Below are 60948 nucleotides of genomic sequence, written 5' to 3' on the forward strand. Positions count from 1 at the left end.
GAGACATTTGTGCACAAATGTGTTTACATCCCTGTTAGTAAGCATGTCTCCTTTTCCAAGATAATCCATCCATCTGACAGGTGTGGCATATCAAGAAGCTGATTAAACAGCATGATCATTACACAGTTGCACCTTGTGCTGGGGACAATAAAAGGCCACTCTAAAATGCACAGTTTTGTCACACAACACAATGCCACAGATGTCTCAAGTTTTGAAGGAGCATGCAATTGGCATGCTGACTGCAAGAAGGTCCACCAGAGCTGTTGCCAGAAAATGTAATGTTAATTTCTTTACCATAAGCCACTTCCAACAGAGTTTTAGAGAATTTGGCAGTACGTCCAGCCCGCCTCACAACCGCAGACCATGTGTAAACATGCCAGCCCAGGACCTCCACATCCGGCTTCTTCACCTGTGGGATCGTCTGACACCAGTCACCCGGACAGCTGATGAAATTTAGGAGTATTTCTATCTGTAATAAAGCCCCTTTGTGGGAAAAAAAAATCATTCTGATTGGCTGGGCCTAGCTCCCCAGTGGGTGGGCCTATGCCCTCCCAGACCCACCCATGGCTATGCCCCTGCCCAGTCATGTGAAATCCATAGATTAGGGCCTAATTCATTTATTTCAATTGACTGACTTCCTTATATGAACTGTAACTCAGTAAAATCTATTAAATTGTTGCTTGTTGTGTTTTAATATTTTTGTTCAATATATTTGAGGTAATATGTACATGTAGGTAGGGGTAAAAGTGACTAGGCAATCAGGATAGATAATATAAAGAGTAGCAGCAGTGTGTATGGCGTCAACATGCATGTGTGTGTGAGCATAGGTAGAGTGTGTGTTGCGAGAGTCAGTGTAAGTATGTGTGTGGGTAGAGTCCAGTGAGTGTGCATAGAGTCAGTGCAATAAAGGGTCAATGCAATAGTCTGGGTAGCCATTTGATTAGCTATTTAGCAGTCTTGTTTAGCAGTCTTATGACTTGGGGTTAGAAGCTGTTCAGGTGCCTTTTGGTCCCAGAATTGATGCTCTGGTACCGCTTGCTGTGCGATAGTCTGTGGCTGGGTTCTTCGACAATTTTCCGTCCCTTCCTCTGACACCGCCTGGTATAGAGGTCCAAGATGGCAGGAAGCTCGGCCCCAGTGATGTACTGCGCCATCTACACCATCCTCTGTAGCACCTTGCGATCGAGGGCAGTGCAGTTGCCATACCAAGTGGTGATGCAGCCAGTCAAAATGCTATCAATGGTGTATAACTTTTTGAGGATCTGAAAGGGCATGTCAAATCTTTTCAAACCTCCTGGGGGAAGAGGCACTGTCGAACCTTCACGACTGCTGGTGTGAGAGGACCATGTTAAGTCCTTGATGATGTGGGCACAGAGGAACTTGAAGCTCTCGACATGCTCCGCTAAAGTCCTGTGGATGGGGCATGCTCGCCCCTCAGTCTCCTGTAGTCCACAATCAGCTCCTTTGTCTTGCTGATGTTGAGGGAGAAGTTGTTGTCCTGGCACCACACTGCCAGGTCTCTGACCTCCTCCCTTGTTGGTGATCAGGCCTACCGCCGTCATGTCGTCAGCAAACTTGATGATGGCATTGGACTCGTGCTCGGCCAAGGTCGTGGGTGAACAGGGAGTACAGGAGGGGACTAAGCACAGACCCCTGAGCGGCCCTGTGTTGAGGGTCAGCGTGGCAGATGTTACCTACCCATAACCACCTGGGGGTGGCCCGTCAGAATGTCCAGGATCCAGTTGCATAGGGAGGTGTTCAGGGAAGTGTTCAGTCCCAGCAACACTGGATATCAGCAGTTCCTCATCAACTGCAGTCCATGAACACACATTTAAAGAAGAGCATATAAAGGTTTATATAATCAAATCAAAGTTTAATGGTGGCGTACACAGTTTATTGGATGTTATACTTACTAGCTAAATGCTTGTTACCAGCTCCTAACACCGCAGTACAATGTCAAACAGATAATGAAACATTCTAATGAAGAAATAACAGAACGAATCAATCCAAATAATACTAAACTCAGCAAAAAAAGAAACGGCCCTTTTTCAGGACCCTGTCTTTCAAAGATAATTCATAAAAATCCAAATAACTTCACAGATCTTCATTGTAAAGGGTTAAAACACTGTTTCCCATGCTTGTTCAATGAACCATAAACAATTAATGAACATGCACCTGTGGAACAGTCGTTAAGACACTAACAGCTTACAGATAGTAAGCAATTAAGGTCACAGTTGTGAAAACTTAGGACACTAAAGAGGCCTTTCTACTGACTCTGAAAAACACCAAAAGAAAGATGCCCAGGGTCCCTGCTCATCTGTGTGAACGTGTCTTAGGCATGCTGAAAGGAGGCATGAGGACTGCAGATGTGGCCAGGGCAATAAATTGCAATGTCCGTACTATGAGACGCCTAAGACAGAGCTACAGGGAGACAGGACGGACAGCTGATCATCCTCGGCAGTGGCAGACCACGTGTAACAACACCTGCACAGGATCGGTACATCCGAACATCACGGGACAGGTACAGGATGGCAACAATAACTGCCCGAGTTACACCAGGAACGCACAAATCTCCATCAGTGCTCAGACTGTCCTGCCAGACCGGAATGTCAGTGTTCTGCCATGGCCAGCAAAAAGCCTGGATCTCAATCCCATTGAGCACGTCTGGGACCTGTTGGATTGGAGGGTGAGGGCTAGGGCCATTCCCCCCAGAAATGTCCGGGGAACTTGCAGATGCCTTGGTGGAAGAGTGGGGTAACATCTCACAGCAAGAACTGGCAAATCATGTACAGTCCATGAAGAGGAGATGCACTCCAGTACTTTTGATTTTGACCACCCCTTTGTTCAGGGACACATTATTCAATTTCTGTAAGTCACATGTCTGTGGAACTTGTTCAGTTTATGTCTCAGTTGTTGAATCTTGTTATGTTCATACAAATATTTACACATGTTAAGTTTGCTGAAAATAAACGCAGTTGACAGTGAGAGGACGTTTCTTTTTTTGCTGAGTTTATATCAATAATCCGAAAAGCAATCTGTGCGTATATACACAGGATGAATGATATGTACAGCAGTAGATGTATTAGAGTGAGCTATGTCAAGAATACATTATATAAATACAGTGTGTATAAACAGTATACAAAAAATGGGAAGTGTCCAGTGTTCAATGTCTCTATATACAGTTGAAGTCGGAAGTTTACATACACTTAGGTTGGAGTCATTAAAACTTGTTTTTCAACCACTCCACAAATTTCTTGTTAACAAACTATAGTTTTGGGAAGTCGGTTAGGACATCTACTTTGTGCATGACACAAGTAATTTTTCCAACAATTGTTTACAGACAGATTATTTCACTTATAATTCACTGTATCACAATTCCAGTGGGTCAGAAGTTACATACACTAAGTTAACTGTGCCTTTAAACAGCTTGGAGAATTCCAGAAAATGATGTCATGGGTTTAGAAGCTTCTGGTAGGCTAATTGACATCATTTGAGTCAATTGGAGGTGTACCTGTGGATGTATTTCAAGGCCAACCTTCAAACTCAGTGCCTCTTTGCTTGACATCATGGGAAAATCAAATGAAATCAGCCAGGACCTCAGAAAAAAATTGTAGACCTCCACAAGTCTGGTTCATCCTTGGGAGCAATTTCCAAATGCCTGAAGGTACCATGTTCATCTGTACAAACAATAGTACGCAAGTATAAACACCATGGGACCACGCAGCCGTCATACCGTTCAGGAAGGAGATGCGTTCTGTCTCCTAGAGATGAACGTACCTTGGTGCGAAGAGTGCAAATCAATCTCACAACAACAGCAAAGGACCTTGTGAAGATGCTGGAGGAAAAAGGTACAAAAGTATCTATATCCACAGTAAAACGAGTCCGCAAGGAAGAAGCCACTGCTCCAAAATCGCCATAAAAAGCCAGACTACGGTTTGCAACTGCACATGTCCTCTGGTCTGATGAAACAAAAATGTAACTGTTTGGCCATAATGACCATCGTTATGTTTGGAGGAAAAAGGGGGATGCTTGCAAGCCGAAGAACACCATCCCAACCGTGAAGCACGGGGGTGGCAGCATCATGTTGTGGGGGTGCTTTGCTGCAGGAGGGACTGATGCACTTCACAAAATAGATGGCATCATGAGGAGCTAAAATAATGTGGATATATTGAAGCAACATCTCAAGACATCAGTCAGGAAGTTAAAGCTTGGTCGCAAATGGGTCTTCCAAATGGACAATGACCTCAAGCACACTTCCAAAGTTGTGGCAAAATGGCTTAAGGACAATAAAGTCAATGTATTGGAGTGGCCATCACAAAGCCCTGACCTCAATCCTCTAGAAAATGTATGAGCAGAACTGAAAAAGTGTGTGTGAGCAAGGAGGCCTACAAACCTAACTTAGTTACACCAGCTCTGTCAGGAGGAATGGGACAAAATTCACCCAAATTATTGTGGGAAGCTTGTGGAAGGCTCCCCAAAACATTTGACCCAAGTTAAACAATTTAATGGCAATGCTACCAAATACTAATTGAGTGTATGTAAACGTCTGACCCACTGGGAATGTGATGAAAGAAATAAAAGCTTAAATAAATCATTCTCTCTACTATTATTCTGACATTTCACATTCTTAAATAAAGTGGTGATCCTAACTGACCTAAGACAGGGAATTTTTACTAGGATTAAATGTCAGGAATTGTGAAGAACTGAGTTTAAATGTTTTTGGCTAAGGTGTATGTAAACTTATGACTTCAACTGTACATGGGACAACAGCGTTGACTGTGTTTGTGAGTATGGGTGTATGAATGTGTGCAGAGTCTGTGTGTGTGTGTGTGTGTGTGTGTGTGTGTGTGTGTGTGTGTGTGTGTGTGTGTGTGTGGGAGAGAGGGAGAGAGAGAGAGAGAGAGAGAGAGAGAGAGAGAGAGAGAGAAAGAGCTTGTGTGTGTGTATTTTGTGGGATTATGTGTGCACAAAAAAGTTTCTTAGGTGCAGGACAGAGTACTGGACAGGCAGACAGCTAGTGACGGCTGTTCAACAGTTTGGTGTTAGAAGCCATCACGGAGCCTGTTGGCTCTGATGCCCCTGTACCGTCTGCCAGACGGTAGTAAAGTGAACAGTCCGTGGCTCGGTTGGCTGAGGTCCCTAATGATCTTCTTGGCCTTCCATCGACACAAAGTTGTATAAATGACCTGGAGGGCCGGAAGCATGCGTTGGGCTGACCACACCACTCTCTGAAGAGCCATGCGGTTGAGGGTGGTGCAGTTACTGTACCAGGCGGTCCTCACCAACTGGGGTCAGCCTGTCAGGAAGTCCAGGACCCAGTTACACAGGGATAAGTTCAAGGTGACGAGCTTTGAGGGCACTATGGTGTTGAAAGCTGAGCTGTAGTCAGTATTCCTCTTGTTCAGGTGGGATAGGGCAGTTTTTCTAGTGCGATGGCGATCGCGTCGTCCATGGTTCTGTTGGGGCGGTAAGGTGGTGGTGATATGGCCCTTGACTAGACTCTCTAAGCACTTCATGGTGACAGAAGTGAATGCTATGGGGCGATAGTCATTTAGTTGTTACCTTAGCTTGCTTGGGTACAGGAACAATGGTGGAAAAATTGAAGCATGTGGGGACGGCAGACAAAGATAGAGACAGATTGAATATGTCCGTAAAAACTCCAGCCAGCTGGTTTGCGCATGCTCTGAGGACGTGGCTTGGGATGCCGTCCGGCTGTCAGCCATCTAAGAGTTAACAGTCCCTGCCACGTGGGTCTTGTGTCTGAGCCGTTGAATTGCAACTACACTTTGTCCCTGTACTTACTTTTTGCTTCTTTGATTGCCTTACGGAGTTTGTAGCTGGTCTGTTTGCAGTCATCCATGTTCCCGGTCACTTTACCGTGGTTGAATGCGGTGGTTCGCGGTTTCAGTTTTGCGCAAATACTGCCATCTATCCCTGGTTTTTGGTATGTTAGAAACTCTATGCTGTACACACAGAAACATGACATGATATAAAAAAATGTTTTAACAACGGTCAAGCCCATCTCTAACACTGATTCAAGTACCTAACATTATAGCGCAATTGGAGTTTATTATTGAAAAAAAAATGCCATATTGTGTTGATTCAATAATTACGTATTACGTTTTTTGTTCGACTGAGACAAGGGAAACTCAGTCCCTGCAATGATACAAAAATAACTATGTCAGTCAGCACAGAGTCAATTTTGTATTTAATGTCAACAAGATGGTCATACACTCACATAACGTGACGTTCAGTACTTTTATTGCACAAAACGATACATGGTACTTTTCACTAACACTTTACCTTAATGTAAATCTGGTACCCTCACTTTAATAAAATACATGTTTGAATACTTTGGAAAAGGTTCAACATTACACACATCTTCACTACTTTATGTCAAGTAAATGTGAATTAAGGCACTCATTATCTCACTATAAAACACCAGTATCAACATAATGGGACATGCAGTCAGGGTTGGACCCATCAATTAAGCATTTTTACAGACACCATCACACCAACCATCACCATATCATCTACTCTGCCTCATCACAATCATTCTTTCCTCAGTTCACCTCATCCAGTCCCCTACTACATCCAAAACCAACAGAATTAACTACAAACTAACTAGTACTACATTACATGTCACTATACTCTATACATGGGCCGTGTGCATTTCCTGTTGGTGTATCCTGAGGTAGCTTCTCTCTGAGAACCTCTTCCCACAGTGCGTACCGGCAAACGGCCTCTCTCCCTTGTGGACCTTCAGGTACATCTTCAGCTGGTGCTGGTGGGAGAACCTCTTCTCACACCGGGGAAGCTGAAGGATTTCTCCCCTGTATGGACCCTCTGGTGCCTTTTCAGGTTGAACGAGTGGGAGAAACTGGCCTGGCACAGGTGGCAGCTGAACGGTTTCTCCCCTGTGTGCATCCTCTGGTGCCTCTTCAGGTTGGAAGAGTCGGAGAAACTGGCTTGGCACAGGTGGCAGCTGAATGGTTTCTCCCCCGTGTGCATCCTCTGGTGGATCTCCACCTGTTTGGGGAAACTGAAGGCTTTCCCACAGAATGAACACGGGAAGCGCTTCTCTTTTCCACCGGATCTACTGATAGAGTTACTACTACTGTCATTTGTCAATGGGCTTGTGTATCCATTTAGTGTTGAGGCACTGGCATTGTCTGAGGTCTGGTTTAACATTAGGAGAGTGTGAGGAGGATGAAGGCCAGGAAGTGTCTCTGTTGTCGGAGGGTCCATGTTCCAGTTGATAGATCCTATAGAAGGCAGGCTGAAGGCAGCACCTGGCGCCATCAGTCTCTCTGAATCACAACTGTAGGAGCAGGACGGAGCATCGCTAGCCGAGTCTGTGTCTGTTCTCTCCCGCCGCATATTGACACCTCCCCGTCCCCGCGGACCAAATCTACGCCTCGCCCTGGTCTCAGCCAGTCTGTTGTCATGGAGACTAAGTTTGTTTGTTGTTTTGTGTTCAACTGTCTGTTTCTGGTTGTGGTTAACATTGTTGTTCCCCAGCCCAGAGTTGAGGACGCTGTCCCATCCACTGACCACTATGTCGCCTCTGGTCCTGGCCTGCTCAGTGATGTTGTCCCCTGGGCCCTTGGCTGCACCGGTCTGGGTCTGGAAATCTAAGATGGTTGCCCAGTCTCCTCTGTTAGCCTCCAGCCAACCACCTGCAGCAAGAGGTTACAAAATAGACTTCACAAACATGGCAGAGAATTCTATCATTCTCCATATCTAGAGTTTTGAGTCAATTACCTGGTGAAGTTCATACATTATAATGTGTGTGTTTTGGTAACTAAACATAAGTTGTATTGATTTCATTTTATGAATGAAGAAAATTAAGAAAGAATAGTAACCAGGTGCATCACTATTCACATTGAAGATCTATTGCTGTATGTAGGCTATATGTATTTCTCCCTTACCTTGCTCCCCCATCTTTAGTCCACTCAGCAGATCAATGCTCTCTGGTCCATCTTCTATCGTCTCCTCTTTGACTAGCAGCAGATCAGGCTTCCCATCCTCCATGTCTACTGACTGTAAGAGATACAGAGTGAGAGGATGTTGGATCAAGAAATCTGATATGAGCACCCTGCTATGGAGCATCTTCTGATTGGGCAATGATGGATTGCTATGAGTACTATGCAAACATGTTAGTTGATTTTATTACTTGACACTCTAATGATTTGATCATTCAAAAGGCATGGTCCCGCACTTAAGACAACGAATCAAGACCTGGGCCAAAGAGTCTCAGAGTAGGAGTGCTGATCTAGGATCAGTTTAGCCTTTTAGATCATAATGAATAAAATTATATCTTAGATCAGCACTCCTCCTCTGAGACACTTTGTGGATACAGACCCTGACCTAATACCATTCAGACAGTAGTTCAGTGGGCTCACCTCAGTGAGACTGTGTGTGGTGCTGTGGTGCTCAGCTGGTTCCTCTGTGGGTTCAGGAGGAGGTGTAGTCTGGTTGTCCTCCATGACCATGTTCCCCTCAGGGTTCCCCAGACCCTCCTCACAACCCTCCCCCTTCACCAGAAGCACCTCCTGACCCTCCTCCTCCTGGAAGAGGCAGGTGATACAGATTACACAGACACACTCCCTCAAGTACGTACACACAGATAATAAACACACTTTCAACATGGAGTGTTTACCCATCCCCACTACGTTTGAGTCCTATACGATTTCACAGAGTCAAATTCCTGTATATGCAAATGTAACTGCAAAATTATTGGCACCCTTGATAAAGATCAGGGAAAATACTATACTTTATCAAGAGTGTCCATAATTTAGGACCCCATTCTGTATGCCTTATATACAGTATATACAATGAAGTAGTTGAATGGAAGTAATGAAACACATCATACACATCACACAATGACTGCATGCAATATTCTACCCAGGAATATTCAACACTGATTCTGTTACTGTCATTATTCCAAATGTATCAGTCAATTTTTTCTGCTGACAACAATGAAAATTAATCTTTGTCTTTAATGCAGGGTTTGATCTAAACGTCAGAAGCTATCGAGTGGAATGGTTACTTTCTATAGCTAGGTATCCATTCAATTGACGACAGATTTTCAAGAAAATATGCGGAGTGGTTTGTTTCCACCAAACGGACTTGTTGCGGATAAAATTCAGTGCTTGATGACGTAGTGCACACAAAATGTACTTTTTTCGCTTAAGTTTTCATGTACAGAATAAACATCAAAAGTTCAATGTTTCCATCACATTTTCAACTCTACCGTTTTGTCACAAACTATTGCGTTAAATAGCAAATGTACCTACTCTGGTCTTGGTACCTGCGCTCTAGCCAACAGCTCACAGATACAGTGGAGGTAGGCTATCCGCATTATGAGATTATTATGGCAAAGAACAAGAATATTTGTATTTGTCAAACGAAAGTCAAGCATCGATCATCATGTCACCAGAATCAAGACCCTCGATATTTCTTTGAAAATGAGCATCAAGATCACTGTGCACTTTCACCACCATGTGAAGTTCTTAAGTTATTTCATCTGTAGCCTAATAAACCACATGGTTTCCCTGAGTCGTAGTGGGAGGACCACACACCATATCATCGCGTGACTCCAAGTTTACTTCGATATGATGGTTTTTATATCACCATTTGCACATATAGGCGTTTCCACCGCCCTTGCTCGCAAAATTTATTTTACAGACGCAAAAAGATTCCACCGTGTCGAACAAACAAATTATAAAATTGTACCGAATCTTCCTGTTTCCATCACAGCTGCCATGATTTTCATCTGTGGATGGAAACGTGGTTTATGTTATAGAGTGGAATGGTTTTTCTGCTGGTGTATCCTGAGGTAGCACCTCTCTGAGAACCTCTAGCCACAGTGCGTACAGGCGAATGGCCTCTCTCCCGTGTGGACCTAGAGATACATTTTCAGATGGTGCTGGTGGGAGAACCTCTTCTCACACTGGGGGCGGCTGTAGGATTTCTCCTGTGTGAACCATCTGGTGCCTCTTCAGATGGCCAGTTTGGTAAAGCGCATATGACACTGGGTACAGATGAAGGATTTCACCACTGTTTGGATCCTATACATTACTATTGTACTGGTTCCAGTCCTCTCTCGACAGAGTCTGTGTCTCTAAACCCAAGGGCATGTTGTCAGGGTCCCAATGGGATTGAATCGTCCTCATGCTCGGGTTACCGTAAAGTAAATACTCTGAGCTGGGAGCAGGAGGACTGCCCAGTCTCTCAGGGTCTGATCTGTGGTCAGATCCTGTGTGCAAGAGCCTTTTTGTTTAAAGTCTCTGTGTCTGTCTCTGACTTGAAGACGGTGTTCTGCGTTCTACTGACCTCCGTGATGCTGCGGCAGGGCCTGGGTTGGGGTGTGGCGGCGCGGTTCTCCGTGGCTACAGGGAGCGCTCCAATCTCGATGTCTCTTCTGTGTTGTGGGACCTCTCCTTCAGACCTCTCCTGCTTGACCCCAGGACCTCTAGCTTCTGCATCTGCAGACTGACACAAGAGAGGAGGTTATTATCGGTACATGAGTTGAATTGGATAACAATGTCATAGGGAAGTCTCACAAACTCCCCTATGGCAGATAAATGAGGATGTACATGACTGAATAGCTGAGGGGAGCCTTTCTGAAATTAATTAATGGGCCACATTTGATGTACTGTAATTTTTCATGTTACACTATGACACTAACCTCTATCATGATAACATGCTGGGTTGAGGTTCCACTCCCCTCATCAACAGTGATTGGTTGGTCATCTCTCCATGTATTGTGTCCCGCGGCCTTCACAAAGCTCCTGTGGCCTCTAGTGAGATGTCCTTCACCTGAGAGAGTGATTGGAGGAAAAGAGGTGGTTAGGTACTGTCAATGCTCAACGCTATATTGTACACTACTCACACTGTCTACAACTGTGTAAAGTTAATGATGCCGTTGACCTTAAAGGGCCCAGGGACCAAAGATCCACCACCATATGTTACAGTAGGGTATGGGGTTATTTTCTGCTAATGCATTCTTATTTCAACGACAAACCCACCACATTCTCATTTCGACAAACAAACCCACCACTGGTGTGTGTGGCCATAGAACTCTATTTCATGTTATTCAATAAATGATTCTCATTAATAAGCCTGTAATACACAATTAATTGGTATTTACAGCCTGAAACTAATGCTTGCAAAATTGTGAAAATTGTGAAAAAGTGCCGCTGTGACAACAATTTTGGACCCCCCTGTGGCCACCCTAAATGTGGAGTATGAAATCATTTTTACATAACACATTTTTGCTAGCATTCTTTTTTTACATTCGTTATTAGACAGTGGCAACGATGATGATTATGAACATGGTCTTTTGCCTGCTAATGCCAGCAATGCAGTGAAGAAAACGATATGACAACAATAACGTCTAATGTAACTGGCCCCTCTAACAGCACAACTGGCCCCAGCTTGGCCTCCTCCAGTTGAAATGGTCTAGAACCGCCACTGACTGGAAGTAAGGTAACACTTATCATATCTTGTTGATTCACTATTTATTGATTGATTATGTTCAATGCATCACTTTTTTAAAACTGAGTATGACAATAGGAAATTCGGTAAAGAGTCTTTGTCCAAGAAGAATTTGTTCTTAATTGACCTGGCTGGTTAAATAAAAAAATATGTCCAAGATAGCCTAGTAATCAGGGAAAGTATGGTATACTATCCAAAAACTGACAAAGACCCAATTCTGTAACACATCTGAACACATGCGCAGAGGGGAATGGGGCGACAGGGCCCGCAGCCTTCTTCAGATTGTACCTCTTGTCATTCCTCTGTATCGGTCCAGGATGGTGACACTACAAGAACGACTGGCGAGAACGCGCTCTCTCGTTGTCATCTCTTCCCGCTCCTTCAGATCCAGTAGCTGTAGTTTCCTCCGCAATGCCCTGTTTTCTTTCTGGCTTTGAGTTATTTCCAAACGAAACACTGCATAGTCGTCGTCTACGAGTTTACAGATATCTGCCACGGCTGCATTCGCTAGCTCCTCCATGATGGAGGCTATTTGAGTGTGAAAAACCATACAGTTAGCCATTGTTAGCAGCTAGCTAGCGTTACTTAGATAACATATATCAACTAATTCCTGTCTCCAGCGCGAATTAAAGACTACCTGGGGTAAGTGTGTGATGCTGTGCAGTTAAATTAATCATATTTTGAGTTCCAGGGTGTTAATAAACGTCTAGATAACAATAAACACGATAACATCGAAATCGTTCTAGGTCCTTGTTCCCTTCCGTTTACTTAAGAGAAAGGATCTTATTGGTTGGCGTCATAGCTGGAAGGGTGTAGTTAAATGAAAAAGGAGTGCGTGCTGTTCTTTGAAATACGGTACTGCTAATTACCTTACATCAAATCTCCTATGATCAGTATGTTTTTTAAGCTGTGAGCAGACGTGTTTATAAAGAACAGTGTGTTAGCAAGAATAGAGTAGAAAATAATATTTACCTTACTGAGGTAAAGTCATGTTAAACTGTCCTTGTTATAGTCTGATCAACTCAGTGTCAGTGTCTGCCCTGAGTGTCTGCCCTGAGATTGGAAGGTTGTGAGTTCAATCCCTGGCCGAGTCATACCAAAGACTATAAAAATGGGCCCTGATGCGTCTCCGCTTGGCACTCAGCATTAAGGAGCTAGATTCGGGCTAAGGCCCTGCAATAGACTAGCGTCTTGTCCAGGGGGTGCACTTGTACACAGGAGATGAGCTAAACAGGTAGATGAGCTAAGGTTCGTGAAAGGCTACTTACTTGTTGTAGCCTATGTTTACTGTCTCTCTAAAACAGTTATTTACAAATGACAAGATAACAAAGGGTTACCCCAAAACACTTCACATGATAACTATAAAATACAGCTAAAGAATGGTTCCCAGATATCTCCTGTGTACATCTCAAGCCACACTGCTACGATTTGTCCCCGTTGTGGACACCCCTATGTCTGATAATGTTGCTCAGGAAGGAAAAGCTCTTGTAACATAGTTTGCACTTGAAGGGACTCTCCTTGAGGCAGCTGAGGAAGGTTAGACCCAGGTCCAGGCCCTTTTATGAACCCTTTCAGTAGGCATTAAATGGGACCCTGAAGGAGAAGAAAGACTACCACCAGAGGGGTCTCCCACCACGCTCTGTGAAGGCTGAAGCCCAGGGTGACCTGCTCTGTTCATCATGGATACTGTGGTGTTTGTATCATAGGAACAGGAGGGTCTATCTCTACCAGGCCCTGCTTCATCCCTGCACTGATACTGTGAAGAGAAGGGTCTGGGCTGCAGACTGGATCCCTGACTGGAGCCTCTGTCTCTCTGATGACCACCAGGTCTGAGGTTGTTCAGTGAGTCGCTGTCCCTCACGGTTGGGTCTTGGTTCCGACTCGGGAAGGAAGAGCAACAGCTCCAGATCCATGGTCCTGATCCGGGGCCAGGCTTTGTGACCAGCCACCTCAGAGTTCTGGTCTATCCCACCAGCAACACCAGACATCAGAAGGTCTTGATTGACTGCAGACTGCAAACAAAGACTGTACAGAAAAGCATAAAGGTTTATATAAGAAACTCTTTGCTGTGTACACACAGAAACATGACATGATATTATAAAATGTTAACCACAGTCAAGCTTCTAACACTGTGATTCAAGTACCTAACAATATGGAGCCAGTGGATTGATTCTTTTCAAACGCTGTCCCTGCAATGATACAAAAATAACAAAGTCAGTCAGCACAGAGTCAGTTTCGTATTTAATTAAAACAAATCACATTTATTGCACAAAATGATATGTGACAAGTAAAATAAGTTCTCACAATGGTAACCTTTTCTGTAAATCTAGTACCCTCGCTTAGATAAAATGAATGTTAAAGTACTTTGGAAAAGGTTCAACATTATATTACACACAGATTCACTACTTCATGTCAAGTATACATGAATTAAGGCACTATCATTATTTCACTATAAAACACCGGTATCAAACAGGACAAAAGTTGTCGCTTTTAATCAGTGAAGCATTTTTACAGACACCATCACACCAACCATCACCATATCATCTACTCTGTCTCATCATATTCATTCTTTCTTCAGTTCACCTCATCCAGTTCCCTACTGCATCCAAAACCAACAGAATTAACTACAAACTAACTGGTACTACATTACATGTCACTTTATACTAAACTAGCTAATACTACATATCACTATAATCTATACATGGGCTGTGTGCATTTTCTGCTGGTGTATCCTGAGGAAGCTCCTCTCTGAGAACGCCTGTACGCACTGCGGGAAGACGAACGGCCTCTCTCCCATGTGGACCTTCAGGTGCATCTTCAGCTGGTGCTGCTGGGAGAACCTCTTTGTGGACCCTGTGGTGCCTCTTCAGGTGTCCTGACTGGGCAAAGTGCATGTGATCCAGGGTACAGCTTTAGGGTTTTACCCTCTGGTGGGTCTCCATCTTTTTGGGGGTGAAACTGAAGGCTTTCCCACAGAACAAACACTGCCACTGATTCCGTCTCTACTTCTCTCATTTGTCAATGGTCTTGTGTAGCCATTTAGTGTTGTCACTGGTATTGTCTGAGGTCTGGTTTAACATAAAGAGAAAGTGAGGAGGACGAAGGCCAGGGAGTGTCTGTTGGCATATAGTGTGTTGACGAAGACCAGGGAGTGTCTGTGTTGTCGCAGGGTCCATGTTCCAGTTGATAGATCCTATAGAAGGCAGGCTGAAGGCAGCACCTGTTAGGGGGTTAACCTGAGGAGTCATCAGTTTCTCTGAATCACAACTATAGGAGCAGGACGGAGCATCGCTAGCCGAGTCTGTGTCTGTTCTCTCCTGCTGCATACTGACACCTCCCCGTCCCCGCAGACCAAATCTACACCTCGCCCTCGTCTCAGCCAGTCTGTTGTCATGGAGACTAAGTTTTGGATGTTTTTGTGTTCCACTGTCTGTTTCTGGTGCTGGTCCTGGCCTGCTCAGTGAAGTTGTCCCCTCCTCCGTTAGCCTCCAGCCAACCACTTGCAGGAAGAGGATACAAAATAGACTTTACAAACATAACAGAGAATTCTACATGGAGTTTTGTTAGTCAATTACCTGGTCAAGTTCATACATTATGTGTGTTTTTGTATTTAAACATAAGTTGTATTGATTTAATTTTATGAATTAAGAAAATATAAATAAATAATAATAGCCAGGTGCATCACTATTCCCATTTGAAGATCTATTACTGTATGTAGGCTATATGTATGTATCCCTTACCTTGCTCCCCCATCTTTAGTCCACTCAGCAGATCAATACTCTCTGGTCCATCTTCTATTGTCTCCTCTTTGACCAGCAGCAGATCAGGCTTCCCATCCTCCATGTCTACTGACTGTAAGAGATACAGAGTGAGAGGATGTTGGATCAAGAAATATGATATGAGCACCCTGCTATGGAGCATCTTCTGATTGGACAATGAGGGATTGCTATGAGTACTATGCAAACATGTTAGTTGATGTAATACTATGTAAATGTATATTTCTGTCAAAATTTGCAAAAGACAGCCCACTATCCATCATTTTGAGCATGTTCAATGCTCCCTGAATGTCTAGCTTTAATTTCAGTGAAGAAACTAAAAAAAGTGTTCAGACCCCTTGACTTTTTCCACATTTTGTTACGTTAGTCTTATTCTAAAATGGATTTAATTAAAAAAAAATACCTCAATCTACACACAATACCCCATAATAACAATACCATTTACAAACATTTAGACCCACCATGTCTCCTGTAAATGTATTAAAAAGATACCATATTCCTCCACATAAGTATTCAGACCCTTAGCTCAGGTACATCCTGTCTTCCATTTGTATTTATTCATGCGACCTCCCACACTTCAGTTCCTGCCACAGGCAGCAGCTACATCTTCCTGGCGGCCCTCCGGCAACAACCCTTAAGGCGGTTCATATACCATTCTCTACCATCTACACATACATTCATTACAGAATTCACAACACACTAAGTGTGTGTCCTCAGGCCCGTGTAGCAATTACTCTATGTAGTACTGTGCGCCTCCCATAGTCTGTTCTGGACTTGGGGACTGTGAAGAGACCTCTGGTGGCATGTCTTGTGGGGTATGCATGGGTGTCCGAGCTGTGTGCTTGTACTTTAAACAGACAGCTCGGTACCTAATGAGGAAGTCAATCTCTCTTTCACTTTGAGCCATGAGAGACTGACATGCATGTCATTAATGTTAGCGCTCTGTGTACTTTTAAGGGCCAGCCGTGCTGCCCTGTTCTGAGCCAACTGCAATTTTCCCCAAGTCCTTCTGTGGCCCCTGATTGGCTATTTTTTTGGAGTCTTTTAATGCTAAAATCAGTTCTTTAAAATCAATTTTCAGATGTTCCGAGCTAGCCCTCCTGATGTCGTTTGACCCCACATGGACTACGACAGTGTCAGCTCCCTGCATCTGTCGTAGTACAGTCGAAAGCAGCCTTGTGATGTTCTGTACTCGTGCTCCTGGGTAGCTCAGGGTTTTTGCCTTGGGAACCGAAATGTTTCACACCATAGAGCTGCCTATCATGACAGCTGGCAATGTCAAATGGGCCGGTCTCTCAGGCAGCCTCACGGTCTGATGAGGGTGGGAGCTCTGAGGATCTGAACCTGAGGTAGAAGCCACCGGAGAGGGAGACAGAACAGAGGACAAAGACGGAGGTACCTCCGGATCCGATCTTGAATGGGAAGACCCCAAAGAAAGCGGCGCTGGAACCTCTGGATCCAGGGCGGCAAAGCTGTTTCTGGTCTGTGTCCAGTCAGGGATCAACATCTCCAAGGAGAACCCCGTTTCCAGAGGATGCTGTCTTTGACTTCCACGGCGAGTAACTTATCTCCATGGCTGGTTGGTTGGGTCGAGAACAGCTCCGTTCTCCAGGGAAAGGGGAGACCCCTTCGGGATGAAACCCTGCTGAGCACCGGCCAGTTGGCTGTGGAGAGCCAACAGGAATTGTCTGTAGTGCGCCGAGACAGGATTGTGTCGAGGCACAGATCTGGGAAGGGTAACAAAAAATGTTTGCAGCATTGAAGGTCCCCAAGAACAGTGGCCTCCATCATTCTTAAATGGGAGAAGTTTGGAATCACCAAGACTCTTCCAAGAGATGGCCGCCTGGCCAAACCGAGCAATCGGTGGAGAACCTGAGGTGAACAAGAACCCGATGGTCATAATGACAGAGCTCCAGTGTTCCTCTGTGGAGATGGGAGAATCTTCCAGAAGGACAACCTTCTCTGCAGCACTCCACCAATCAGGCCTTTATGGTAGAGTGGTCAGGCGGAAGCCACTCCTCAGTAAAAGGGACATGGCAGCCCGCTTGGAGTTTGCCAAAAGGCACCTAAGACCATGAGAAACAAGATTCTCTGGTCAGATGAAACCAAGATTGAACTCTTTTGACCTGAATGCCAAGCGTCACGTCTGGGGGAAACCTGGCACCATCCCCACTGTGGAGCATGGTGGCGGCAGCATCATGCTGTGGGGATGTTTTTCAGGGACTGGGAGACTGGTCAGGAGAGGGAAAGCTGAACGGAGCAAAGTACAGAGATCCTTGATGAAAACCTGCTCCAGAGCTCTCAGGACCTCCGACTGGGGCGAAGGTTCACCTTCCAACAGGACAACGACCCTAAGCACACAGCCAAGACAACGCAGGAGTGGCTTCGGGACAAGTCTCTGAATGTCCTTGTGGCCCAGCCAGAGCCCGGACTTGAACCCGATCGAACATCTCTGGTGAGACCTGAAAATAGCTGTGCAGCGATGCTCCCCATCCAACCTGGCAGAGCTTGAAAGGATCTGCAGTGAAGAATGGGAAAAACTCCCCAAATACAGATGTGCCAAGCTTGTAGTGTCATACCCAAGTAGACTCGTGGCTGTAATCGCTGTCAAAGGTGCTTCAACAAAGTACTGAGTAAAGGGTCTGAATACTTATCACATTTATAAATTTCTGTTTTTTATTCTTAATAAATGTGCAAAAATGTCTAAACCTGTTTTTGCTTTGTCATTATGGGGTATTGTGTGTAGATTGAGAGGGGAAAAAACGATTTACTACATTTTAGAATAAAGCTGTAACTTAACAAAATGTGTAAAGTCAAGGGGTCTGAATACTTTCTGAATGCACTGTAAATGTAAGTCAATTATAATTTCAACAGTTTAATGTATAATGAATTTGTTTCCCCTCCACCCCCAATAAAATATATAGAAGAAAGTTATATAACAAATGTATAGCTGCGTGCCATATGTTTGACAGCTCTGCCCTCCTGATCTTTTCTCGCTTACGGGGCAGGTCCCAGCTGGTGAGGGTGGTCACTACCTGACCAATGGTTGACTGTGTGTTGAGGGGTGTGTGTAAGGCCTCGCAGCTCATTTTCTGGGACTCGACGGCTTCGTACGTGTGTTGTGGGTGGTGACAACAGCCTCATATGGCTTAGGAGGGCAGGGTAACTCATCTGCCTCCTGGGAGCAACATTTAAGCCTCTTTTGGGTAATGGAACATCTTAAATGTAACAGAGTCAGAATCCGGTGATATGAAGGACCATGTAAAAATGGCTATTCAAAAACGCGTCCATTCAAGCATGCCGAATGGCTTTTTTGTTTTTTACATGTATATTGGTTATAAAGCGCTGCCTGGTGTTTTAAGAATAAGGTGAGATCAGATGTGATCTATACCAAAGAGAGTCTCAATGAATAAAGTCCCATTTTGTGTTTATTAAACATACACATTTTAAATACACCATATAAAAACCACACGTCTCAACTAAAAATCTGAATGAACTTGATAAACTGCATTCATTTTCTCATTAAAAGTGTCTTGAGAAAAACATTAAGTAGTTAGTTGAACATCATATCCTACACAGTACAAACACCATGAAACTGACTTTTTAGGCTTATATCACGTCTGGATGCAATGTTCTACCCAGGAATATTCAACACTGAAATATGTTATTCCAAATGCATATGTGGATCTTTTCTGCTGACACCAATTAACATTTATCTTTGTCTTTAATGCAGGGTTTGATCTAAACGTCAGAAGCTATCGAGTGGAATGGTTCATTTCTAGGTCAATCCGTGGAATGTTTTTTCTGCTGGTGTACCCTCAGAGAACCTCTTCCCGTAGTGCGTACAGGCGAATGGCCTTTCTCCCGTGTGCATGTTCAGTTGGTGCTGGTGGGAGAACCTCTTCTCACACTAGAGGTTTGCTGTAGGGTTTCTCCCCTGTGTGGACCCTCTGGTGCCTCTTCAGGTTGCCAGCCTGGGCGAAGCTCATGTGACACTGGGTACATCTAAAGGGTTTCACCCCTGTGTGGACCCTCTGGTGCCTCTTCAGGTCACCAGCCTGGGTGAAGCGCATATGACACTGGGTACAGCTGTATGGTTTCTCTCCTGTGTGGACCCTCTGGTGGATCTCCACTTTCTGGGAGCAGCTGAAGCCTTTGTTACAGAACATGCAGAGGAACCGTTTCTCTTTACTATTGCCTGATGTGGCTCCCCTTCCCCATGCCTTGGCCCTTTGATCCTTTGAGTTCAATACATGATCGAAAAGGTATTGCGAATCGGAAGGTGCCGTGGACAGTGGGTCGTGATCCCTGAGCCTGTGTAAAGGGGAGTGGGTTGCGACAGTTAGATTGGTCTCTAAGCTTTCCCTGTAGTCTAAGTCACTGGTGTTGCCCTGTGAGTGTCCTTCTCCTAAGTGAGTCTCGTCTGCATTCCATGTCAGAGGAGCGTCACCCTCCACTTTCACAGTCACCTCATCTATCACTATAACCTCCCCTTTCTTATTTAGGCACCGTTCAGAGTATACATTACTACTGTACTGGTTCCAGTCCCCTCTCATTGAATTAGTCTGTGTAGCTAAGCCCACAGGCACGTCACCAGGTATCATCTCTGTGTCTGTAGCGTATGAACAAGACGGATCATTGCCAGTCTGTAACGTGTCTTCTAAGTCCTGATGGGAGAGATCCATCCTCGGGCTTGGGTTACCATCAAGTAAATATTCTAAGCGGAGAGCAGGAGAACAGCCCAATCGCCCCAGACCCGTTAAATTCTTGGTGTCTGTCTCTGACTTGAGGACGGCATTCAGTGTTCCACCGACCACCGTGATGCTGCGTTGGGTCCTGGGCGCCGCTGGGGCAGTGGTGGTGTCCTCCATGGCTACAGGAGGCTGTCCAGTTTGGATGTACCGTGGGTCATCCTCTCCTTCAGAACTCTCCTGCGTGACCCCAGGACCTGCAGCCTGACACAAGAAGAGGGGAGGTTATTGACGGTATTGAGTAGAATTGGGTGACAATGCCGTAGAGAAGTTACAAGCTCCGCTATGGCAGATAAATGATGTACATGTAAGCAAGTGAATAGCTGAGTGGAGCCTTTCTGAAATGTACTGTAATTCTGACTATTACACTAACCTCTATCACAATAACATGCTGGGTTGAGGTTCCACTCCCCTCATCAACAGTGATTGGTTGGTCATCTCTCCATGTATTGTGTCCTCCTGGCTTCACAAAGCTCACGTGGCCTCCAGTGCGATGTCCTTCACCAGAGAGAGTTATTGGGGGAAAAGAAGTGGTTAGGTTAGCTACTGTCAATGCTCAACGCTATATTGCAAGACAGATAAGTAATCAGGTGAATTAAGCTATCCAAAAACTAACACAAAGGCACATGTGCAGAGGGTAATGGGGCAACAGGCCACGCAGCCTCATGCAAAATGTACCTCTTGTCATTCCTCTGTATCGGTCGAGGATCTTGACACTACTGAGACGACTGGCGAGGACGCGCTCTCGCGCCACTTTCTTCAGATCCAGTAGCTGTAGTTTCCTCCGCAACGCCCTGTTTTCTTTCTGGCTTTGAGTTATTTCCAAACGAAATACTGCATAGTCGTCGTCTACGAGTTTACAAATCTCTGCCACTGCTGCATTCGCTAGCACCTCCATAATGGAGGCTATTTGAGTGTGAAAAACCATATAGTTAACCATTGTTAGGTAACTTTCGCAACTAGCTAGCTAGCGTTACCTAGATAACATCTATCAACCAAGTCCTGTCTCCAATGCGAATTAAATAATACCCGGGGGTAAGTGTGCGATGCTGTGCAGATAAATTAATAATATTTTGAGTTCCAGGGTGTTAATTAACGTCTAAATGACAACAACATCGCAAAGGTGGAAATAGTTTTTGGTCACAGCTCACTTCTGTTTACGTCTTCTTCTTTGAGGTTTTGTCGGCGGACTACACCAAAATGGTGTATTACGGCCACCTACTGGGTGGGGTCATAACTGGGAGTATTTAAAGGGATAGTAAATGCAAATTCTATTTGGTTCAAATTACCCTTAGCTACCTTGAGTTGTGTCTTAAGGCTCATGGTGACAGAATCCCCAATAATCACGTTTACATATGGCTAGAGCCTGGAGTTAGCATATTATAGGGTGTCCACCCACTAAACGCTCTGTGGTTTTGAAATTTCACTTCCTCATGTTATAAAATATTTTTTTACCAAGACATATGATTCTTCATTTTCTAACTTGCTCAGTGGGGTCTCTAACGTTTCCCCTAGCGGTTCTGGGGGGGGGGGGGGGGGGGGGCGGCAGTGCCCCTGTGACAACAATTTTGGCCCCCCTAAATGTGGAGTATGAAATCATTTTTACATAACAAATTTTTGCTATCATTCTTTTTTTACATCCGTTATTAGACAGTGGCAACGGTGATGATTATGAACATGGTCTTTTGCCTGCTAATGCCTGCAATGCAGTGAAGAAAACGATATGACAACAATAACGTTAATGTAACTGGCCCCTCTAACAGTACAACTGGCCCCAGCTTGGCCCCCCCAGTTGAAATGGTCTAGAACCGCCACTGAACGTATCATTAACATTATATCCAAAAAGTCTGATTTCGTAACCTAATACGTCCGATAATAAGCAGCGCGCTCTGTTGATAGAGCAGTGCAGGTTCTTGTAGTGACTTTTCCCACGTGTCGTAAAAATCTAAATTAACATGACACGAGCTGAATTAAATGTAAAAGGCTTTGAAAATAAAATGCTTGCGGTATGCTCAGTGCTCCATTGACATTTCAGAGATACGCTGGTTGTTCTGAGCAATCTTTAAAAATGACAGACGTCACAATATGAAAAGCGTATACTAAAATATGAAAATACTACATGTCATGTCTCAGAAATTGATTTTTATCTTACCTCTAGATTATTTGATGTCCTCCGGATTCGAAAAGAAAGATGAGTTCGACAGGTGAGCCTGTCAGTTTGTCACAATTCTCGCATAGCATCCAGCCTAGCTGGCACAATACTATTTTAAATATATTTTTAGCACTTTTTTCTCTGGCCTCAAAATTCGGTAGTTGGTGGAGTTAGCGGGGATTTTTTTGTAACGTGCATACTGAAATAATCGCTGGAATTTGGTTACTCAGAACTGGAGCCATTTTCTTATCTAGCCACAGCACAGAGCATCTCGAGCTTCAGTGATGACGTCATCCGCGTTGGGCAGGCACTACGGCGCGGATTACTTTCCAGATGTCACAAAACTGACAGGTAAACGTAGGAAGTATCAGAGCATTCTACAATTAGAATTGCAGAAAAATAACTACCTTAAGGTCTTTTTTTTGGTCCAGCAGATTATTTGGAAACGGTCGTCTTTCTGCTTTGCAATGCGTTAGCCTAGTCCTACCTATTGTATTAAAAGTACATCTTTATCACATTATTCACACTCGGAATTCGCTGCTTGAAGTTCAATAGCCTACCTGTCCTAGTTGGGCGTGCCTCCTATACTGAAAAATAAACGCAACATGTCGGTTTCATGAGCCGAAATAAAATATCCCATACATTTACCGTATGCCAAAATGTTGTGCACAAATTTGTTTACATCCCTATTTGTAAGCATTTCTCCTTCGCCAATATAATCCACGCACTTGACAGTGTGGCATATCAATAAACTGACTAAACAGCGTGATCATTACACAGGTGCAACTCAAGTTTTGAGGGAGTGTGCAATTGACATGCTGACTGCAGGAATGTCCAACAGAGCTGTTGCCAGATAATTTAATGTTAATTTATCGAGCATAAGCCGCCTCCAACATCATTTTAGAGAATTCGGCGGTATGTCCAACCGGCCTCATAACCGCAGACCAATGCCCGCCCATGGCTGCGCCCCAATGTGAAATCCATAGATTAAGGCATAATTAAATTATTTCAATCGACTGATTTCCTTCTATGAACTGTAACTCAGTAAAATCTTTGAAATTGTTGCATGTTGCGTTTATATTTGTGTATGGTCTCATTGACATAGAGTAGGCTGCCTATGCATAGAGGGGGAATCAAGTGGTAGTTATATTTCCAAGGAAATGTACTTAAATATGATTAGACTATAGTTTACTACAGTGTCTGTAAATAAATATTGATAATGGAAAGAAATGAAGGGCCCTTAACCAACGTGAGTCGAGGTGCAATCTAAAAATGTAATCACAATTGAAAAGGAAAAGACGCGCACAGGCTACCATGGTGAGTGAGCGTTGTACCTTTTAGTTTTCAATAAATATATGATTAGGCTACCCATTTATTTGTCTCTGCCTGCAAATCGTCGTCCTAAAATATAGGCTATATGCAAAACCTAGCTCAAGAGAAAGTGCAAGTGTCCGCTGCCATGATTCTTGCTGCTGCTTCAAGTTCAGTAGCCATACGTGCGAGATCAGGTACGTGTGTAATACAATAGAGTAGGCTATAGGCTATGGGTGGAGCAGCACGGGGCAGTTCTTTACAAGGAAATTTACTTTTTAAATATGATTAAGCTATAGTTTACTACATTGCGTATAATTCAATATTGATTACCCATATGTCTCCGTCTGAAATCCGTCCCACTCCTAAAAGGTATGCTATAAAACGTATCTCAAGAGAAATTGCAAGTCTCTCCAACTCTGTTCTCTTAAAAACTACGTTTGGATGGAAGTTCAACATGTAGCTATAAGTAGGCTAATGTTAACTAGCTGGCCTAGTCCATCGTCTCCCATGAAAAGAAGTTAGGGTAGTTAGCAAGTATTTCAGCCAGGTAGCCTAGGACAACAGAAACGTAAAGTGTTTACTGTATGACAGTCATAGACCGTTTAGGCAACATGAAAGACGATGGCGGCATTGGCGATTCTCTACAGGTAGGGTGAGTCAACGCACGCACGCACCGAAATCAGTACCATGGACAGCCACATCATATTTAGTTTACGTTGATTGGATTAAATTGTTTTTGGTTTGTTAAAGTTGTCTCTTTATTATACTAAGTGTAGCGGGTTTCTTATGCACCACAGGAGAACCAAGAAATGAAGAGCGACACCACGGCTGTCTTTTAGGCTTTTATGTTGATCTGCTGCAATAGTATTATGAAAAGACAGGACAGGAACACATCAGTCTCCAATGCACCACCTGACAAGTTGTTCTTTCTCTCTCAGTGTTTTCTCAGACTCTCACAATCACACTCATACATAAAGCCATAATGTATAGTATAAAATAACCAGTCCTTAATACAAAGAATGTATAATCTTAATTCTTAGACAATAGAACCATACCTGCAATAGTATTATGAAAAGACAGGACAGGAACACATCAGTCTCCAATGCACCACCTGACAAGTTGTTCTACACAGGAGCATGAAGAAAGGTAAAACACATATCCTGTCTCACATCCCCAATACATTGCTAGGTGCTTTCAGTGTTGATAGTAGCAAAATACAACAACTCATGTACAAAACCACTGCAACACAAACAAGTTACAACGTAAAATCGCCTTAGAGGGCAAAAACTACATCCCCCATAATGCAACACCATCACTAGTCGGCAGCTCAGCTAGCCGTCTGCATCACAGAAAGAAAGTCATGCTAGCTAGCAACACTTTTAGCACTCTGTAACTATATTAATAACAACAATAAAACTCTGAAAGTTACGTGTTTCGATAGTCTCACATCCCCTTATAACAATATCTACAGCATTAACCTTGGGACGTTTATTTATTTCACGTTACGGACTTCTACAAAGGAGTAATCTGCAACCCGTACCTTTCTCTCTCAGTGTTTTCTCAGACTGAGGAGAGCGGGATCTATGGGTAGTACCAGGGTGTTAGTAGGTGACGTAAGCACCCAGATAAAATAAAATACATTTAATGAAACAAAACCTGAAGATGTTAACATCATTCAGCTACTGTAGCTGCCTACCTAACATCAACAGGCATCACCAGTAGCGCAACAATTAAAATTAGAAACCAAAAGTAAAGTTCCTGGCGATCTGACTCCCCCTTTCTGTCTGAACTTGGAATATTCCTGTTCGCGGGCTTTTGGCCAGTGACCCTCAACCTGATTGTTCTGTTCTGCGTTGTGTTCTATTCTAATAATTTGAAGTTTGCTGGAATAACCATTTTAACTCTACTACATAAGTATAGGTGATTAGATTATGTTGAAGTTTAAATGGTGCTGGAATAGTGGAGGCAGCTCCAGTTTTCTTTGCGATTTGCGGTAACTTTCCGTGATTCTAAATCAATAGTTGTTTAGAAGTCCGACAGTGTCGGAAACATTTACTTGCTTGACCAGCATGGTCATGTGTTTTGTTAACTTCACCGGATAGATGTTACTCTCCAGGTTTGTGATGAAACAAAGGTGTGGTTGAATTTATTATTCTTATTGTCTCGGCCTTATGCCTTGACACCGTGATATATAGGCCTATGAACTAACAGGTTATAGAGCAAACAACGCAATTATTACACAGGTTGAATATGGCTTTTCCCCCCTGGATTGGCTTCCCTGTTGATTTTACCCGTGCACCGCTACTGCAATTCAGGAAGTGATTCGAATTTGGAAAAAACATTTGTTAACCTTTTGACATGCATAACGTATCCATTTGAGTTTATTAAGAAGTATATAAAGGCTCACAGAATAGTATACACATCCCAGCTGCACTCGGGTAGGGAGACACTCCACATAAAAAAACCCAAGAACAGTCAAAATCTTCTCCTTCATGCCATTTACCACACGATTCATTCTTCAATAGAGCAATGTCGACTTCTTCCAAGACTCCATAAATGACTCCTTTGACACGGGCGAAAATCTGATATCAACTTTGGAGGGGACAATTACAAAATTTTCTCGAGCAATTCTTGAGGGGGACACCAAAAGTAGTGCTGTAACACAGCCTACGTTGTAATATGTTCAAATGTATATTGAGGAACCATAATTACCACTACTTGTTAATTGATAGGTAGTTAACTGAAGGGTTGTCCCAACTTGTTCAAGTGTCTAAACAATTATAATACTACTAATAATAGTTATAGCAGTGTACCTTATCAGTCCAGTATGTATGCAGGTATTTGTATTTACAACCAGCAATACCAAGAAAGGCCAGTAGGTAGCAATGGTACTGTACACTGATTGGATTGGGTGCAATTTTCGTAAATACAATGAACATGGTGTGATCTCATCTAAGAGTCTCCATTGAGAACCATCAAAGTCTCCGTATTGAATTGACCTTTTTATTTTACTTTTTCTGATACATTTATATAGTCATTAAATATGTGCCTGAGTCTATTACAATATATTTACAAGAACAAAACACTCAATAAGTACAGTTCTAAAAGCAAAAGAACTACTTCAATGAATAACCCAAACAAATCAACCAAAATATCCTTCAAAAATACTTATTTATTGTTCAGTCAGTGTCTCAACTCTTCAAACAGCAGCTATGGACAACTATGTCACACAAAGTATGCAATTTGAACTAAAATAACATCAAATAAATAATTAGTAAGTGTACTGTCATGTACTAAAAACGGAAAACTACTAAACAAAATAACAAATATCATACTACACACCAGGGGTTCTCAAACAGGGGTCTGTGGTCCCTGGTGTAATTGCAAGGGGTCCGCGTAATAAAAAAGTGGAATGAACATATTCAGCGCAAGGATTCCAGTAACTTTACATATAATATAGAAGGGGTGGAGCTCCCTGAGGACCACTCAAAACCTTGCCCGCCTTGCCTCAAAATATGCAGGGGTTCCAGTACCCCAAAAAGGTTGAGAACCACTGCTATACACACTACTGAACAAAAGATCCGAACATGTTTGTGGGTTTCAATGGATCCAACAAATTGCTGGCAGATATTTTCCCTCGAGACCATCCAGTCTGTCTTTATGTACATTACAGACAACTACGCCGTTCAGTTTCTCTTGGCCCATGCTAGCCCATAGCCAAGTCTTTAACCTGCAGAGTGCACTGAAACTCCTCTCAGCCTCAGATGAAGACACTGGCACTACAAACAAAATTCTGATCAGCACCTCAACTTGGTCAACCAACCCCAGCACCTCCACTGGAAGCCTCCTGAGGACCTCTGCTACCTCTCCACTGCAGCTACAGGGGTATTTGTTGTGAAAGAGAGGCAACTGCAATGAAAGAGAATCTATGTTCAGCTCAGGGTACTGATCTAGAGACTCATCCAACTCCCCCGTGAGAAGAGCTCTTTCCAACTTTTGCAGGACGTTTAGACTGTCCTGGTCAAAACGGTGGCCAACCTGAACCTCCATACCATCCAACACTTAAAATAATTCTGCCCTATAGTGATCCACTGCTTTGCCAGCAAAACATCTTGAGTGTGTCTCAATGGAGTCAATCAATGTTGTTGCATTCTCATACAGTGCTAGGTAGCTTTCGTAATTTCTGCTGTTTACCCCACACGCTGGATAACTGGGCACTGATTGGATTTAGCTGGTGTGCTGTTAGTTACAAAGTGGCGGTGGGTTTGGCAGTTTTGATGTGCGGTGAATTTTTCAATGGCTTTTCTCCAGTTCCTAAATCCTGCACTAATGAAGGCAGCATCCGCTCTTTGGCCAAAAGATGGCTGGCTTGAAAACCCTTGGCTACAGTGAAAACACAACACTCCTTTTATTGATGGATTATAATGTAGCCAGGGGAAATCGCGAAACCATCTCTCTTGAAACGTCAACACTGTTGGCAAGAGTACGCAGTTCTATAAATTGTGGGTGTGGCTGATATGGTTATGTGCCATCACTGAGGTAATTGGACAATGCTGTGCCACTGTCCCCTACACTGGTGCTGCTGGCAACAAGGTTGACACCTGGTCCTGCTGTGGCTGTGACACTGTCCTCTGAGGTCTCTCTCCCTGGCTCTTTCCCTTTCACCACCCTCACTGACTCAGTCTGTCTCCTAGAAAATAAATAAGGTGTTTGCCATACTCCCAACTACCGGTACCCAAAACTACAAAATTAATCACAACAGCAATACCATCGCCTTTTAAACAAATCTTAGTTCAGTCACCAGTTTAAGTTGACTAGTGTAGTGGGGGTATCCATGGCATTTTCCAATTATGTCCCTATTTTACAAGTCTAAAAAAAGAGAACCTTTCATGTTGCCAAACAAAGACTCAACAAACTTACCCGAGACTCCCTGTCCCTGCCCATCTGTCCACAGTTCTGCTGTCTGTGTGCCATCTGTTGCCTGCTCTGCCTGATGACATCATTGTGAAACATTTCCATTTCACTTCTTTCTTATGAACATTTTATCAACTAGTCTTTGAGATATTAGGCTACTAGGGGGTTCTTACTTTGCGTTTTGGTGTACTGAAAAATACTCAGATGTCAGTCTTTTTTCTGCCATTTTTCTACCTGGCTGGCTGGCAACACACACACAGTTTGCAGGTTATTTATTTCTATCATTCTATATGGGTTTCAATCTAAAAAGGTAGCTAGCTAGTCAGCTAGCAAATGTGAAACGGATTGCAGTGACAAGGGTTGGCAGCTGTATGAGTTCACCATTTACACAACGTATGCTGCAACCTTTTGTAATTTTAATATAGTTTGTTTATATTGTCTGGCTTCCAACAATAGCTGAATTTGCAGACTAGCGAGCACCAATTCCGTTTCTGTGGTGTTTGCTATAATCTTTGCTATCGTCAGTTTACTCCAAGATCGGCACACAGGTGCTTCAAAGTCCCCTACCGACAATTTAGCTTTTGCAACGAGACCATTAAATATATTTAAGACAACGGTAGAATAGAGTGTAGTTCTGTTCAGTTTATCGCTAAACTTATCACAGGGACGTCGAAGCACTACAGCTGCATGCTGACTTTGGAATAAACTGACGATAGCAAAGATTCCATCTTTGACGACGCCACATAAATGGAATAGGTACTAGCTAGCTTGCAAATGTTTGCTTTAGTTTGCGCGCTAGCGCTGCAAATACAGCTATTGTGTGTGAACCTTGCCAACATAAAACATCACTATGGTGCGATTGACTGGATTAACCTCACGTTAGTTACGTGCCTTTCAGACGGTAGACACGAACCCTCTTTTACCTTGCCAGCTAAGGTACACTACATTGCTAGCTTCTTTCATTGCAGCTATTTGAATTTGAGTCAAACACTAGTTGATGTTACTGTAGCTAGCTAGCTAGCTAGGAAGCAAACATCAGCTAACATAGAGAGTGACCTGTAATTTAATGCAGTGAAAATGAAGACTGGTGACGGTCATGTGTTTTCTTGTATTGAGTGGTGGAAGTAAAAAAATGGCTAACATATCCTTTGCTTGAACTACTTACTGGAGGTCAGCCACCAACGACAGACTGTCAGATTCCCACACATGCACAGTACCTGCATCGATCAAACCATTGTGAGAAAAAGGGCGGGGGTCGCAATCTTTTGAAACTTAAAAACGTGCTATTAGGTGTCTATAATCAGCACAAGTGCTTTCATTGCGTCTTATTAATATTGAAATTACAGTTATGTTTACAGTGATATATTGGGGGGGGGGGGGGGGGGGGGGAATCATATTTTTTCCCAGGATGGGGGGTTGTGTCCCCCCCTGGGATTTCCGCCTATGCTTTGACAGGAGGCACATCAATGCAACAGATTATATTCATAAATTCCGGTGAGACACGCCTTTTCTGATCAGCAGAAACACACTAAATGTTAACGGATTCACCAAGTCTGGCATACATTGTTTTTCCAAAAACCGCAGTCCTACCAGATACGATCAGAACTAGACATATTTTCCACAACAGTTTTTCTCCTTATCCCATTCTTTTGGACAAAAGTCCACTCATCCTTTTCTCCACCGCCATTCGATTTCAGTTCCACACCCGCTTCCACCATGTCGCCTAGCCACACCCACTTCCGTTACACTGAAGAGAAAGTATCTTATTGGTTGGCGTCATAGCTCAAAGGGTGTGGTTAAATGAAAAAGTGACGTATGCTGTTCTTTGAAATGCGGTACTGCTTATTACGTTACACATCAAATTTCCTATGATCAGTACCTTTCAAGCAGAGAGCAGACTAGTTTAGAAAGAAGAGTGTGTTAGAATAGAAAATAATATCATCACTTGATTCCATCTACATCACCTCAGTAAGGTAAAAATTAAACTGTCCTTATTCTAACCTAGTCTCTCTCAAAACAGGTACACAAGCCTATTTTAAATGACAAGTTAACGAAGGTTTAATGAATGTTATATGGTTAATTACCGTCTTACCCCAAGACACTTCACATGATGACTATAACAGCGAAAGAATAGTTCCCAGATATCCCTTGTGTATATCTCAAGCCACACTGCTACGATTTCTCCCCATTGTGGACAATCCTATGTCTAATAAGGCTACTGAGGAATGAGAAGCTCTTGTAACACAGCTTGCACTTGAAAGGCCTCCTTAGTGTGAACATTCTGGTGCTGCTTCATATATTTTGTCTTAGCGAAGCGCTTCCCACACCTGAGGCAGGCGTACGGCTTGTCAGCATCCGTCCTCATGCTCAGCCTCCCACGTTGTGACCCAATGACGCCAGAGGAGGTAGAAGCAGGAGTGACCACCCTCAGGTGGTTAGTCTTTGAGCTCCCTCCTTGACCTCTAGCCATTGTTTGGGTGTGGTTGGGATTGTGTGCTGTGTTATAGGCTAGGTACCTCTTGTGAACACCAATCCTGACCCTGTCTGTATTTGTGGGGTAACCATGAGGTAGCTGAGGAAGGCTAGACCCAGGTCCAGGCTTTCTATGAACCCAGTCAGCAGGCATTAGACGGGATCCTGAAGGAGAAGACACACTTTATTTGTTTTTGTCTGTATTTTAAAAGTGAGATACTGTATGAAAAGCGCTAAATAAAATAATTATTCCTTAACACTCACTATACATTGTCCGTGTGCATTTTCTGCTGGTGTATCCTGAGAACTCCTCTCCGAGAACACTCTTTCCCCAGTGCGTACAGGCCTTTACCCCATGTGGACCTTCTGGTGTATCTTCAGATGGTGCTGATGGGAGAACCTCTTCTCACACTGGGGGCAGCTGTAAGGCTTCTCTCCTGTGTGGACCCTCTGGTGCCTCTTCAGGTTGGACAACTGGGAGAAACTGGCCCGGCAAAGATGACAGCTGAATGGTTTCTCTCCTGTGTGCATCCTCTGGTGGATCTCCACCTGTTTGGGGAAACTGAAGGCTTTACCACAGAATGAACACGGGAAGCGCTTCTCTTTGCCACCAGATCTGCTGATAGCGTTACTACTACTGTCATTTGTCAATGGGCTGGTGTTGCCATTTAGTGTTGAGGCACTGGCATTGTCTGAGGTCTGGTTTAACATAAGGAGATTGTGAGGAGGACGAAGGCCAGGGAGTGTCTGTGTTGCAGGGTCCATGTTCCAGTTGATAGATCCTATAGAAGGCAGGCTGAAGGCAGCAACTGTTAGGGGGTTAACCTGAGGCGCCATCAGTCTCTCTGAATCACAACTATAGGAGCAGGACGGAGCATCGCTAGCAGAGTCTGTGTCTGTTCTCTCCTGCCGCATACGGACACCTCCCCGTCCCTGCAGACCAAATCTACACCTTGCCCTGGTCTCAGCCAGTCTGTTGTCATGGAGACTGAGTTTGGTTGTTTTGTGTTCAACTGTCTGTTTCTGGTTGTGGTTAACAGTGTTGTTCCCCAGCCCAGAGTTGAGGACGCTGTCCCATCCACTGATCTCCACTATGTCGCCTCTAGTCCTGGCCTGCTCAGTGATGTCGTCCCCTGAGCCCTTGGCTGCACCAGTCTGGGAATCCAAGATGGCCGCCCAGTCTTCTCTGTTAGCCTCCAGCCAACCACCTACAGGAAGAGGTTACAAAATAGACTTTACAAACATGGCAGAGAAAACTCTACATTTTGTCAATTACCTGGTGAAGTTCATACATTGTGTGTTTTTGTATGTAAACATAAGTTTTATTGATTTCATTTTATGAATGAAGAAAAATATAAAATAATAGCCAGGAGTAGCACTATTCCCATTGAAGATCTATTACTGTATGTAGGCTATATGTATTTCTCCCTTACCTTGCTCCCCCATCTTTAGTTCACTCAGCTGATCAACGCTCTCTGGTCCATCTTCTATTGTCTCCTCTTTGACTATCAGCAGATCAGGCTTCCCATCCTCCATGTCTACTGACTGTAAGAGATACAGAGTGAGAGGATGTTGGATCAATAAATCTGATATGAGCACCCTGCTATGGAGCATTTTCTGATTGAGCAATGAGGGATTGATATGAGTACTATGCAAATGTTAGTTGATGTGATACTATGCAAACGTGTTAGTTGATTTGACTACCTGACACTCTTTAAGGGTTTGATACTTCAAAGGCATGATCCCTCACTTAAGACAAAAGTAATCAAGACCAGGGGCCATATTCACAAAGTCTCAGAGTAAAAAATTGGTCATAAGTGCTGAGAATAGATACATTTTACTCTTATGGGTAAAAAAATAAAAGCTATGCTTGAAGCCTCTTTAGTCATCTAGTTGACAGATATTTAGGAAACCTCTTGAGCTGTCCTAACAGTTAAGAGTTACCAGCAGGTGTCTTGATTATAGAAAAAGGCAGGGAGTCAGTGGTTCTGGTGCCATAGACAGGAAATGGCTTTAGAGTTGTTGAAATAATGTTTTGATATTTCTATATGATCAATCCAGAAATAATCTAGACCTACATGCAACAGTATTTCTTACACTTTTGACAATGATTTCACAAGGTCTAATTCACATATGTCTAAATACTAACAACCACTAGGCTAATAATCATAGTGTACAAAATATTATGAACACTTTCTCTATCCATGACAGACTGACCAAGTGAAAGATATGACCGTTATTGATGTCACTTGTGAAATCCACTTCAATCAGTGTAGATGAAGGTGAGGAGACAGGTTAAAAAATGATTAAGCCTTGAGACATGGATTGTGTATGTGTGCCATTCAGAGGGTGAATGGGCAAGACAAAATATTTGAGTGCCTTTGAAGGGGTATGATTTGATACACACAGTTTCCTGTCTGTATTAAGAATGGTCCACCCCTTAAAGGACATCCAGCCAACTTGACACAACTGAGGGAAGCATTGGAGTCAACATGGGCCAGCATCCCGAGGAAAACTTTTGATACCTTGTAGTCCATGCCCTGACAAATTGAGGCTGTTCTGAAGTCAAAACTCAATATTAGGGAGTTGTTCTTAATGCTTTGCACACTCAGTAAATTTTTACATTCGATTATTTCATGAACCTACTTCATGTTATTTCAAGGGTATAACACATTGTTAAAAAAAATGCCTAAATTGGGCATGCCTATAAATTGAGCAATTGAAAGCATCTAGGGGCTATATTAACTTTTTAATTGTGTAAAGATGAAACCTTTCAACGTTTTATGCAACATCGGCAAGTAACTTGATGCCTACTGTGCCAAAGCGATTCCGAGTTGTTAAACTGGAGTGACGAGTGTGTTGATATAACGGTAATATCAAAATTGTGCTTTTAATAACCATTATACTGCATGATTCAGTCAAATTTGCCTTTCACATTATTCAAAATATCAATTGTTTTTAAAAAGGGTTATGCATGCCAACATATTAGGCGATAATTGAGAGGAGGCAAAGTGATCGTGTCAGGTGAAAATTATATCAAACGTTTTTACCATTGCAACATTTAATGTACAGTCACATTCACCGAAGTTGTCAGAAGCGTGCTATAGAGTTCACAACTGGCGATGCCTCATCACGGTTGATTGTTCTCCATCATTTGCAACATGTCAATGTGCGTCATCAATATCTTTCCTTTGCGGTAACTCAAACTGTCGTGATTACCAGCTGAGAAACTTTTATGAGTTGATTTTACTCCTGGCTCAGAGTTGGTCTGGGCAGTGTCTTAACATCGTCCTAAATCCTACTCTGAGCTGGGTTTTTATTGTCTGAAAACATGTTGACAGAGGAATCCTAAGACCCTTTCTGAGACGCTTTGTGGATACGGGTCCAGAGTCTCAGAGTTGAAGTTCTAATCGATGATCAGCTGCCGTATTTATCAAGCGTCTCAGAATTGCTCATAGGAATCGCGCTAAAAGTACGACTGTGACCTAATTTACGCACTGCTCAGAATAGGACCTAAAAAGGTAGTTATTAATAAGCGTTTCTCCCCTACTCTCAGCGATGAGTAGGGGTTCGTTTTATGAGTTGATCTCAGCACGTTTTTACGACATAAGAAGAGCCGTTAAGTGAAAGTGTGATGACGTTTTGTATTTTTGGGGTAGAAAAAGGGCACACTGAGGATATTCCACATTTCCAAAAACAAGGCTGATAAAATTAAGCAACAATATCAAACCAATTGCAGGGCTAGCAACATTGTTTGTTTTGTAGGCTATTAGATAACTTGTTTTTGTTATAGTCAAACGTAATCATCATAAAATATCATCATAATGGTGTCGGCCAATTGTAACATTGGCTATTAGTCCTATGTTGGTTGGAGATTTCCATTTCCCTTCAGAAGTTGGCAAAAACAGGTAGACCTAAATTCAGTTGCTATGTTATGCACACTGTAGACTTTTGTTGTCTAATGGGTATTCTCTGCATTCAGGAGGTGGCCCTCCACGTAAACCCCTCAGTGCCATAGCAGAATGTGTTAACTACCTGCAGGGCTCAAATGTGACCATCTCGGGCATTGGAGATGACCAAGACGCTGCGCTGTTGGGGGTCACCGAGCAGCACAATAGGATTTAAGCCTACTGTTTAATTTCAAAACACTTTCTATTCACATTTTAAACAAATTGTTTGCGGAAAAACTTATGACACACACTGTGTTTGATGGATCGCAGGAAAAGAGCAGTGTAACGAATGCGCTGAGAGTCGGGAAGCAAGTTCAGGGAGTGAGTATTTTAATAAATAAAAGAAACAAACAACGCACCGACATGAAAACAGAGTCAATAACACCTGAGGAAAGAACCAAGGGGAGTGACACATATAGGGAAGATAATCAAGGAGGTGATGGAGTCCAGGTGAGTGTCATGAGCCGCTGGTGCGCGAGACGATGGTGACAGGTGTGCGGGATAATCAGCAGCCTGATGACCTAGAGGCCGGAGAGGGAGTATATGTGACAAGCAGGAATAGGCTTTTTGTAGGCTACAGTCCAAGCTATGGCTTCTAATGGTGCGACTGCTGTCGCCACCCAAAGATTATCCAATTTGAATAAACGCTTGCGCATTGATATGAATCTCATTTTGGCTATTTGCGGTTTATGGATTGTGGATTCACAGATCTAAATGTGTATTTGAACCCAATAATGGTTGAATTCAAGACGTTTAAGCTGCCTATCAATCATTGTTTTTGAAACCAGTAGACAGCCAGTGAAAAAATGCACTCTTGCAACAGCTGCATAGTGTGGATCCCAGCCTATGGACTACAATTGGGGCTTATATTGCTCAATCTAATGTATGCTGATAAAATAAATTAATCCATAGGCCTAATGGACATATGCTCAAACTCGCACACTTTTGATAGACTTAAAGGGGCAATCTGTAGTTGCTACATCCATTTTTGGACTTTCAATGGATATATATCCATTGATTCTTGAAGAATATAACTTATAAATGCCTCATGAGCTTAGTTCAACTGTCACACTCCATGAAAACCCCAAATATAAGCTTGTTTTTCTCCAATGTTTGTAAACATTGTAAATGTAAACAAACACTGTATAGCCTCATAACATGGTTAAAACAATTTTGATATCATCGATGGTCAGTCCTTGTATCCATAGCTCTATCTATTAATCTGACAGTGGTTACATTTCTCCAGGCCCATTGTGGATTTGCCCTTTAAACAGCTGCATATTATCAAGGAATCAAAGTGTCACCAACAACATTTTTAACAATAGGCCTATAGCAAATGCAGCATAAGGCATTCATTTTTCACGTGTAAATATAACTTTTCAGTAGTGCTCAAAGCATGCCATTCCATGAGCACAGCTTTTAATTTTTCAACTCGAATCAATGAGCCCAATCAGTCCTCCATGACAACACAATCATAAACATAGTAGGGCTGGCTAATAAGTCCTTATTTTTGGGGTTATGCCGGTCAGGCTAATCAATACTTCCATATTTCCAAGTCCTATTCTTGAAGATTAAGGGGTATAACATTTATTGGAATGACTGTAATTCTGATAGACTTTGGTTTTTAATGTAAATATATAATTGAATCGTATTATTATATGTAGTAGAAAGAGGTGGGTTAGAAGAAGCCTACATAACCAACCCGTAAAGTAAAATACAACATCAATATATGGCCAGATATGTAAACTTTAACATTGATTTATCCTGCAATAGATGTGGTTCAATTGCTAACATACATTGTTGTCTTCTTCTATTAACTCTTAAGGGAAAGTCATCTAAAAGTAACTGTGTGTAATCAGATTACGTTACTGAGTTTGGGTAATCCAAAAATGACGTTACTGATTACGATTTTGGACAGGTAACTAGTAACTGTAACGGATTACATTTAGAAAGTAACCTACCCAACCCTGCATATCTGTATGATGCTCTCCCATTCCAATAGCTTAATGTTCTGTAGCTAGATATTGGGTTCTACGAGACCATTCTCCTGCGCTGACAAAGTGCCAAAACAAAGTGTGGAGATTGTTATGCGAGCCTACCTAAAGTGAAGGTTGGTAAAGTGCTGGCGGAAAAGCATTCCCTGTCCACCTATGGCACTGGGGCTTGCATCATCATCGCCATAGTCACTGTCGTCATCGTCAGTTTCAGATTGTCCATTGTCGGGAGGTAGACGGATGAGCCGTAGTTTGCAGATGTCGTTCAATATTGAAGAAGCCATTATTATGGGCAGACCATCCTTGCTTGGGTTGTGACACACCTCTCCATGGAGAACATGAAATCTCCTCTTCCAATCTCCTCTTCCACATGTCATTTTATATGGATTAATATTTGAATTACGCTGAGATAAAGCCCACTGTATTCTGTAGCCCAGTAAATCAAATTTTTGGCCTATTGCCTCACCTGTTATAATTGAGCTGAGCCCCGAGGAGAGGTCGTAGAAAAGGGGTTTAGCAGCCACCTTATCTGGGGGTACCCCTTGTCACCAAGAAAGTGACATCCAAGGGAACAACATTGCGCTCAAATAGCATGTTGAGGCCACTCTCACTGAGCACTCTGGAGTCGGAGAACCAGGCCAGTTGGCTACAACATCAAGAATCGTATAGTCTGCATAAAAAAAAAAACACTTTGGTGTTAATACTGTGGTACCGCTTTCGATTGATGAATGTGCCCTCATCCATGGAGGGCAATGGTTTTGATGTGGGCACAATCAATGATGCCAACAACTCCCGGAATACCAGCGAATTGGATGAAGGCAGCTTGTTTTTCTTTAATAATCTGGTGTAGAGTGGTGGGAAAATCAATGAACCTTTGATTTGAGGTGCTTTAAGTGCCATCTGGGTTTGACGGTCTGTGATGGACCCAAATCATCACTGTTACCAAGAAGGGTAAAGTGGCAACTTCTGGCAACCCCTAACCGGTTAAGACACCTCTTGAGCTCTCTTAAATACACCCTGAGATATGAGTACTTTTATGTCATAGGAATGTTGATAACATGCTCTTACTCCTATGTGTAAAAGTAGGACCAAATTTGCGTCACTGAGAATTTTCGGGCAGTTAGATAACTACGGGCCCTGGTCCCCACCTGTCTACATAGTGTTATTATGATCTAAAAGGCAAAACTGATCCTAGATCAGCACTCCTACTCTGAGACTCTTTGTGTATACGGGCCCTGACCTAAAACCATTCAGACAGTAGTTTAGTGGGCTCACCTCAGTGAGACTATGTTTGGTCCTGTGCTGCTCAGCTGGTTCCTCTGTGGGTTCAGGAGGAGGTGTAGTCTGGTTGTCCTTCATGACCATGTTCCCCTCAGGGTTCCCCAGACCCTCCTCACACCCCTCCTCCTTCACCAGCAGCACCTCTGGACCCTCCTCCTCCTGGAAGTGACAGGTGATACAGATTACACCGACATACTCTCCCTCAGGTACGTATACACACACAGTCGCACACACGTATAATAAACACACTTTCAACATGTGGAGGCCATACTTACGAACATTAGAAAAGGTTAAGTTTAAACAACAGCCAATTAAAATCGTTGACATAGTGGCACATGAGCAAAAGCTACATGTCAGCTGTTCCCATTACATAAGCTTGCACATTTAGCCCTATGACAACCTACTAACCTCATCAGGTGGTCGCTTAAACTTAACCTTGAACTTTTTCAAATTTTTGCAAGTATGGCCCGGAGAGTTACCCATCCCCACTACGTTTGAGTCCTATACTGTAGTTACAGAATGACTTCATTGTTGTTAAACCCATCATGGTGGACATACATAGGATAATGTGGGTAAAAAAATAAGTCAGCTATGATAAGTTAAATGTCATGATCAGTAGGTGTTTGTTAGTGTTATAGACTACAGGGTGTTTGTTAGTGTAATAGACTACAGGGTGTTTGTTAGTGTAATAGACTACAGGGTGTTTGTTAGTGTAATAGACTACAGGGTGTTTTATTGTAATAGACTACAGGGTGTTTTAGTGTAATAGACTACAGAGTGTTTGTTAGTGTAATAGACTACAGGGTGTTTTATTGTAATAGACTACAGGGTGTTTGTTAGTGTAATAGACTACAGGGTGTTTTAGTGTAATAGACTACAGAGTGTTTGTTAGTGTAATAGGGTGTTTTAGTGTAATAGGGTGTTTTAGTGTAAAAGACTACAGGGTGTTTTAGTGTAATAGACTACAGGGTGTTTGTTGGTGTAATAGACTAAAGGGTGTTTGTTAGTGTGTTGGTAAATTTAGTAAGTGTATATTGGTTATAAGCCGCTGTCAGGTGTATGCAGAATAGGGTGAGATCAGATGTGATGTATACTAAAGAGTCTCAATGAAAGTCTTAGAATGAAAAGTCCCATTTTGTGTTTACTAAATATAAACAAGGTTTAAATACACCATATGAAAACCACACATACACATGTCTCAACAAAAAATCTGCATGAAGTTGATAAACTGCATACATTTTTCTAATTAAAAGCGTTGGGGGAAAAAATTAAGTAGTTGAATGGAAGTAATGAAATGGGTATTTGTGAACATCATATAGCCTACACAGTACAAACACAATATGTTACAGACTTTTTAGGCTTATATATATCACAATGTCTGGATGCAATATTCTATTCAAGAATATTCAACACTGAAATCTGTTACTCTCATTCCTTCCAAATACATCAGTGGATATTTTCTGCTGACAACAATGACAATACATATTTGTCTTTAATGCAGGGTTTGATCTAAACTTAAACTATACATTGGAATGTTTTTTATTTTGTGGAATGGTTTTTCTGCTGGTGTATCCTGAGGATGCTCCTCTCTGAGAACCTCTTCCCGCAGTGCGTACAGGCGAACAGCCTTTCTCCTGTGTGGACCTTCAGGTGCCTCTTCAGGCTGCTAGCCTGGGTGAAGCGGATGTGACACTGCGGGCAGCTGTAGGGTTTCTCCCCTGTGTGGACCCTGTGGTGCCTCTTCAGGTCACCAGCCTGCGTGAAGCGCATGGGACACTGGGCACAGCTGTAGGGTTTCTCCCCTGTGTGGACCCTCTGGTGGATCTCCACTGTCTGGAGGCAGCTGAAGCCTTTGTTACAGAACATGCAGAGGAACCGTTTCTCTTTACTATTTCCTGATCTAGCCCTGTCATTTGAGTTCAATACCTGATTGAAAAGGATGCGGCTGTGTGAATCGAAAGGCCCCATCGACATGGACACTGGGTTGTGATCTCTGAGTGTGTGCAAAGGGGAGTGGGTCGTGACATTTGGATTTGTCTCTAAGCTTTCCCTGTAATCTAAGAAACCTCTGCCCTGTGAGTGTCCGTCTCCTAGGTGACTATCTGCATTCCATGTGGGAGGAACATCGCCCTCCACTTTCACAGTCACCTCATCTACTACCAGACCCTCCCCTTTCTTATCTAGGCCCCCTTCAGAGTATACACTACTACTGTACTGGTTCCAGTCCCCTCTAGACAGATCAGTGTGTGTCTCTAAACCCAAGAATATGTTGCCAGGGTCCATCTCTGTAATGCAAGAACAAGACGGATCATTACCAGTCTCTAACACGTCACCTGAGTCCGGATGGGAATTAACAGCCCTTATGCTCGGGTTTCCGTAAAGTAAATACTCTGAACCGGGAGCAGGAGGACAGCCCAGTGGCCCCAGTCTCTCTGGGTCTGCTCTGTGGTCAGATCCTGTATGTAAAAGCCTTTGTGTTACAGTTAAAGTCTTGGTGTCTGTCTCTGACTTGAGGACGGCGTTCGGCGTTCCACTGACCTCCGTGATGCTGCATCGGGTCCTGGGCTGGGGCACGGCGGTGGCAAGGTCCTCAGTGGCTACAGGGGTCGTCACTCCAGCCGCTGCTACAGTCTGAATGTCTCTGCTGTGTTGTGGCTCATCCGCTCGTTCAGACCTCTCATGCTTGACCCCAGGACCTGCAGACTGATACAAGATGAGGTTATTATTCATGAGTAGAATCGGTAGGGATGTAACTATTCAACCAAAACACATCGGTCCCAATTAAAATGTTTCAGATACAATTGCATTGGTCGGTCATTGGTCGGTCAACGCGTCGGTCAGAAAGTCCATTCAAACATTACAAATCGCTGATTCACTAACATGTTACTTTCTTTCTTTCTACCTTACCATACCTCATCTTTTGTCACAAGCGATGCGTCCTCTCTTCAGTGTCGAACTAAGAATGTACCCGTGTTGACAGTCATTGGTCTACAAGTCAGCTTGCATGCCGAACAACCCCAGGAAATATCAGTAGTCTAGTTAAGCTGCTGAACGGGGGCTTACAATAGATCTGAGTTTCGATTGTTCAGGTACACCATCAGCAATAGTTTTGCTAGTTTTGCTTCAAACAATTTGATTTAGAATGTCAGAAAAGGGTAGTTTCACTAAAGGTGATAGAGATGGGGTGGGTCAAGTTGAGCAGCTGCAGCAACACCTCGCAAACTTCAAGCCTTCATCAGAACAAACAGAGCAGCAGGAAGAGACCCAGACTGGTGTGGAGTCACGGCTGCCAGCGAATGATGATACAGAAGTTGCTAATGACACATCACAACAACAAGAGCCACGAAAAGGTGAGAGGGTCCGCAGGTTAACTGAAAAGGGCAGAGAACTGCGCGACGAAAGGTGGAGACAGCTCGAACATCGTTTCACAGTCAGCTATGAGAAGTGGAAGGCTCTGGTAAAGGAAGCAAAACTGTCACTGACAGGCTGTTGCTCTGAAGACCTACTAGAAGACCTCTTAAACAAGATCAGCCATACCTCTACAGAGCTAAACCTTGTTTATGTAAATTTGCGTCAAATTGACATTCCCAACAACGATATACGCCGCAGAGTTGATACGTGTGAAGCAGTTACAATGTCTATTATCAAGACTGTAAGGTGTCATCTAAAGGCCAGGGAAGAAGGTCAAAGTAACCAGATAGAGCTGCACTGGAAGGACAGCAATTCCTTGTGCATGTCTGAACTCTCACATAAGTCAAGTCTCAACTATCAGCCATCAAGCATTTCCTCCCAGTCTCAAAGCAACTCAAAGGTCAACTCCAGACACTCAAGCGTGTCATCTGTCAAGAGACAAGAGGCTGCGGCGGAAGTTGCTGCTAACCAAGCAGCTTTAGAAGTAATGGTTGAGCAAGAACGCCAACTAGAAGAGGTTCAGAGACTCGAAGATGAAGATAAGAAGAGGACAGCGGAGCAAGAAGCTGAGGCTGTGAAACGCAGCTTAGAAGAAGCTAGGCTGCGAGTCAAGTTAGAGGTAGAAAATGCTGCCAGACGAAGGACGCTAGAAGACAAGTGTAGAGAGTTAGAGCGCCTAGAAGTGCTCAAGAAACTAAATACTGCCAAGGCGAGGATGCAAGTGTATGAGCAAGAAGAAAACTCAGAGAGTACTTCTCTCTTCTCGTCCTCTAACTGCAAATCTGTGAAAGAAGTCATGCACAGAAGTGGCTCATCTCACAGTCTCTCACCACAACATGTTGTGACAAGCACACAACATGAAGATAGCACCAAGACCATGTTCAGGTTACTAGCGGAATCACTCAGTGAAAGCCGCCTCCCCATACCAGAACCAGTAACATTCAATGGAGAACCACTCTCGTTCACTGACTGGAAGGTCTCTTTTCAGACTCTGATAGACAGGAAGAACATACCAGCAACTGAGAAGATATATTACTTAAGAAAATATGTCGGTGGGCCTGCCAAGAAAGCCATCGAAAGTTACTTTATGTTAGGAACAGAGTCAGCCTACCATGCTGCGTGGACCATTCTTGAAGAAAGGTACGGAAACAAATTCCTCATCGCCAAGTCCTTCAGAGATAAGCTCAATGCATGGCCTAAGATAGGATCCAAGGACAGTCTTGAACTTAGAGACCTTGTAGATTTTCTTCGCAGCTGTAAGGCTGCTATGTCTCAGAATAAGGGCCTGGAGGTGCTTAATGACTGTAATGAAAACCAAAAGATCCTCGCTAAACTTCCAGATTGGCTAACTTCAAGATGGAATAGAAAGGTCATAGACATCTTAGAAGAAACTGAGACCTTTCCCAGCTTCAGTCAGTTTGTGAAGTTTCTCACTAGAGAAGCCAAGATCGCTTGCAATCCTGTAACATCCCTTCACGCTTTGAAACCAAGCGAAGATGGAAAACCTAAGACGCCAAGGATTCAAAGCCCTGGAGCAAGGGTATTAGCAACTAACTCTGATGAGAAAGATACTGTCACTAGTTGTGTCTTCTGTGAGAAGTCAGGTCATAGTCTCCACAAATGCTGGAAGTTTATGGATAAGCCCACCGCAGAGCGACAGAAGTTTGTTCAAGAGAATAAATTGTGCTTCGGCTGTTTAAGGCCTGGGCATCGTTCGAAAGATTGTGATAACAGGAACACCTGTGACACGTGTCAGAGGAGGCATCCATCCTGCCTGCACGAAGATCGTACTAAAGAAAGGTCAAGGGATAGGAAGACAGAGCCCCCACAAGATAAGGGGACAAGTGCGTCAAGTGAGGCCATATCTAACAGAGTCATAAGGGACATTAACACCACTCACACCTCCACAATCATTCCAGTATGGGTGTCAACCACAAGCGAGCCCGATCGTGAAGTTCTCGTGTATGCACTTCTTGACACCCAGAGCGACACCACCTTTATCCTTGAAGAGACAACAAAAGCTCTCAATACAAGGAAGGAGCCAGTACATCTGAAACTCTCTACAATGGCTTCAAGGAATACCATCGTGCCCAGCCAGAAGCTGTCTGGTTTGCAGGTTAGAGGGTTTTACTTGGAGAAGAAAATCCCTCTGCCAACGTCCTACTCGAGAGAGTTTATTCCTGCAAACAGAGATCATATTCCTACTCCAGAGACGGCAAGAGCATGGTCTCATCTTGAACACATTGCAGAGGAGATTGCTCCTCAACAGAGCTGTGATGTCGGACTCTTAATTGGCTACAACTGCTCCCAGGCTCTTCTTCCAAGAGAAATTGTGTCTGGTAAGGGAAATCAGCCTTTTGCTCAGAGAACAGACCTTGGCTGGAGCATAGTCGGCTATGGAAACCCATGTATCGACTATGGCGACGCTATTGGAGTGAGTCATCAGGTGATTGTTAGACAGGTGATGCCAAGTCTTCAATCTTCTTCCAACCTCACAAATCAAGTACATTATGTTTGTAGAACACGCGTAAGAGAGGTAATCACAGCACTGGACGTTATCAAGACGCTTGAATCCGACTTCAATGAGAGAGCTACAGAAGAGGACCTCATATCTCAAGAAGATATCCGGTTCCTGACAAAAATGAAAGCGGGCATCAAACGCAAGGACAATGGACATTACGAGATGCCGCTGCCGTTTAAGGAAGAAAGACCCAACCTGCCGAACAATAAAACATGTGCAGTTCACCGCCTCAAGTGCCTGGAAAGGAGGCTAAGGAGAGACAAGCAGTACTACAAGGACTACACAACATTTATGGAAGAGACCATAGCTTGTGGAGATGCTGAGAAGGTCTCCAAGGAAGAAATTAACAAACATCCAGCATGGTACATCCCACATCATGGGGTTTATCACCCACAAAAGCCTGGGACGATACGAGTCGTCTTTGACTGCTCAGCTAAGTTTCGAGAGACGTCCTTGAATGACCATCTCCTCACCGGTCCAGAGTTGACAAACACATTGCTGGGTGTCCTTTGTCGTTTTCGTAAGGGTCCAGTTGCAATCATGTGTGATGTAGAGCGCATGTTCCACCAGTTTCATGTGAAAGCAGAAGACCAAGATTATCTGCGGTTCCTTTGGTGGGAGAACGGAGATCTAGAGTCTCAACCCTCAGTGTATCGTATGAAGGTCCACTTGTTCGGCGCAGCTTCATCTCCTGGTTGCGCCAACTATGGTCTCAAACATCTCGCTGCCGAAGGACGAGGAAGCTTCAGCGAGAAGTCTATCCAGTTCATAGAAAGGAACTTTTATGTTGATGATGGGTTGACGAGCGTATCGTCTGAAACTGAAGCGGCCCAGCTGGTGAAAGAAGCAAGAGAGCTTTGCAGCATTGGCAAACTTCGGTTGCACAAGTTTATCTCTAACAGCAAGGAAGTTATAGCCACAATTCCCAAGGAAGAATGTGCTGAGGGTGCCAAAGACCTGGATATGTCTCTGGGTGAACCACACATGGAGAGGGCGCTTGGTGTACTGTGGTGTGTCGCATCAGACGAGTTCCAGTTTAGGGTAGTTGTCAAGGAACGCCCACTCACAAGAAGAGGAGTGTTGTCTACAGTAGCCTCTGTATATGATCCGCTTGGGTTTGTGGCACCCTTTGTCCTGGCAGGGAAGCAGATCTTGCAGCAGATGTGTCGTGACAAGATCGACTGGGATGACCCCATTCCAGATGACCTACGTTTCCAGTGGGAATTCTGGCTCCAAGGTGTACAAAACTTGTCGGAAGTAAGGATCCAACGAGGCTACTTGCCATCAAGTTTCAAGGAAGTGCAGAGTTATGAGCTCCATCACTTCTCCGACGCTAGTACCTCAGGTTATGGAGAGTGCTCATATCTCAGAACAATCAGCACAGCAGGAGAAGTTCATTGCTCCCTAGTTATGGGAAAGTCGAGAGTCGCCCCTTCCAAGATTACGACCATACCACGACTGGAACTTTCAGCAGCGGTGGTAGCTGTTCGAACAAGTGACATGCTCAAAAGGAAGCTAGAGATACAAGGTCTACAGGAATACTTCTGGACAGACTCGAAGGTAGTTCTTGGCTACATCAACAATGAAGCCAGAAGATTCCATGTCTTTGTAGCTAACCGTATCCAACGCATTAAGCAAAGCACAGATCCCGAACAATGGAGATATGTGACCTCTGAAGAGAATCCTGCGGATCATGCTTCCAGAGGTATCACATCAGAACAGCTCATGGCTTCCAACTGGTTCACAGGTCCAGACTTTCTTTGGCAAGAAGAACTTCCCAAAGGACAAGTCAAGGGGGGAGATTTCTCAGACACTGACCCAGAGCTGCATAAATCCCTGGTCCATGATACCCAGGCAAAGGAAGAAAGATCGTTACTAGATCACCTTCACAAATTCTCAGACTGGGCAAGAGTGGTAAAAGCTATTGCCAGGCTCAAACGACGTGTCAAGGAAGCCATAGGCTTAAAATTGAGGTCCAGTGAAGCTACAAGCATAGAAGAAAGGAGAGAGGCAGAGCTCACCATTATAAGGATGGTTCAAGAAGCAGCCTTCTCCCATGAGATACACAACCTTAGGCACCAGAAAGACATCAAGACCAAAGATAAAGCAAGCAAGTTGCATAAATTGAGTCCATTCCTGGATGAGAGAGGTAAACGCATCACAAAACCCACCTATCTGGAGAGGCCCATCCATAAGACAGTCACCCTCCTGGAAGCCGATCAAAAAACCCTGCAGACCCCTTTCACAGAAATCACAGGTGATTGGTGGGAGTGTAACTGACAGTTAATCTGTAAGTCTATGTCGTTGTTTTTTGTTTGAATTGTTTACGTGTTCGCTATGCGGAGGAAATGATAAGACAGGTGGAACTACGTGGCTAATAACTGTTGCAACGGGGATCATTATCGTAGCAACACATCTTTGGGGGTGAAGGCTTTCCCGCGCGATGTTAGCTAAGTTTTCATGTTACCGGGTGTAGTTCGTAAAGGTTGATATGTGTATGTTAGGATGAAGCGTGAATTCATGCCAGGAATAATAAGTGTGAAGTTTGATTTCCTCCCTTCTGTAATAAGCAGCCAATGAGGTATTTTTTTCCTTTATTCGTGTGTTCAATCTGATACTGTTATAGCTCCGGCTAAACTGTTTATGTATGTAAGCACTTCAGAGTTATACCAAGCTAATAAGTCACTCATAAGACAAGAAGGTGTAAGAGTGTGCTTAAACTGTATTTTCATTTACTTTATAGTTCTCACGGAAGGTGATAATTCTGACTAAACTACAGAATAAAGCCGCCAGTAAAAATCAAGGAACGGTTGTGCTCGTGGTTACTGGAGGGAGCTACACAGTGTATATGGTCATTTTTAGATATACTGGGTAAAGTTAATCATTTCAGAACGAGGACAGCAATCTGGTGCACTGCATTTGTTTTTGAGATGGGGGTGAAATCAAGGGCGGAAATCCCGGGGGGGACGGGGGGGACACGACCCCCCCATCCTGGGAAAAATATGATTTGTCCCCCCCAATATATCACTGAAACATAACTATGTAATTTAAATAATATTAATAATACGCAATGAAAGCAATTGTGCTGATTATAGACACTTAATAGCGCGTTTTTAAGTTTCAAAAGATTGCGACCCCCCCACCCTTTGCCTCACAATGGTTTGATCCACTGCCAGTTCCTTAGTTGGCAAGGTAACAGAGGGGTCGTATCCACTGTCTGAAAGGCACTCAATGAACGTAACTGACGTGAGGTTAATCCAGTCAATCGCGCACACACACTAGCTGAATATGCAGAGCTAGCGCGCAAATATTAACTATTAAGCTAGCTAGTACCTATTCCATTTATGTGGCCTCGTCAAAGATGGAATCTTTGCTATCATCAATTTATTCCAAGATCAGCATGCAGATGATGTAAGTTAGAGCTTCAAAGTCCCTGTGATAAGGTTAGCGATAAACTGGAGTCCAAACTGAACAGAACTACACTCTCTTCTACCATTGTCTTAGATATATTTAATGGTCTCGTTGCAAAAGCTAAATTGTCGCAAGGGAACTTTTATTTATTTATTTTATTTCACCTTTATTTAACCCGGGTAGCAAAGATTATAGCAAACACCACTGAAACAGAATTGGTGCTCGCTAGCTTTGCAAATTCAGCTATTGTTGGAAGCCAGCCAATATGAAACAAACTATTAAAATTATAAAAGGTTGCAGCATATGTTGTGTAAATGGTGAACTCATACAGCTGTCAACTCTTGTCATTTTAATCCGTTTCACATTTGCTAGCTACCTTTTAGATCGAAGCCCAAATAGAATGATTGAAGATGATAGAAGCCCATCTCCTACTGTAAATAGCCTACCAGCCAGCCAGCCAGCCAGGTAGAAAAATGGCAGAAAAATAAAAGACGGACATCAGAGTATTTTTCAATACACCAAAACGCATAGTAAGAACCCTAGTAGCCTAATATCTCAAAGACTAGTTGATAAAATGTTCATAAGAAAGAAATGAAATTCTAATGGAAATGTTTCACAATGATGTCATTAGGCAGAGCAGGCAACAGATGGCACACAGACAGCAGAGTTGGGGACAGATATGCAGGGACAGACTGGCAGAGACAGGGAGTTTCAGGTAAGTTTGTTGAGTCTTTGTTTGGAAACATTATGAAAGGTTCTCCATTTTTTTGACTTGTAAAATAGGAACATAATTGGAAAATGCCATGGATACCCCCACTCTCAACTTAAACTGGTGACTGAACTAAGATTTGTTAAAGGCAATGGTATTGCTGTTGTGATTAGTTGTGTAGTTTTGGGTACCGGTAGTTAGGAGTACGGCAAACACCTTATTTCTTTGGTTCCTCAATATACATTTACCATATTACAATGTAGGCTATGTGTTACAGCACTACTTTTGGTGTCCCCCTCAGGAATTGCTCTTGAGAAAATGTCATATAATTGTCCCCTCCAAAGTTGATATCAGATTTTCGCCCCTGGGTGAAATCCAAAGTTGTGCTAATAAATGAATTGGCTATGTCATAGCTAATTTGTAAACGATCAATATTGATACATTACGAGCTCAAACATCAAAGTGGGGAGACAAAAACATAGGCTACATTGACCCCCCTAATCTGATAGTGGTAAATACCTAGTCTCCCTTATGGCTCAGATCAGGTGCCTAGTACATAGAAAACAGACATACATCCGTAACATACACTAGTGATGCAGGGGTTGGCTCATAACCCGCAGTCCCCACGGGTGTATCCGTGTGGATGAAGGGAGGGTGGGTGGCGGTCGGGTTAAATTAAGAAAAAATACATCATTCTTTTGCAATTTATATCTGTAGGCTACATCAGCCTGGTCTCACAGACTAGACGTAACATAGTAAATGTAAATCCGGGACACTCAAATTAGAATGGTATGTTACATTTGGTATGGTTACATAAGACAGATGGTTACTTAAGGCAAAAATTAAAGTAGGGTAGTTGGTCGAGTGGATCAGTGGCCAAGTCAAAGGTTGCGAGTTCAAATCTTATCACGAACAACTTTGCAACTACATACTACTTTGCAACTACTTAGCATGTTAGCTAAGCCTTCCCCTAACCCTTTCAGCTAACCCTTCCACTAACCCCAACCCTTTAACCTAACTCCTAAACATAACCCTAGCCTAGCTAGAATTCATAACATACACTACATGGTCAAAAGTCGTGGACACCTGCTCGTCGAACATCTCATTCCAGAATCATGGGCATTAATATGGAGTTGGTCTCCCCTTTGCTGCTGTAATAACCTGCACTCTTCTGGGAAGGCTTTCCACTAGATGTCGGAACATTGCTGCGGGGACTTGCTTCCATTCAGCTACAAGAGCATTGAAGTCGGGCACTGATGTTGGACGGTTAGGCCTGGCTCGCAGTTGGTGTTCCAATTCATCCCAAAGGTGTTCGATGGGGTTGCTGCAAGTGTCCACTTCACAATAACAACACTTACAGTTGACCAGGGCAGCTCTAGCAGAACAGAAATGTAACGAACTGACTTGTTGGAAAGGTGGCATTCTATGACGGTGCCACGTTGAAATTTCGCTGAGCTCTTCAGTATGAGCCATTCTACTGTCAGTGTTTGTCTATGGAGATTACATGGCTGTGTGGTCGATTTTATACACCTGTCAGCAACAGGTGTGGCTGAAATAGCTGAATCTACAAATTTGAAGGGGTGTCCACATACTTTTGGCCATGTAGTGTATTATACGTTTCGCAAATTCGTAACATATAATAATACAATAGAATAATACGAAATGCTCTGAAACCAGATTGGCTACAGTGAGATTCTGGACACTGACTGTAGGTCTATAACCTCTCACATAATATTAAGACTAACTCCTGCAGAATTAAGCATTTCTTGCATCAAAATTAGAGAAATATGATTTTTTTCTTTCAGCATCTTGAGAGAATGCAAATGCACAGTTAGGGACCGTCAGTAGAGGTGCCATCTTTATCAGCATCATAAAAGCTGATAGTATTTCAACCACGTAAAATATGCATCCAAGCCAAACTGAAATCTTTTCAGAAACATGTTGGATCGTTTCCACAGCTTTCTATTTCCTTACAAACTGTTATTTGGAAATTTTGTACAAAAAGTCTTTCCTATTTTTTTTATTTTATATATTGCACTTTCTCCCAGGTCCCTATATGTCTTTGCTCAACGAAAGCAGCAGAGATGACAGAAAGCTTTACCACATTCTATTATTTATTGACATTATACTGGTGAGCAAGGGTTTATTCAGTCTTCTAGGGTAGCATACGATGACAGAAGAGAAGCTGCATGTATCTAATTATAGACAGGTTGAAAAACAAAATAGCCTACCAAAATGTCGGAAATTAGAAGCAGAAACATATTTAAATGAGGCAAAAAAGATTCCTGCAGCCCTGTCCAAAAATCTTCCCGCCATCTTTGACTGTAGTGCATTTTCTATATTAGCGGGTTATTGTCGGGTCTCAGATTTGAACTTTATCACATATAGTTGGGCGGCTGCAGATGGGTTATTAGCAATTGCGGGTGGGTGAACAAACAGCTGACCCGCGCACCACTAACACACACACCATAGACATACATAATTTAGACACACACACAGTCAGCTCCAGCTCAGAGAGGCCCAGTTCATGAGCTCCGCCAGCAGCAGATTATAATTTAGAATGGAAAATTCATGTGTTTATGCAACAAATGTTTGTGCATCGAATCGTATGGCATCGAATCGTTCTCTAATCAAACCGATTCGCACCGATTATTTTTAAGCTAAAACTAGGGCCGGGACGATACCAGAATTGCGATACTCGTTAGTATCATGGCAAGGAAACAAAACATGAAGCGGATTTAACTTCTTTAGGAAAACAGACCTCATGTTGGAAACAAACCTCATTATGTTGTTATCCAGAGTCACATGTATTGATTTGCCAAGTTATAGCACATCAAATGTTATATACAGCAGGTTTTTAAAGGACCAAAAAGTTTTGCCTACTTCGTGTTTTCATTTTTGCCATGGAATTTTTTTTGTCCCGGCTCTAACTAAAACACATCGTTCCTGTATCGTATCGGAGCGTGTATCTACAGTGCCTTTGAAAAATTATTTGCCCCTTTCTGATACTCTATTTTTGCATATTTTTGATATTGAATGTTATCAGATCTTCAACCAAAACCTAATATCAGATAAAGGAAACCTGAGTTTATATATATATATATATATTTTTTTTTAACTTTATTTATTTTAAAAAGTTATGCAACACCCAATTCCCCTATGTGAAACAGTTATGGCCCCCTTACACTCAATAACTTGTTGTGCCACCTTTAGCTGCACTGACTGCAACCAAATGCTTCCTGTAGTTGTTGATCAGTCTCTCACGTTGCTGTGGAGGAATTTTGACCCACTCTCGCATGCTTTAACTCAGCGACATTTGTGGGTTTTCAAGCATGAATTGCTCGTTTCAAGTCCTGCCACCACATCTCAATTGGGATTAGGTCTGGACTTTGACTTGGCCATTCCAAAACTTTAAATGTGTTGCTTTTTAACCATTTTCATGTAGACTTGATTGTGTGTTTTGGATCATTGTCTTGCTGCATGACCCAGCTGCACTTCAGCTTCAGCTCACAGACGGCTGGCCTGACATTCTCCTGTAGAATTCTCTGATACAGAGCAGAATTCATGGTTCCTTCTATTAAGGCAAGTCATCCAGGTCCTGAGGCAGCAAAGCATCCCCACAGCACCTCACAAGGCTTTCGCTCTCTCCAAGTTGAGACCTTGAAACTGAGATACCTCGGTTGTTCCCATATTCTGAGTGTATTGCCAAGTTGAGGAACAGTGATAGTGAGGATTCCTCCATACACGATCAGCCAGTCATCTGCATGAACCTTTCCAATTAGTTATTAGAAAGTAGCCTTGATTCGATACTTTGTAGCATTGATTTGATACATAAACATAACACTTCCCTCACAGTGTAATGACCTGTCCCCAATTTAATATAGTTGGTTCACTTTGATATTTCAAACTGCATGTCCTGATCACGTCTGGTGTGGATGGACAAAATCAACATGCGCGAAGGCGCACACGTGTGGCTGGTGTAGTCAGCATGTAAGAATTGGATAACAATGTCATAGGGAAGTCTCACAAACTCCGCATTGGCAGATAAATAAGGATGTACATGCAAGTGAATAGCTGAGGGGAGCCTTCTGAAATAAACGGGACACATTTGATTTAAAAAGTAATTCATTATTTTTAATGCAACACCATTCCACTAACCTCTATCATGATAACGTGATGGGTTGAGGTTCCACTCCCCTCATCAACAGTGATTGGTTGGTCATCTCTCCATGTATTGTGTCCCGCTGGCTTCACAAAGCTCCTGTGGCCTCCAGTGAGGTGTCCTTCACCTGAGAGAGTGATTGTAGGAAAAGAGGTGGTTAGATTAGTGGTATATTGTACACTATTGACGCTGTCAATAATTGGCAAGGATGTAAGGTAACACTTCTTATAACTTCTTGACATACTATTTATTGATTATGTTCCATGCATCACATTGTTTTCAATGAGTATATAACAGGAAATGTAGTAAATTAAGAATCTGGTTAGGATATGATATTGTGTCTTTGCGCAAGATATCTAGTTAAGTAATCTGGGGAATTATTACATACTATCCAACACCCAATTCTGGTTAACCATATACATTTACATTTACATTTAAGTCATTTACATACATATACAGTATGTGGTTAACAAATCTAAAGTCACACATGCGCAGAGCGAAACGGGGCGACAGGCCTCGCATCTTCGGCATTCTGCTAAATGTACCTCTTGCCATTCCTCTGTATCGGTCGAGGATCTTGACACTTCTGGCGAGGATGCGCTCCCGTGACACCTTTAGTTCCAGTAGCTGTAGTTTCCTCCTCAATGCCCTGTTTTCTTTCTGGCTTTGAGTTATTTCCAAACGAAACACTGCATAGTCGTCGTCTACGAGTTTACAGATCTCTGCCACTGCTGCATTCGCTAGCACCTCCATGATGGAGGCTATTTGAGTGTGAAAACCCATACAGTTAGCCATTGTTAGCTAAGCAGCTAGCTAGCGTTACCTAGATAACATATATCAAGCAAGTCCTGTCTCAAACGCGAATTAAACACGGCATGGGGTATGTATATATTGTTATACAGTTAAAGTATTCATATTTTGAGTTCCAGGGTGTTAATAAACGTCTAAAGTAAAACTCTAACGATGAAATTGTTATTGGTAACTGTTTACACCAGCACCTTGTCACAACACAAAAAAAGTACTTCCGGGTCACAGGTTTTCGGAAAATGTTCAAAATAAAAGTTCCCCATGTAATAGTAGAAAAGTATTAATAACCTATATTTATTCATGATATGTGAAACGTAATTGTCTAAACATGAACACTGATTAATATTTGTTCATATTTAAGTGTTATTTTCATTTATACTGAGGTTTTAAACATGTTCAAAGGTCAAAAAAGTATCCCCAATGCAATACAATATACATTAAATACATATTGGCTTTTAGAGATAACTATTCTAGGTGCTGAAGTAAAAGTGGGGTTGGGATTACTCACCAGGGCCTGTAGAAGCTAAATGGTGTTATTTCATGGGGGACTGAGGTCTATACTGTATGTCCAGCAACACTTTCTACTCCACCCGCACAATTGGTCCCAATGCAATACACTTTAGGCCTTCAATTACATATAGAGACAGCTTCTAGGTGCCGGAGTAAAAGTGGGGTTGGGATTACTCACTAAAGTCTGTACAATCTATATATGTTGTTATTTCATGGAGGGCTGAGGTCTATATGCTAGCAACACTTTCTACTCCTCCCACTCCATTGGTCCCAATGCAATACACTGCAATTACTGGGTTCAAAACTGCAGTTACGAAACTGCAATGTTTTTTGTAAGGGAATTAATAATTGGGATGAAAATGATGGAAAATGTGCACAATTATAAATATTTTAAACTAGTTATCATACAAAGAATAATTCAAGTATTTCTATGAGATATTATGCAATTAGTTATTTTATTTTTAAGTCTAAATGGTCAACAATGTTTTTGTGTGTGTACTCCTATCATTTATTGCAGAATTTTCTGTACATTGTGTCTCAGTAAAAGGGGGTCCATTCTACTCAGGAGCACTTCTTGTTTCCAAATCCACGGAGTTTACACCCAGAGGAGCGTTTCTGCTCATTTTGCGGCTTTTATAGAGTGGCCAATCAGGTTAAATCCAATCGTTCTTTCATATTGGACATACATATTGCACCAGTTGTGTACGGTTTAATATGTTTGTTCGATACTATTGGATTTAAGCTGATTGGCAACATTGTTTCAAATGACAAGGTAAATGATTAATGAGGGTTTTGTGGTTAATTACTCTCCTAAACAGAAAGGTCGTTCCATTTAATTTTAATCACACGCCTTTTGATTTGAATATAACTTTCCATACATATTTTACCTTTCCATACATATTTTACCTTTATTAAAGGTCAGTTAAGAACAAATTCTTATTTTCAATGACAGCCTAGGAACATTGGGTTCACTGCCTTGTTCAGGGGCAGAATGACAGATTTTCACCTTGTCAGCTCAGGGATTCGATCTTGCAACCTTTCGGTTACTAGTCCAATGCTCTAACCACTAGGCTACCTGCCACCCCCATGGTAGAAGTGGTCAGAAAGTGGCTTTTTGGACCTGAATGTCAAAACATTAACGAGATCGAGGTGCCTGATTTTGCATACCCCACTATGCCATGAGACATCCATATCTTCATCACTGGACAAAAATATTGTTGAGTTTGATATAATTTAAAAGCTTAAAAACAGGGTTGTCAAACTATTTTCTAATTTCTTGAAATGAATGTTTTTTTATAAAAAATATAAGGTACTGTATCTAAAAACGCATAAACTCAGATTTGTTTTATTTATTTTCGCACATGTTGTAGTTTAGACTCTAATTTACATAATGAGGTGTGTGTATGTTTGTGTTGTGCCCACCCTCAGTTGAGACACAGCATACTCTTGAATACAGGGGGGGTGTCATTTCAATCATAGAAATATAATTCATAGAATGGGCCTATCCCTTCAGACCACTGCAATTTAGCTGGTACACCATTGATATTGAAATTTTAACTTCCAATTACTATTTACAAAGAAGGCTGCCGGTCCACCCACCGTTGAATATCAACTTAAATGGGAATGTCTATTCTATTATCTATATTCCTTTGATATCAACAGGTTTCATATGGAAGATTGGCAGTGTAATTTAACTGATATCCCATTCAAGTCAACATTCTCTGATATGTGGACCTCCAACCATCTTTGTGGTACCATTTGAAAGTTGAAATGTCAATGTTTTATGTCAAATATGGTCAAAAGCTGCAACATATGCAAACAAATAAATGTTTTGTTTTAAAATGCTATCAAATTCAACCGTTTATCTTTCCCAGTGATGAAGACATGGATGTATGATGGGGTATGCCAAATGGCTCAACTTTGAGCACCTCCCTCCTGGATTTTTTGGAACATAGGTCCAAAATGTTACTTTCTGACCACTTCTACCTTATGCAAATATGTATGAAGAGTTTTGTTTGAATCAAAAAGGGGTGTGGTCAAAAAGTGATTGAAATCAAATGGAATGACCCAGAAGTAAACAGGTTGTACACTGACCCAGTTTGTAAAGACCAGTCAGTCTGGAATATCAACTACAGGTTAAATTTAGTTCAGGTTTAATATTTCACCTCAGTCATCCACTGAAGGTAACTTATAGGCCATTTACTGCAAACAGCTTGAAGTCAAGGACTGTAAACTAAACACAGTGACGTGGTGACGTACATCAGTATAAATACAGCCAAAGTCAATTATTGAGTGGCAATGTTTGCTACAGCAATGGGAGATTCATAACAATAATACACATAACAGATATGGAAGATGATAGAGGGGAGGATGAAAAATATCTGATGAAGGAGAACCCCCAACTACAGTGCATTCGCAAAGTATTCATACCCCTTGACGTATGCCACATTTTATTGTTACAGACTGAATTCAAATGTATTAAATAATTTTTTCCCTAACCCATCTACACACAATAGCCAATAATGACAAAGGGAAAGCATGTTTTTAGAAGATGTATTGATAATGAAATACAGAGTCAATACATGTTAGAATCACCTTTGGCAGTGATTACAGCCACGTCTTTCTGTTTGTCACAAAGAGCTTTCAACACCTGGATTGTGCAACATTTGCCCATTGTTCATTTCAACATTCTTCAAGCTCTGTAAAATTGGTTGTTGATCATTGCTAGACAGCCATGTTTAATTCTTGCCGCAGATTTAAGTCAAAACTGTAACTCGGCCACTCAGGAACATTCACTGTCTTCTTGGTAAGCAACTCCAGTGTAGATTTGGCCTTGTGTTTTAGGTTATTGTTGCTGCTGAAAGGTGAATTAATCTCCCGGTGTCTGGTGGAAAGCAGACTGAACCAGGTTTTCCTCTAGGATTTTGCCTGTGCTTAGCTTCATTCCGTTTATTTTTTTATCCTGAAAAACTCCCCAGTCCTTAACAATGATAAGCACACATATAACATCACGCAGCCACCACTATGCTTGAAAATATGGAGAGTGGTAGTCATTGATGTGTTGTATTTGCCCCAAACACAACACTTTGTATTCAGGGCAAAAAGTGAATTGCTTTACCACATTTTTCACAGTATTACTCTAGTGCCTTGTTGCAAACAGGATGCATGTTCTGGATTTTTTAAAATTCTGTACAGGCTTCCTTCTTTTCACTCTGTAAATGAAGTTAGTATTGTGGAGTAACTAAAATGGTGCTGTTGCTGTTCCAGATTGTTTCTAATCAGGTCATATGCTTTAAAAAAAATAGACATCTGCGATTGGACAATAGAACTAACAGGGCTCAGTTTGCTTTAAGCAGGGTTGCATTGTGTAGGCATTTGCATTAAAAGTTACTCACACAGTATGTCATCACTATTGCGTTGATTGATTAATTCCAGGCAATAACTTTGGATTGATAAGTTCTAGGTAGACGATCCACCCGAAGTTTGAATATAAACTACATTTTATCGCATTCACATTTTTCTTAACACAAATAAATAGGGCTATTTTAGGCTATAAATTCATAGCTTAAGATATAAATACACAACGTTACCGCTTCGTTTCCCCTGGCAGGAGGGGATCAGAGCCTATATGCTTCTCTAGGCTACCCGAAGATGTGGTTGTTATCAGTAGGCTACAGTTGATCAGACTGAAAGTCTGATTAATTGTGCACAAGTTGTCAAATCATGAAGCAAATCAGTGTAAACAACAGTACTTTGTCCCTATTTTCAATGCTTTTGTGTCAATATTTTTTATCACTGAATCAAAAGTGTTGGGGCATATGCCAGCTCACCACACGTTTGCCGGCTGTGCCTATCTCTGCAACATGGATAGATGCTACAAATGAAGAAACATATTCTATATATATGTTCTATACTATTTTCTATACTATCTCGAAATGTAGAGTTATTATCTTGACATTTTGAGACAGTATACATTTGTTATTTTGTTTGGGTGGCCGGGAATGGGCTCCCAAACCTTTCTGCCACTCGATGAGTCATGTACAATTGGCTGCACCATGTTTTACTGGACGTACACTGCTGTTCAAAAGTTTGGGGTCACTTAGAAATGTCCTTGTTTTTTAAAGAAAAGCTCATTTTTGGTCCATTAAAAGAACATCAAATTGATCAGAAATACAGTGTAGGTATTGTTAATGTTGTAAATCACTATTGTAGCTGGAAATGGCTGATTTTTAATGGAATATCTCCATACAGTTGAAGTCGGAAGTTTACATACACTTAGGTTGGAGTGATTAAAACTTTTTTTCCACAAATTTCTTGTTAACAAACTATAGTTTTGGCAAGTCGGTTAGGACATCTACTTTGTGCATGACACCAGTCAATTATCCAACAAGTGTTTACAGACAGATTCTTTCACTTATAAATCACTGTATCACAATTCATGTGGGTCAGAAGTTTACATACACTAAGTTGACCGTGCCTTTAAACAGCTTGGAAAATTCCAGAAAATTATGTCATGGCTTTAGAAGCTTCTGATAGGCTAATTGACATCATTTGAGTCAATTGGAGGTGTATCTGTGGATGTATTTCAATACCTACCTTCAAACTCAGTGCCTTTTTGCTTGACATCATGGGATGATCAAAAGAAATCAGCCAAGACCTCAGAAAAACTATTGTAGACCTCCACAAGCTGGTACATCATTGGGACCAATTTCCAAATGCCTGAAGGTACCACATTCATCTGTACAAACAATAGTACGCAAGTATAAACCCCATGGGACCACGCACCCGTCATACCGCTCAGGAAGGAGATGCGTTCTGTCTCCTAGAGATGAACGTACTTTGGTGTGAAAAGTGCAAATCAATCCCAGAACAACAGCAAAGGACTTTGTGAAGATGCTGGAGGAAACAGGTACAAAAGTATCTATATCCACAGTAAAACGAGTCCTATATCGACATAACCTGAAAAGCCGCTCAGCAAGGAAGAAGCCACTGCTCCAAAACCGCCATAAAAAAGCCAGACTGCGGTTTGCAACTGCACATGGGGACAAAGATCGTACTTTTTGGAGAAATGTCCTCTGGTCTGATGAAACAAAAATAGAACTGTTTGGCCATAATGACCATCGTTATGTTTGGAGGAAAAAGGGGGCGGCTTGCAAGCCAAATAACACCATCCCAACCGTGAAGCACGGGGGTGGCAGCATCATGTTGTGGGGGTGCTTTGCTGCAGGAGGGACTGGTGCGTTTCACAAAATAGATGGCATCATGAGGCAGGAAAATTATGTGGATCTATTGAAGCAACATCTCAAGACATCAGTCAGGAAGTTAAAGCTTGGTCGCAAATGGGTCTTTCAAATGCATAATGACCCCAAGCATTCTTCCAAAGTTGTGGCAAAATGGCTTAAGGACAACAAGTCAATGTATTGGAGTGGCCATCACAAAGCCCTGACCTCAATCCCATAGAATATTTGTGGGAAGAACTGAAAAAGCGTGTGCGAGCAAGGAGGCCTACAAACCTGAATCGGTTACACCAGCTCTGTCAGGAGGAATGTGCCAAAATTCACCCAACTTATTGTGGGAAGCTTGTGGAAGGCTACTCGAAACGTTTTACCCAAGTTAAGGTGTATGTAAACTTCTAACTTCAACTGTAGTTGTACAGAGGCCCATTATCAGCAACCATCACCCCTGTGGTCCAATGGCACATTGTGTTCGCTAATCCAAGTTTAAAAGGCTAATTGATCATTAGAAAACCCTTTTGCAATTATGTTAGCACGGCTGAAAACTCTTTTCCTGATTAAAGAAGCAATAAAACTGGCCTTCTTTAGACTAGTTGAGTATCTGGAGCATCAGCATTTGTGGGTTCGATTACAGGCTCAAAATGTCCAGAAACAAAGAACTTTCTTCTGAAACTCGTCAGTCTATTCTTGTTCTGAGAAATGAAGGCTATTCCATTCGAGAAATTGCCAAGAAAATGAAGATCTCGTACAACACTGTGTACTGCTCCCTTCACAGAACAGCGCAAACTGGCTCTAACCAGAATAGAAAGAGGAGTGGGAGGACCCGGTGCACAACTGTGCAAGAGGACAAGTACATTAGAGTGTCTAGTATGAGAAACAGACGCCTCACAATTCCTCAACTGGCAGCTTCATTAAATAATACCTGCAAAACACCAGTCTCAACGTCAACAGTGAAGAGGCGACTCAGGGATGCTGGCCTTCTAGGCAGATTTGCAAAGAAAAAGCCATATCTCAGACTGGTCAATAAAAAGAAGAGATTAAGATGGGCAAAAGAACACAGACACTGGACAGAAGAACGCTGCCTAGAAGGCCAGCATCCCGGAGTCGCCTCTTCACTGTTGACATTGAGACTTTTCAATTGAAATTCATTGTGGAGAGCTTATTTATATATTTTGTGATATGAATACCAGTCACCATCAGCCCATTTTATAGGTAAACTGCAGGGTAATGTAAAAGTTGTATTTAAAAAAAATCCAAGACGTAATATTGTACACTTATCATAATTAGGTTTTAGTCCAGAGAGTACAGAAAAGTCATCTTGATTTTCAATGAGACATTGCAGGGATCTAGCTTGCGGACTTAATATAAAACTTAAGTCATCGGCATACATGGACACCTTTGTTTTTAAACCTTGGATTTCTAATCTTTTAATGTTGTTATTGGATTTGATTTTTATAGACAGCATTTTGATGGTCATAATGAATAGATATGGTGACAGCAGACACCCTTGTTTAACTTCTCTTGATAATTCAAACCTCTGAGAAGTAGCCGTTATTTACTATTTTACACCTGGGGTGCTATACATTATTTTTACACATTTTATAAGAGAATCACCGAAATTGAAAAAATCCAGGCATTTATAAATAAAATCCAGTCTTTATCAAATGCCTTTTCAAAATCCGCTATAAATACCAGGCCTGGCTTCTTAGATGTTTCATGATGTTCTATTATTTCCAGTAGTTTTCGTATATTATCTCCAGTGTATCGTCCATGTAAAAAAACCTGTCTGATCAGGATGAACAATACCTGGTAAAATCCTTTTAATTCTGAGTGCTATGCATTTCGCTAGTATTTTTGCGTCACAACATTGAAGTGTAAGGGGCCTGCAGTTTTTTAGATAGACTGGGTCTTTATATTTGCCATCTGGGTCTTGTTTTAATAATAGAGAAATCAGACCTTCCTGTTGAGTACCTGACCGACTACCATTTCTATAGGAGTAGTTAAAACAATCTTACAATGGAGCTTTTAGTATATAAAAAAGGCTTGATATATATCTACCGGTATGCCATCAAGCCAT

General features: G+C 42.5%; 2 protein-coding genes, 1 long non-coding RNA gene and 1 pseudogene across 4 annotated transcripts; 1 reads left to right on the plus strand and 3 right to left on the minus strand.

Annotated features, from left to right (window-relative positions):
* Window positions 1-6191: 6191 nt before the first annotated feature.
* LOC145850351 (uncharacterized) lies at window positions 6192-12275 on the minus strand (annotated as a pseudogene). The gene is made up of 6 exons (XR_014392109.1): window positions 11791-12275; window positions 10694-10824; window positions 10339-10497; window positions 8406-8570; window positions 7932-8043; window positions 6192-7679 (listed from the first exon to the last, which is right to left on the minus strand). The product of XR_014392109.1 is annotated as an uncharacterized LOC145850351 (transcript).
* LOC123742537 (uncharacterized) lies at window positions 12011-13730 on the plus strand. The gene is made up of 2 exons (XR_006769715.2): window positions 12011-12144; window positions 13209-13730. It is a non-coding gene; the product is annotated as an uncharacterized LOC123742537 (long non-coding RNA).
* Window positions 13731-18688: 4958 nt separating this feature from the next.
* On the minus strand, window positions 18689-21506 carry LOC106602618 (uncharacterized). The gene is made up of 3 exons (XM_014195371.3): window positions 20708-21506; window positions 20403-20527; window positions 18689-20233 (listed from the first exon to the last, which is right to left on the minus strand). The coding sequence occupies exons 1-3, from the start codon at window positions 20967-20969 to the stop codon at window positions 19184-19186; spliced, it is 1437 nt and encodes a 478-aa protein (XP_014050846.3). The 5' UTR covers window positions 20970-21506; the 3' UTR covers window positions 18689-19183.
* Window positions 21507-29872: 8366 nt separating this feature from the next.
* LOC106602610 (uncharacterized) lies at window positions 29873-53333 on the minus strand. Its single transcript, XM_014195352.3, has 7 exons — window positions 52866-53333; window positions 52317-52447; window positions 40645-40809; window positions 38101-38265; window positions 32315-32426; window positions 31146-32089; window positions 29873-31046 (listed from the first exon to the last, which is right to left on the minus strand). The coding sequence occupies exons 1-6, from the start codon at window positions 53113-53115 to the stop codon at window positions 31230-31232; spliced, it is 1683 nt and encodes a 560-aa protein (XP_014050827.3). The 5' UTR covers window positions 53116-53333; the 3' UTR covers window positions 29873-31046; window positions 31146-31229.
* Window positions 53334-60948: the final 7615 nt, after the last annotated feature.

Source organism: Salmo salar, chromosome 04, assembly GCF_965601325.2.
Source record: "Salmo salar chromosome 04, fSalSal1, whole genome shotgun sequence".
NCBI lineage: Eukaryota > Metazoa > Chordata > Actinopteri > Salmoniformes > Salmonidae > Salmo > Salmo salar.

What these genes read in the sequence shown, in the direction of transcription:
- LOC106602618 (XM_014195371.3), bottom strand. Translation starts at nt 20,969, where the DNA reads ATGGTTAACTATATGGTTTTTCACACTCAAATAGCCTCCATTATGGAG. An exon ending in ATACAGAGGAATGACAAGAG is followed by an intron (nt 20,528 to 20,707) that starts GTACATTTTGCA and finishes TCTCTGGTGAAG; the next exon opens with GACATCGCACTGGAGGCCAC. An exon ending in AGCATGTTATTGTGATAGAG is followed by an intron (nt 20,234 to 20,402) that starts GTTAGTGTAATA and finishes TTCTTGTGTCAG; the next exon opens with GCTGCAGGTCCTGGGGTCAC.
- LOC106602610 (XM_014195352.3), bottom strand. Translation starts at nt 53,115, where the DNA reads ATGGCTAACTGTATGGGTTTTCACACTCAAATAGCCTCCATCATGGAG. An exon ending in ATACAGAGGAATGGCAAGAG is followed by an intron (nt 52,448 to 52,865) that starts GTACATTTAGCA and finishes TCACTCTCTCAG; the next exon opens with GTGAAGGACACCTCACTGGA. An exon ending in CCAAACATAGTCTCACTGAG is followed by an intron (nt 32,427 to 38,100) that starts GTGAGCCCACTA and finishes TATCTCTTACAG; the next exon opens with TCAGTAGACATGGAGGATGG.